This window comes from Nicotiana attenuata, chromosome 1 (genome assembly GCF_001879085.1).
Source record: "Nicotiana attenuata strain UT chromosome 1, NIATTr2, whole genome shotgun sequence".
NCBI lineage: Eukaryota > Viridiplantae > Streptophyta > Magnoliopsida > Solanales > Solanaceae > Nicotiana > Nicotiana attenuata.
In genome coordinates, this window is record NC_031989.1 from 6,923,509 (window position 1) to 6,995,597 (window position 72,089).

The 72,089-nt window shown below is 38.0% G+C and overlaps 2 protein-coding genes and 1 non-coding gene across 9 annotated transcripts in view; 1 reads left to right on the plus strand and 2 right to left on the minus strand.

Moving 5' to 3' along the window:
• On the plus strand, nt 4,742-29,005 carry LOC109231379 (serine/threonine-protein kinase SMG1-like). 7 transcript variants are annotated; one of them, XM_019397159.1, is made up of 19 exons: nt 4,742-5,130; nt 5,469-10,428; nt 10,501-10,689; nt 11,446-11,560; nt 12,062-13,115; nt 13,382-13,829; nt 16,575-16,628; nt 16,716-19,560; nt 19,672-19,785; nt 20,970-21,100; nt 21,863-21,955; nt 22,512-22,781; nt 22,854-23,243; nt 23,317-23,440; nt 27,150-27,225; nt 27,306-27,576; nt 27,679-27,732; nt 27,857-28,072; nt 28,214-29,005. In XM_019397159.1, exons 1-16 carry the CDS (start codon nt 4,889-4,891, stop codon nt 27,403-27,405), a joined length of 11,205 nt encoding a protein of 3,734 aa, XP_019252704.1. In that variant the 5' UTR covers nt 4,742-4,888; the 3' UTR covers nt 27,406-27,576; nt 27,679-27,732; nt 27,857-28,072; nt 28,214-29,005. The 7 variants fall into 7 exon arrangements, with proteins under 7 accessions (XP_019252704.1, XP_019252611.1, XP_019252661.1 ...); XM_019397066.1 differs by having other exon boundaries at nt 27,877-28,072; XM_019397116.1 differs by having other exon boundaries at nt 27,882-28,072.
• On the minus strand, nt 33,667-33,739 carry TRNAA-CGC. The gene has a single exon. It is a non-coding gene; the product is annotated as a tRNA-Ala (tRNA).
• Nucleotides 68,273-72,089, minus strand: part of LOC109231722 (extra-large guanine nucleotide-binding protein 1-like) — a 5,439-nt gene continuing 1,622 nt past the window's right edge. The window contains exons 1-8 of the mRNA XM_019397383.1: nt 71,850-72,089; nt 71,613-71,750; nt 71,421-71,525; nt 71,144-71,329; nt 70,570-70,744; nt 69,782-70,023; nt 69,504-69,667; nt 68,273-69,107 (exon numbers count right to left, since the gene is read on the minus strand). The exon at nt 71,850-72,089 is cut by the window's right edge and continues 1,622 nt beyond it. Coding sequence (XP_019252928.1) covers nt 68,513-69,107; nt 69,504-69,667; nt 69,782-70,023; nt 70,570-70,744; nt 71,144-71,329; nt 71,421-71,525; nt 71,613-71,750; nt 71,850-72,089 — 1,845 coding nt within the window. The 3' untranslated portion in view covers nt 68,273-68,512. The remainder of the gene's footprint in view (nt 69,108-69,503; nt 69,668-69,781; nt 70,024-70,569; nt 70,745-71,143; nt 71,330-71,420; nt 71,526-71,612; nt 71,751-71,849) is intronic.

The following is a 72,089-nucleotide window of genomic DNA, read 5'->3' on the forward strand; positions in this document are numbered from 1 at the left end:
CTTACATGGAAAAGAAAATACACGTGTTAATATATTATTCGTTCATTTGCCATGTAAGTGGCGTTTGGACCTTACGCACAAAGTCTAACATACATAGGTGTTTAAAAATTACATTTTGGACGAGTTTAAGTGTCTATCTGGTCATCCCATAAGTTTTTATGTTTATTTTACAAAAGGTGCCAAGTTTAAGGGGCTATCTAAGATTTTGGCCTTTAAAATAGTTAAGTGATCATTTGAGTAATATACTCCTACAACGAAGGAACGCGAGATAAGGATGCATAAATATGGTAGGAAAGAACTTACCCACACCCGGTGTATACACCAAATTCAGTTAATTTAACCATAGAAAATAAACTACAATATCTACTAGAATTTATTTTTAATACAAAATTTAAGAAAAGGTAATAAACAATCCTAATAACTGACGTTGAACTTTTTAGGGTTGCCGTACTTATTTTATTTCTCGCCTCAATTTCTTGCATCTTGCGAGTTTTCTGTTCTTTTATTTCTAACATGGTTGCTAAATATTATGAGTTTCAGCATGTGCCAAACCACAAGTATGATCTAGCTTCCAAGAAGCAGTTATGCTTTTGGGTAAAACACCAGTCTAATCGAGCTAAATGCTGCAGAAGCACTGTACTCCAACCTGGTTGTGATCAACATGGTACTCTAGGAGGTATTATGTGATGAAACCTTTCTTCTTAGTTGTAACACACTTATATAAGACTTTGCATTACTCTAAACTGGAGAAATTGGCGTGGCGAGATCAGAAGCAGTGAAAGAAAGTACCCCGGTGCTTGTAGAAAAATGCAACAAATTATTTAATATACTTCTTTATAGTTATTGAGTATTTCCTCAAATCCAGCGGGCAACTTAAGATGAACATTTTTTCTGTTCTTTCTTTGAACACTAGGGTTCTTAGTGATCTTAACACCCCGTGTTCCACCACCCTTTCCGTTGGAAGTTCTTCCTCTTCTTCCTTATCTTCCCTCTGCGCTTGGACTGGGTTTGGCTGTTGTATGGGAGGAGGAGATACTGCTGGGGTATTGTTTTGGTGATTCTGGATGCCTGGGTTGGGTATCATCACTGGTGCTTGATTCATCAGCATGCCTTGCATATTCTGAAAAGTAGGAGCGGGGTTTGGGGGTTGTTGGACGTTTGGAAATAGAGGCGAGCTCGAGTTGAGGAGGTTGTAAGGGTGAGAAGGTACCCATGGTTGCTGGCTCTGCCATGCATGGTGGCTCCATGGTGATGGTACCCCCTGGTATAGGGTTGTGGCATGAGCTATCCATAGGTTGTTCACTATATTTTCCATGGCTATTCTCAAACCTTCCGCAACTATTTGAGCTAGGTATCATAGGTCCTCGATTTGGATGATTATGTCCTCCCCGTTGATTTGTAGACTCAAACTCAGGCTGTGACCCATTAGACCCTGCTCTAGCCAGCTTTGAGGAACATGATTTGGGGGTAGTGGTAGGGTTGTGAACAATGTTGGTGCTTGGAGGGTGTGTGGTGTTGTTTGGGGTTGATTGGTCGTGTGGTTGCTCCTTGGGTGTTGATCCTTACCCATATATTCCTCATTGTCCTTACATTCCTTCTTTGGTAATTGTTTGGGAGTCTCATCATCTTTGGTGTAGTTGCTGATAGTTTCAGTAGGTTTTTTTGAGTTTTCTGTAAGGGGTAAGTGGGGTGTGGGAGTGGAATATAAGAGATTGTTTTGTTTTGGGGTAGTAACCACTAGAGAGTTTAATGAGCCTTGCTTATTGATGTTCCCAGGCATGTTCATGTCCATTTTATTAATGAGGCTATTATCTAGGGACATGGGGGAGATGGTTTGATATGAGGTTAAGAGGGTTGCTATGGAGGTAAAAGGGTTACCTAGGGCTATACTGCCCACTTTTTGGATAGAACTAAGGTTCTTAGTTGCTAGGTTTTGACTTCTAATAGGTAGGTCTAAGGACAAGACTTCATAGTCCATTGATATTGGGTAATGGGAAAGAACATGTTGAGGGTTTCCGGTGTTAGCCTCTCTAAGTTCGTTAGGTTGACTATTTATGTTGCTAGTTTGTTTGACATGAGTTGATTGAGAGGATTTTGTAGGGTTTTGTCTATTGTCCAGGGGGTTTTCAACGTTTTGGACTAGGGTATTATGGTGCCTTACTTCTGATGCTTTTGTCATAGGGGTAGGTTTATACTGGTTTGGGGCCCTGCAAGAGTATGCTCTTTATCCTTTGTGTGTTGGATTTTTTGTAGTAGGGGACTCCTTTTGTCCAGTGATTTTTTTGTTTGGAATTGCCCCTGCGCTAGTCCTGCTATTGGTTTCAATCAGGCCTGTTTGTTGGTGGTTCTCATTAACGAGATATTAGAGGTTACTGGGTTTCATGGTACTAGTTCTCTCCAGCTCTTGCTTCGTTTTTCTTCTTTGATGAGAGACGATTGCCCAATTTTCAACTTTTGTGGTGATGGAGTCCATTGGGTAGGTCTTTTGTTAAGACTGTTAGGGTAGTTTTCTCCTAAAGTATCCGTTTTTTTGTTTGGGCACGCTGGTAAGTTGTGACCTAGACGTCCACAATTGGTGCATTGGATGTTAAAACCTTCATAGGCAATCCTTTGGTAGTGTTTTCCTAGAAGAATGTGTGTCTTGAGAAATTTCTCAATTGGTACTAGGATACAAAGCCTAGCATATTTCCCCCTAAGGGCTGAGGAGGTACAAGCGTCAATACGAATGAGCTCTCCTATTTTGTTCCCTATTTTTTGAAGTATGTCGTAGTCATAAAACTCAGTAGGAAGCTTAGGCAATCTAGCCCATATGGCCGAGTAGGTTAGGGAAGCTTCCGATGCCACGAACCTAGGTTCTCATTTCCTAACGGTGAGGAATTGGTTTCCTATGAACCAAGGTCCCTCATGGAGAGCTTTGTTGTAGTTTTTTTGTTTATTGAATTTTATGAGGTAGTAATCACATCCTAGGTCAATAAGGGAAATAGTCTCACTAGGTTTCCATATTGCTTGTAACTTTCTTTGGAGGAATTGATATCCAACCCTTTTCCCAAAGACCTTGACGATAAGGGCAGTTTCCCTATTTTTATATAAGCGTTCTTTGTCCTCGGAGGTGATAGGGATGAATACATCGGATTCTTCTTCAAAAAAGGATTTTCAGTTTCATCTGAAATTGTTTGGTTATCATTTATGTCATTTTGGACACAAATGTTATTTGAGTAGCTAGTATTTTGAAGGTTGTTATTTAGGATATTAAGGAATGTTGGTTTGTCTATGTGGGGATACCTAGGTTCTAAGGGTTGGGTATCGTCCAATTTTGGCGAGATGGTAACACAATTGCTTGATGCTGCAATTGAGATCTCCATATGGTTGGAGTTGTTCATGGTAGGGATGATTTCATGATTTTGGGGATTGAAAGTGGTACTGTGTATCACGGGGGTCTTAGGATTTGGCGGAGAAGAAGGGTAATAGATGGGATCCTTTTAGAGAGAAGGCAGAGGTTTTTTTCCTCACTCTAACCCATTGCTCCCGTTTGCAAAAAACGTTTGAATTTGAACAAAGACGAAAACAACAAGTAGCTTACGATGTAACATATAATTTCATCTCTAAGGCACGCAAGGTTGAAAACCACTAGCTAATGATATTTAATTTGTAGATCTTTTGATTATTGTCTTGTTCTATATCATTTTCACAACCGATTTTGAAAATATTAAAAATTTCTAACTACGTGGAAAATGTTTGACATTTCAAAATAGAAAAAGTTATTTATTTAAAATTCATTATTGCCTGTAAAATAAAGATGTATAAGATTAGGAATGATGATATTCGGGAGAAGGTGCGCGTGGCTCCCATTGATGACAAGATGCGGGAAGCGATGCTCAGATGGTTCGGGTATGTACAGAGGAGAAGCCAGATGCTCCGGTAAGGAGGTGTGAGTGGCTGGTTGTAGAGGGAACGAGAAAAGGTAGAGGGCGACCTAAGAAGTATTAGGGAGAGGTGACCTCATGGCGAGGCTTCAGATTTCCTAAGACATGACACTTGATAGGAAGATGTGGAGGTCGAGTATTAGGGTTGTAGGTTAGGAGGTAATTGAGTCTTGCCTTACTTCGTACAGTTGTTAGACTAGTCTGGTAGGGTTTTTGTCTAAAATAGCTAGTGGCAATGTCGTGTCTTACTATTTTGCTTTTCAGTACCGGACCTATTTACTAACTATTGTTTTTTTGCTTTGCATCTTTCTTCTGGATTTCATCCTATGATTCCTGTGGTGATACTGATATTGTCTCCTTTTGTCTTTTTGTCCTCTTGAGCCGAGGGTCTTTCGGAAACAGCCTCTCTACCCCGAAAGGGTAGGGGCAAGGTCAGCGTACACACTATCCTCCCCAGACTCTACTAGTGAGATTTCACTGGGTCGTTGTTGTTGTATTGCCCGTAAAATAAAAAGAGAAACTCGTATTTAGGATAAAAATAAGTTATTTCTTCTTTCAACATATATGGAAATTGCTATTGTTCTTATTTCATTTCCTTTTTGCTTTTATTTTTTCTTTTTCCTTCACATGCAAAGCATATGGAATCTTATTTTTGTCGTCTTTGAAATAGAAATGTAATACGTAAAAAGAATAAACTTTAAAATGATGGAAAGATAAATTTATTTCACCCGGGTATTTATTAGAACTGATTTAATTTAAAGGGAAAGTTGTGGGACGGAAAATGAAAAACAAAAACTTTTAGGGGTGGGAGTGAATTTATAAATTAATAACGACGTTCTTGAAGTTGTACAAGTTCAGTCGCCGGTGAACGGAGAAACGAAACAACAAATACAACAAGTGCTCTCTTACTTGTAACGTCAGAAGACCAAAGTAAAATGGAGAATTCATTAGTAAAATAAGGAATTATGCAAGGACTTCATCACCAGCAGCAGCAATTAGCGGCGCTTCTCACCGTCGCTTTACCCAAAGAAGATCCTTCGAAATCGACTTCCACTTCAACAACTTCAGCTGCTGAAGATGACGAGTCTTCTCGTGTAGCCGCTATAACTTCTCTCCAACGCGCCATTCTTTACCCTCCAAACTCTCTCCTCATCACTCACTCTGCTTCTTTCCTTGCCCAAGGCTTCTCTCAGCTCCTCTCCGATAAGTATGCCTTTATCTCTCTCTCTTTTTCTGTGTTTTATTTACTCGTTCTTTTATATGCATGCCATGTGTTCGATGAATTTCCAATAAGAAACTTAATTTACTCTTTGCCATCTCTCTTAGCGCTATTTGAACAATACTGCCATTTGCTTATGAGGAATCATATTACACAATCATTTTTGACACAAGCTATCATATAGGTATTTTGATCACACACCATTAAATTGGCAGCCTACTTAACTTAATGTGATACGACATCAATTCTCTTAATAATTGCTACTATGAATTATGAAATCAGACTGTCTGATGAAGATTTTGCTTGGCATAAAAATTGCTGGTCAGGTCATATTCAGTGCGTCAGGCGGCAGCTACTGCTTATGGCGCTTTGTGTTCTGTACTGTGTTTAATCTCGATAGCTCCAAATGGAAGGCAGAGCCATGTCATTCTTGGCAGTTTAGTTGATCGGTTCATTGGTTGGGCATTGCCATTGCTCAGCACTATAGTAGATGGGACAACAGATCTTGCATTGGAGGGCTTGCGTGAATTTCTTAATGTTGGGGATGTTGCTGCAGTTGAGAGGTTTGCGTTGCCAATTCTCAAGGCTTGCCAAGAGCTTCTTGAGGACGAGAGAACCTCCTTGAGCTTACTGCGCAGGCTTCTCGCTGTTTTAACACTAATCTCCTTGAAGTTCTTTAGATGCTTTCAGCCCCATTTTGTTGATGTTGTTGATCTCCTTCTTGGGTGGGCGATGGTACCGGACCTTGCAGAATCTGATAGGCGCGTTATTGTGGATAGTTTCCTGCAGTTTCAGAAATATTGGGTGACTAATATGCAGTTCCCATTGGGATTGCTCTCGAAGTTTCTAGGTGATATGGACGTGCTGCTTCAGGATGGAAGTCCTGGTAGCTCCCAGCAATTCCAAAGATTACTTGCATTATTGTCTTGTTTTTCTACAGTGTTACAGTCCACAGCATCGGGTTTGCTGGAGATGAATATGCTTGAGCAGATAAGTGAACCTCTTTGTAAAATGGTTCCTATTCTATTAGAATGCATGTCTATGATGGGAAAAAAGTTTGGCTGGTCAAAATGGATTGAGGATTCGTGGAGATGCTTGACTTTGCTTGCTGAAATTTTGAGTGAACGGTTTGCAACATTTTACCCCATTGCCGTTGATATCTTGTTTCAGAGCTTGGAGATGGTAAGTAAAGACCAGTCTACGGGGATGAAGAAGCTTGATTCCTTTCAGGTTCATGGGGTTCTTAAAACCAATTTACAGTTGCTGTCCCTGCAAAAGCTTGGTCTTTCTCAATCATCTGTTCACAAGATATTACAATTCGGTGCGCCTATATCTCAGCTGCGTTTGCATCCCAACCACTTAGTGCCAGGAAGTTCGGCAGCTACTTATATTTTTTTGCTTCAACATGGAAACTTTGAGGTTGTTGAAAAATCAGTGATTGTGCTGCTTGACGAGCTGGATTTGTTAAGGTGCATGCTCAGACAAAAATCAGACCTGCAGAATCCGGCATATGATGTCACGGTTCCTAAATCTTACTCGAAATCCGAGCTATTTGCATTGATTAAGTTTGATTTGAGGGTCTTACTTAGTTGTGTTTCTTTAGGCACTGGAGCTAGCACGATTGGCCAAATGGAAATCGACACTCTGTATGTTAATAGGTCAGGAAAGTTAATATCGAGCATTATTGGCAATCTTAACCCTTTTGAGTCACCTGTCCGACGGCATGTAGAATTGCAAGTCACAATTCTTAAGACGTTAGAAAGACTAGCGACAATTGAATTTTTAAGCAAGTGTTCTCTAAGGAAACAAGCTACAGCCACAGTTTCACAGGAAATAACACCTGAGAAACTCAAAAAGGCTGAGAATGAGAGGAATGAACTTCCTGGGCTAGTCCTACAGTATCTGGAAATGTATGGTATCCTTCTTACAAGAGCTCTTCATGTCACTTCTCCTCTAGCAGTTAAAATAGAAGCACTGCAGTGGATACATGAATTCTGTGGAAAAGTTGTTGGCATATATGAGAATGAGAAGGTACTATATTTTCCATATGAAGTATTTGGATATGTGGATGTCGTCCAAGATTTGCTGTTCTCGGTTCTGGATGCGGCGTCAGATAGAGAACCGAAATTGAGATCTCTTGTTGCATTAGTCCTTCAGATGCTTCTACAAGCAAAGCTTATTCATCCTACACACTTTATAATTACTACTCAGGCGGTTCTTGAAAAACTTGGTGATCCAGATGAAGATATAAGAAGTGCATTTGTCAGGTTGCTTTCAAATGTGCTACCTATTACAGTGTATGCATGCGGTCTCCGTGATAATGGAGCGGCTACTACATGCTGGCCAGGTGTTCTTAGATTTAACAGTAGGTCGAACCTGCACTGGAAGCAACTTTTTGCACTTAAGCAACTGCCTCAGCAACTTCATTCACAGCAACTTGTTACCATACTTAGTTACATTGCACAGAGATGGAAAGTGCCTCTTTCTTCTTGGATCCAGAGGCTCATTTGTAGCTGCGGGCGCCCCAAAAATGTTGCCTTGATTCAGCCTGAGGAAACAGCTAATTGCAGCTCGAATGGGCTGTTGTGGGATACCAAAGTTGACGAAGATATTCTTGAGAGAATTTGCTCTGTTAACACCCTTGCTGGTGCATGGTGGGCAATACATGAAGCTACTAGATATTGTATTACCACTCGCCTTAGGACGAACCTAGGTGGTCCAACTCAAACGTTTGCAGCATTGGAGCGCATGCTTCTTGATGTCGCTCATGTCCTGCAGCTTGATGCTGATCAAAGTGATGGAAACTTAAATATTATTGGTTCTTCTTATGCTCACTTGTTACCTATGAGATTGTTGCTTGATTTTGTTGAGGCTCTTAAGAAAAATGTGTACAATGCATATGAAGGATCAACTGTTTTACCCAGTGCTTCTCGGCAAAGTTCCTTGTTCTTTCGGGCAAATAAGAAGGTTTGTGAGGAGTGGTTTTCTCGGATAAGTGAGCCTATGTTGAATGCAGGATTAGCCCTCCAGTGTCATGATGCTACGATTTATTATTGCGCATTGCGCTTGCAGGAGCTGAGGAGCCTAGTGACTTCAGCTATAAAAGACAAGTCTAGAGTGGAAGTGACTGAAAATATCCACAGTGTCAGAGCCAGATATGCTGCAGATATCTTGAGGGTTTTACGGCACATATGTTTGGCTTTCTGTAGAACTCATGAGCCAGAGGCATTAATTGGTATCCAGAATTGGGCTACAGTAGTTTTCTCTCCCTTGTTTACTGATGAAAACCAGAGTTTAGATGATAGTGGAATAATTGGACATTTTTCATGGATTACTGGTCTTGTATATCAAGCTGAAGGTCAGCATGAAAAAGCTGCGGCTCACTTTATTCATTTGTTACAGACTGAAAACTCACTCACTTCTATGTGTTCTGATGGTGTACAGTTTACCATTGCACGTATTATTGAGAGTTACTCGGCAGTTTCTGATTGGAAGGCCCTGGAATCCTGGCTATTGGAGTTGCAAATGCTTCGTGCTAAGCATGCTGGAAAAAGTTATTCTGGTGCTCTAACAACTGCTGGCAATGAAGTAAATTCCATTCAAGCCTTGGCACACTTTGATGAGGGTGAATTTCAGGCAGCATGGGCTTGTCTTGATTTGACCCCTAAAAGTAGCAGCGAACTCACTCTGGATCCCAAGTTGGCCTTGCAAAGGAGTGAACAAATGCTGTTGCAAGCTATGCTTCATCAAGTTGAGGGAAGAATGGAGAAGGTATCAGAGGAATTGCAGAAGGCCAAGGGGATGCTGATGGAACCATTGTCTGTCTTGCCTTTGGATGGACTTGTAGAGGCAGCATCACATGTCAATCAGTTATACTGCATCTCTGCATTTGAAGAATGTTACAAGCTCAATATAAGCCAAGACAAACATTTTCCATCGCTATTAAGCTCTCATATGCAAGCGATGAAGTCTCCGATTATCAAAGTTCGCCAAGATTGCAGTATATGGTTGAAGGTCCTACGAATATGTCAAACGGCTTACCCCACATCACCTATGACTCTCAAACTTTGCAGGAATTTGATGAGCTTAGCTCGTAAGCAAAAAAACTTCCGTTTGGCAAATCGTCTTGACAATTATCTCAAAGAACATCTTTCTAGTTGCCGTGATGGAAGTACCCGTGACAATATAATTCTTAGCTTGGAGTATGAGAGAGTACTGTTGATGCATGCTGAAGACAAATTTGAAGATGCTTTAACCAGTCTTTGGTCATATGTCCGTTCTTCCATGATTTCATCTTCATTTGCAGCGTCTGACGCCATTGATAGAGTTCTGAAGGCAAAGGCATGCCTGAAACTATCGAATTGGTTGCAAGAAGATTATTCATATTCAGGGATGAAAGACATAGTCCTCAAAATAAGATGTGATTTCAGCACCTTACCCGGCAGAGAGGAATCTAGCTTCATTCTTGATAATCTGGCTTCTAAGGAGAATGTGAACGCTACTATTGAGGAACTGGTGGGCACTACAACAAAGTTGTCGTCCCAACTCTGTCCCACTTTAGGGAAATCTTGGATTTCATATGCTTCTTGGTGTTATAATCAAGCTAGATCATCATTGCGTGCCCCTTGTGAAGCTACCCTTTTTTCTTGCTCCTTTTCTGCTGTTCTTGATTCTGAAATCCAACCAACAAGATTTAAGCTAACTGAGGAAGAAGTTCTGAAAGTGAAAGACATTATCTCAAAGCTTCTCCAGAGCAAATATTGTGGCAAAGTATTGCATGAAGATGGAGATTCTGATGTTTGCTGCTCTGAATCTTCTGAAAGCATGCAAAGTGATGGCACTGCTAGCTCTCTGTTGCAGGAGGTAGTAGATACTATCGAAGCTGAAGCTGGAGCCCCTGGAGTAGAAGATTATAATGGCGAATTCTTTCCCAATACATTGACATCTAAGTTGCAGCGATGTTTATTAAAAGCAAATGTTGTTCTAGAAGAAGCTAATGTCATATCCTTAGTTGGTGATTTGGTTAATATCTGGTGGTCTTTGCGGCGTAGAAGGGTCTCTCTCTTTGGCCATGCTGCTCAAGCTTTTGTGAATTTTCTTTCATATGCATCTTCCAGGTCTTTAGATAGGCAATTAACCGGCTGTAGTGAGGAGTCAAAATATAAGTCTGTGAACTATACACTTAGATCCACACTTTATGTGTTGCATATTCTTCTCAATTATGGGGTTGAGCTGAAAGACACACTTGAACCTGCACTTTCAGCAGTTCCTTTGCTACCATGGCAGGTATGTTCGATTTCTGCATAAGGTTCGGTTTTGATTGCTTTGTCATATTTTAATTATCTCTTCTTTTTGTAGGAGATAACACCTCAGCTGTTTGCTCGTCTAAGTTCCCACCCTGAACAAGTGGTTAGAAAACAATTGGAGACCTTACTAGTAAAGCTGGCTAAGCTATCTCCTAGGTCTATTGTTTATCCAACGCTAGTTGATGCAAACTCTTATGAAAGTGAACCTTCTGAGGAGCTTCAGCAAATACTAGCTTGTTTGGTAAATTCTTTCTTTACCATTATATCTGATTATTTGTCTTTATGATATAGAGAGAATTTCTCATGCAGTTATGTTTTTCAATTCAAGTATGGTCAAATAGCATGTGGTTAATTGTGGTTCTGTATTTGGGATTTCAGTCTGCTTTCTTATAGTAAGACTTCTGTAGCTTAAAGGAAAATGTTCAAAGGGCTTTTCCCAGCACTACGTCAGTCTTTGTTGTCATTTGGATACCAAATGGTAGAATTTGAACTCATTTTACCTTTTGGTCTTCCTGACAGTCTGTTACTTCTTCTGATAGATAATCTTTTAACCTGTTTAAGTGTCTCATTGGACCATGATATCTTTCTGTAATTCTTCTTTCCAACTTTCAAAAAGAATTTTCTTGGTAGGTTATGGTAGGAAGTCCTTCTATTTGTTAACTATTAGGATAAATCAATGCGTGTTTGAGTCCCCTTATAGTCGGTTTATTATGTCTTATTGCTCATATGTAGATCAGTTTTATACCTGAAATAAAAGCTAGGTGACCTATAACTTTCTGCAAAATGGCATCCTCCCCATAAATAAATACGGTGCTAGCTGCAGAGTGCTATTTTTTTGCCCCTTCTGTTTTTCTGTTGGTCTCCTACTTTAATCTCCATTTTGTTAAATTTCCCAAGTTTGTTAGGTTTATGCAGATACAATCATTCCAGATTTGGTTGTATTGACTCAATCTGTTTTGAGAACCAAAAAATAGTTAAATCTTTCTATGAATTGCAGAATGAGCTGTATCCTAAATTAGTTCAGGATGTCCAGTTGATGATAAAAGAACTTGAAAATGTAACAGTCCTCTGGGAGGAATTATGGCTCAGCACACTTCAAGATCTTCATGCAGGTAGCAGTTGCTCTTTCATTTAGTCATGAGCTGTTTTTGGTTCTGTTTTTACCTTTTTCTGAATATCAAAATTAAAGGGCTGGGTGCTCATATTTTTCTCGTCCTAAAGGTAAAAGAGAAGTCAAAGCTCACCTCATATGAAAAGCATCAGAAAACTGTGAGCATGAACACATGTTTTGACAATATTAAGAAGTTACTAGAATTATCTAAGAGAAAGAGAGTGATAATTCAAAAAGCATACTTTAAGTTACTTATACAGTGTACAGGTTGAAAAACTTGTGATGTTTAACTTCCTCAATGGACCTTTTCTTTTAGTTTATGATAAATCCAAAAATTAGCATTGTCCGCATTTCTTCATTATGAAATTAACAAACACTCGGTACTTAAATGTACCGCAGTACATGTTCCAAGTCAATAAGCATTCAATTGGGAAGGGAAGCAGTAAATTTAGTGCAAATTTCTTACCTCTTCTTGTTTGTTTGTTGATATATATTTTACCAGATGTAATGAGGCGCATAAATTTGCTCAAAGAGGAGGCTGCACGAATTGTAGAAAACCCGACTCTTAGCCATGGAGAGAAGAACAAGATAAATGCTGCAAAGTACTCAGCCATGATGGCTCCTATTGTTGTTGTCCTAGAGCGTCGTTTTGCTTCTACTTCTCGTAAACCTGAAACCCCTCATGAAATGTGGTTCCATGAGGTGTACAAGGAACAAATAAAATCTGCTATCGGAACTTTCAAAACCCCCCCTGCATCTGCTGCAGCTCTTGGGGATGTTTGGCGACCATTTGATAACATCGCTGCATCCTTGGCATCTTATCAAAGGAAATCCTCAGTATCACTAGGAGAAGTCGCACCACAACTGGCTCTTCTGTCATCATCTGATGCTCCAATGCCTGGTCTTGAGAAGCAGATTACAGTTTCTGAATCAGAAGGGGGACTTAATACTTCTTCCAGTGGAATTGTCACAATTGCTTCGTTCTGTGAACAGGTGGCTATTTTATCTACCAAGACAAAACCTAAAAAGATCGTTATAGTAGGCTCTGATGGGGAGAAGTACACATATCTGTTGAAAGGGCGTGAAGATCTGCGGCTTGATGCCAGAATAATGCAGCTGCTACAAGCAGTTAACAGTTCTCTGCAATTATCATCTGCAGTACAGAGTCGGTCTGTCTGTGTTCGCTTCTACTCTGTCACACCTATTAGTGGTCGAGCTGGTCTCATCCAGTGGGTGGATAATGTAGTAAGTATTTATAGTGTCTTTAAGGCATGGCAGAGTCGGGTCCAGCTGGCAGAACTTTCTGCGCTAGGTGCTAATGCAAAACAGACAGTTCCTCCACCTGTTCCTCGGCCAATGGACATGTTTTATGGTAAGATCATACCTGCACTTAAGGAGAAAGGCATAAGAAGAGTAATATCAAGAAGAGATTGGCCTCTTGAAGTTAAACGTAAGGTACTTTTGGATCTGATGAAGGAAGCCCCTAAGCAACTTCTATTCCAGGAACTTTGGTGCGCGAGTGAGGGATTCAAAGCATTCAGCTCGATATTAAAGAGGTAATGTTTTTTTTGCTATCTACCTGCAATAGTCCGCTGTAAATGCAATGCATCTGATAATGGATTTGACAGTTTTCTGTTGAAGATTTTCTGCAAAGGGAAGTGGTCTATGGTTGTCCTTGTGTTCAACTCAAGAAAGGGGTGTAGAATAATCTTGTTGTTCTTGTGAGAGTAATGTTTCATGACTATGCAATTTCCATGTGAGGCTGTCAATGGATCTTGGATCGGTGGCTTATCTATAATGATTGAAAATTATTTGCTTGCAGATATTCAGGTAGTGTAGCAGCCATGAGCATCGTTGGCCACATTCTAGGCCTTGGGGATCGTCATTTGGATAATATTCTTATGGATTTTTGCTCTGGGGATATCGTGCATATCGATTACAATGTCTGCTTTGATAAAGGGCAAAGATTAAAGATCCCAGAAATAGTGCCTTTCCGCCTGACCCAGACAATTGAAGCAGCTCTAGGGTTAACTGGCATAGAGGGTACATTCAGAGCTAATTGTGAAGCTGTTCTTGGTGTTCTAAAGAAGAACAAGGACATAATCTTGATGTTACTTGAGGTCTTTGTGTGGGATCCCCTAGTGGAATGGACACGTGGAGACTTCCATGATGATGCAGCAATTTTGGGGGAGGAAAGGAAGGGGATGGATCTTGCTGTCAGCTTGAGTCTATTTGCCTCCCGCATGCAAGAAATTCGTATTCCCCTGCAGGTACTATCAGCAATAACTGCATTTCTTATTGTTGCTGTAATCTTCTAACCAATGTTGAAAGAGATCCGTGGTGAATCCTTTGGGTCCTGGTGCTTCATCTTAGGCACAGCTCTGGACCGCTTCCCATAGTTCCTTTTCCACTATCTCCCTCTACTATTGCCCTTGTAACCTCTTCCTCCCAGTATACTGATTCCCCAATTCTGTTATCTCTACAAAGTTTCTCCTCCTATTTGTTGCCGCTAGTCGATGAAAAGCTTTCTGTTCACAGCCCCTTCTTTTAGCCCTTGCACTCTACGTTCTGTTCAACTAGTTTCTTGAGCCGTTGCCCTTTAATCTCTCCCTCCCTTGTTTTTTCTCCCTCCCTGAATTCCCTCTCCCCTTCCCATCTAATTCCACCAGCGCGTTCATCAGTTCCCTCATGATCCGTACCCTCCTTCAAAACTTCCTTGTTCGCGCCGTCAACTTCTTTGCTAGTTGAGATGATGGGTGGCATTGCGCTTGATAACTTGTCTTTTTTTTTTTTTTGGGGAGAGCCTAACTGTGTCTCCAACATTTGCGGCTCAACCACATATCCCGGAGTTAAGCGGTGTTGGAATACTCCTCATCCTGCTACAGTCCAACAAAATGGGCAAGTGATCCGAATTAGGCTTTGCAGGAGAATCTAGACCATGTGAACTTTGCACCTGTCATAAGGAAGATAAATGAGCAAGTTATCATTAATGAGGCCCGAGAACTCCTCAATTGCTCCGTGAAAGTTGTACTATCTTCCAGAAATCTTGTTGTGTCGATGTCTCTTCCTACCACCCAAGGAAAATACCACCTTACCATGAATATAGAGATTTCCTCCCCCTCTTAGGAGTTAGGACTCATCCCCCCCCCCCCTCCCCCAACACCCCACCCCATAGGCCAATGCACTCTCCCAAGCCCCCGATCCACATTACTCCGTTAGCTTCTAAACCAAGATGCTAATGTTAATACAACAACAACAAAACAACAACAAACCCAGTGGTTTTCCACAAGTGGGGTCTGGGGAGGGTAAGATGTAAGCAGCCCTTACCCCTAGCCCTGGAAGGGCAGAGAGGCTGTTTTGCTAATGTTAATACAAACTTCTAAATTTTGCTCCAAACAATTTTTTTTTGTAACTTTTTTTCCAAGTTAGCTCATTCTCAAAAAGATAAAAATCCCAAGTTAGCTGTGTTATTTCAAAGGAAGTGAGTATTTCATGTTACATGTTTTCTTTTTGCAATACATATTACAAATACACAAAGCTACGAAAAGAACTTTGAGATTTTCAATGAACTTTCATTAATTTGTGCATTCTATTGTTAGATTATTTAGCCAAAATATTGGTAAAAGACAAAAATAATAGTATTAAGGAAACCTCTTTAGGCAGTCAAAAGTTAAGGTTTGGTTGTGCTCATTTTTTATTCTTTTTTAGCCATATTCATTTTTTGTGCTTTAATTTAACCTAATGACAACATGTTTCCCCAATGTTGTCTTATTTTGAATCCAGGACTTGTAGCTACTTTCTTTTGCCGGTGTTAGAGTTGAATGGAAAGATTTAGTTCTCATCCAGGCAACTACCTATTTATGTCAATAACTAAGGTGCTGCATAGATAATTAATAGATAAAATATTCAAAGTTGAAAAATAAAAAGAGAGAAAATCAGATGATGAATGTTCTTCTGTTTGTTTTTCTCTCTTTTGAGGAATGGTAAGATTTTGTATTCGATGTAGCACTAAGAGATTACAGAAAATTCTGTACAATGTGATAGAGGCCATTTGTCTGTTTCTTTTTAATGGATGAGTAATGTCAAGAATCCAGATTTGAGAGAGCAATAATATTCCAGATAGAGAACCACTAGGAGAAATTAAAGAGTAAATATTTAATGAGGTAAAAATTTGTCAAAAGGAAAAAAGAAAACTTGAAGTTTTTATTTTCTTGCGAAACAGGTCATCAATGTTTTGGCGGAGGTCAGATAAGAAAAATGGAAACTGATTACATAAGAGTTTCATATTTTACATTTTTTAATCAAGAAACTGCCGGTATTTTAATTTGAGTGTTGCAGTTAGATTAAATGATTTAGTTTCTCTTCCATACAATAATCTATATTTCTTCTAAATTCGTGTTTTATGAAATAAGTAAACGAAAAATGATCAATTAACGAAGTATAAATTTAAGTGATGTGTGTTTTCTTTTTTTTTTTTTTAAATGGATAGGTAATGAAAATAATCAATATTTTTTTTTTGGTTGTAAAAATAATCAATATTGGAAAGACAGCAATACATATTCCAGGTAAAGAGATCAAAAGCAATAAAAGATTAATACAATGAATACTCGATGAGCTAAACATATTATCAAAGGAAAAGAAAAAGCTTCACCTTTTTGTACTCTTTTTCTTGCTATAGAGATTTTGGATGATTTTTGTGAATCTGTTAAATTATTCAATTTGTTAGATCGGAATTTTGGAATTTAATCACATAAGAATTCCATGTGTTACCCTGTATCTTGGATATTTTATTTTTAAAATACGTCAATGTTTATGTCTTAATATTATGCAGAACGCCCAAAATGTAGAACAATTTTGATATACATAATGTAGATTTAACTGCAGTATCATTTTTTGCCTTCTCATTATAACAGTAATAGTAAGGCAAATTGTAAATAGATGCAAGATCTTGCATTCAGAGTGTTACTTGAACTGTTCGTTAAATGAATGATTTTTCTTCTGTTTTCTTTATCTAGGAGCATCATGATCTTCTACTGTCTACCTTACCAGCTGTTGAATCTGGTCTTGAGGTATGCAGTCAGCTTCCCTCGGCAGGTGATGACATTTAGTTCCTAGTTAAAATGAACTCAGTTTAATGATTTTATACTGATGTGCAGAGATTTATAAACATCATGAATCAGTACGAAGTTATCGCTGCTCTTTACCGTCATGCTGACCAAGAGAGATCTAACCTTGTTCAAAATGAGACATCTGCGAAGTCACTTGTTGCTGAAGCTACTTCTGCTTCAGAGAACATCCGGGCTTCTCTTGAAAGGCAGGCTCGAGAATTGGCACAAGCTCAAGCTGTGGTAATGGAGAAAGCTCAAGAAGCAACAACTTGGATTGAACAGCATGGGAGGACCCTTGATGCTCTAAGAAGCAGTTCCATCCCAGATATCAGCGCATGCATAAAGCTGACTGGTAAAGAAGAATCTCTATCTCTTGTATCTGCTGTTCTAGTGGCCAGGGTTCCTTTGACCGTTGTGCCTGAACCAACTCAAGCTCAGTGCAATGATATAGATAGAGAAGTTTCTCACTTAGTAGCTGAGCTGGATCATGGACTTTCTTCAGCAATATCAACTATCCAATCGTATTCTTTGGCTTTGCAACGGATCTTGCCAATCAACTACCACACCTCTAGTCCGATCCATGGTTGGGCTCAAGTTCTTCAGCTTGCTATGAATACGCTGTCTTCTGACATTCTATCGCTCAGCCGAAGACAGGCTGCGGAACTTATTGGAAAGGCACATGCTGATGGTATGGATTCTTTTAAGAATAGATATGATGATCTTTGCCTGAAAGTGGGTCAGTACGCAGCAGAAATAGAGAGAATGGAAGAGGAGTGTGCAGAGCTCGTTCACTCAATTGGGCCTGAGAGTGAATTAAGAGCTAAAAATAGTCTGCTATCTGCTTTCATGAACTACATGGAGTCTGCTGGTCTTGAGAGGAAGGAGGATGCTGGTCAGTCAGGATCTTCAGTTCCCGGAGGCTCACAGGATAGTGGTTGGCACGGAAACTTTCAAGAGACCAAGGAAAAAGTTCTATCAGTTTTAAAAGCAGCTTCTAGTTCTCTATATGATGATGTTAAGCACAAAATACTCGAAAAGTTGAGTCATTTCACTAGGAGAAGACACACAGACATAATGTTGTGCTCTGATCTTGGAACCTTTTTCTCTGAGTTTGAGGAGCAAGTGGAAAAATGCATGCTTGTAGCAAAGTTTCTGAATGAACTTATGCAGCATGTCAACATGGATTATAGGAGTATTGACACTTCTGAATCTTTATCTGATAGTAATTGGACTTCAAATTTCAAAGCCAGTCTGTTTTCTTGTAAAAACTTGGTGGGCCAAATGGTTGAAGTTGTCCTTCCAGAGGTCATCAGATCAGTAATTTTGTTCAATACAGAAGTAATGGATGTGTTTGCATCACTCTCGCAAATCAGGAGATCTATAGATACAGCATTAGAGCAGCTTATTGAGGTGGAAATGGAGAGAGCTTCTTTGGCTGAGCTTGAACAGAATTACTTTGTTAAAGTTGGTCTCATCACTGAGCAGCAGTTGGCTCTTGAAGAAGCTGCTGTTAAGGGTAGAGACCACTTATCTTGGGAAGAGGCCGAGGAATTAGCCTCTCAAGAAGAAGCATGTAGAGCACAACTTGACAAGCTCCACCAAAGTTGGAACCAGAAGGACGTGCGAACTTCATCTCTTATACAGAAAGAAGCGACCATTAGAAGTTCTCTGGTTTCTTTAGAACAGAATCTGCAATCTATGATCACTCATGAACATGATAAGGAACTACATCTTTTCAGAAGCAGAGCTCTTCTGGCTGCACTAATGCAACCCTTCTCTGAGTTGGAGGCAGTTGATCGAGAATTGTCATTGCTTGGGGCACCTGTTGAATATGGTTCAACTGGGATTTCTCACCTAAAGAATTTATTTAATTCAGGATGCCCGCTATCTGAATATATTTGGAAATTTCCTGCCATATGGAGCAATCATGCATTTTTTGTGTGGAAGGTTTATATAGTGGACTCTTTTCTTGATTCCTGCACACAAAATATAGCTTCACAAGCTGATCAAAGTTTGGGATTTGATCAGCTTGTAAATATAGTGAAGAAAAAACTTGAAGTCCAGCTTCAAGAAAACGTTGAGCAGTACTTGAAAGAGAAAGTTGCACCTGTTTTAATAACAAGTTTAGAGAAAGAAAGTGAATTTTTGAAGCAAGAGACAGAGTCAAAAGAAGATCTTACTTGTGATCAAGGGAATAGTAACTTTGCAGCTGTAAGAGATGTGCGAGTCATGCTTGAGGAGTACTGCAATGCGCATGAAACTGTCAGAGCAGCAAAATCAGCTGCTTCCCTCATGAAGAGGCAGGTGAGTGAGTTGAAGGAGGCTTTTCTTAAGACCAGCCTCGAAATTGTTCAGATTGAATGGATGCATGATAGAAATGCTAGTCTGTTGCAAAGAAGAAGGCTGATATCTCATAAGTATCTTTCAAGTGATGCCAGATTTCTTCCAGTTCTTCTAAACATCAGCAGACCTCAATTGCTTGAGAATTTTCAATCTTCCATTGCAAAAATAGCTAGATCGCTGGAAGGCCTGCAAGCCTGCGAGAGAACTTCTGTCACAGCAGAAGGGCAACTTGAGAGAGCTATGAGCTGGGCTTGTGGAGGTGCAAGTTCAACTTCTGCTGGAAGTACTGTGGCAAGGAATCCAGGAATACCTCAGGAATTCCATGATCATCTAATGGGGCGCCAACAGTTATTATGTGAAGCTCGAGAAAAGGCATCAGATGTGATGAAACTTTGCATCTCAGTATTGGAGTTTGAATTATCGAGAGATGGCTTTTTCCAGACTTCAGAAGAATTTTATCCATCGAGGAGCATTGCAGATGGCAGGACCTGGCAGCAAGCTTACGTAAATGCTCTGACAAACTTGGACGTTACTTTTCATTCCTTTACTCGTAAGTCTCAAATCTATATGTTTTCTGTTCTAAAAATGAAAAAGGTGCATTGCTAGTGGTATTGCATGCTTCTCATTGGCAAATATCATCTTTTTGTATTTTATGCATCAGGTACTGAACAAGAATGGAAACTTGCACAGAGCAACATGGAGGCTGCTTCAAGTGGTTTATTCTCTGCAACTAACGAACTCTGTGTTGCGTCTGTTAAAGCTAAGTCAGCATCAGGTAACATGATTTTATGATACTGATTTTGAGTGCTATCTAAAATATTAAGCTGTCAAAATGGGGATAGATCTAGCTCTTTTACTTGATTGTCTACTTTTTACCTTATGTGCTGCTGGGGTTCTTTCATTAGTTGGACCAAGCATGTGGAACTATAGTGACAATTGGTCAATGTGAAATTGAAACTTTTCTCTGTTCTAAACAAGAGAGGTGGAGTTTCGGTCTACCATAAGATGAACTAGTCGTTGCGTGATTTTATATACTAAATTCCACTATATATATATATATATATACATATATATATATATGTTCAACTAAACCACTCGATCTCTTCATGTTTTTAAAAATAAAAAAATATAAGTAGCTTGTTAAAAAGGAGAAATTGCCTAGCACCAAGCTGGTGCTAAATCTCACAAGTGTCAGGAGACCTTCCAAACAAAACAAAAAGAAAGGAGTTCTGCATTGTCAAACCTATGCTTGCAGGGAATCAATAAAATCTGACATACAGTCTTCGTTCCTTACATCGTGAAGATTACACCAAAAAGCAAAAAGACCTAAACAATTGGATTTAAGCTGCTGTACACTAAATGACTTTCCTTCAAAACATTTCCCATTTCTTTCTTTCCATATACTCCCGCATATGCAAGCAGGGATGGTGCCCAAATCTTCTTAAGTTGTTTGCTGATGCCTCTGGAGTTCCAACAAAACAATAGTTCTTTGATAGTAAGTGGCATCACATTGGTAATCTTGAAAAGATCAAAAAAGAGAGATCACAACAAAACAATAGTTCTTTGCATTGCCCAATTTCATCATCTTTTAACCTATAACATGGAAGGCAAGCATTACTAGTCTGTAGTCATGTGATTTTCAGTTATCAGCCAATAACTAGATATAAATACCATCCTTCTTGTTGCCGCATGGTTTAGGATTCTATTGGATTTTACCTTTAGCAAGTATGGAATGTGTGAGTTAGTCCATGTTGAAGATGGACTCTAGGAAAAATTGACTTATAGTGCTGAATGTAGAAAATGTGGAAGCACATGGTTCTCTTTTATGACTTGGTTAACTAGTGTGATGATGCATAGGTTCTTTAGTATTTTATTTTTTAATGAATAACTGGAGCAAGGATGTTTTTAAATTTGTCTTTCCCCTATTTTCTCAATGTTGTTGACTTTTCTCTTCCCAAGGTGATCTGCAAAGCACTCTGCTTGCGATGAGGGATTGTTCCTATGAATTAAGTGTGGCACTATCTGCATTTGGGGCCATTACAAGGGGGCGTACTGCTTTGACATCTGAGTGTGGTTCGATGCTCGAAGAGGTAGGATGCTCACAGCTAATTAACGTTCTTATGTAGATTCATGTATGTCAGTGCTTTTAATCAAGTTGTTCCCGAATTGGCTTGGTTCAGCTACATGAATATTTGATTCCATCTGCTAAGCCTATTCTCCTAAGCTACATGCATCCTTAATTCCATCTGTGTAGCTTATTCTCATAATTCAGCAGCAAGAGGTAGATTTGAATCCACCAAGAAAATGAATAGGTAGAAATACCATAGACCAAGGGCTGGATCTCTATGGGAAGTTTCAGTAAGTAATTCTAGAAATATGAAGATTAAAATCTGTAAAAGCACAGAATAATTTCAGATAAGTTTAAACTAAGCTAGGTGTCTCACCTTTTACAACATTGAACATGGCTTTTGCAGAATTTCTCCTTCAAAATGTATTTCTGGTCAAGTAATAAGATTCCTAGATTCCTTTACCTTGCCATAATGTTGTTATTTTGTTATAGAGTCCTAGATGTCACTCTTGATGTGAATCATGGTCAAGCTTTCTCTAGGTTGACCTTTGACCTTGACTCTCATTGATTTCTTGAAGTGTTATTGAGCACATTTATAAATTATATATCTTGGGCAAGTGTGTATAAAGGAGGCATTTTATATTAGAAGTTTCACCTTAAGTGTTGTACTCATTATTCATCAACAAAGGTTTAACGAGTTTTTGTGACTGCAATATCCAGATAAAAACACATAACGAAAATGAGTTATTTTTTTTACTTGTTGATATTTTTTCCTTTTCCAAAGGTTCTGGCGGTAACAGAAGGTGTGCATGATGTTCACAGTATAGCAAAAGAGGCAACTGCTTTGCACTCGTCTCTCATGGAAGATCTATCGAAGGTTTCATTTTTCTTATTTTCCTATACTCTCATTTTTCGCTTCCTGTCTTTTATCTTAATTGGGTGAGGTGGAGAGGTGGGAGCAGGAGGCAGTTGTAGCAGCAGAGGCAGATTGTAGTTACACTGTTTTGTTTTATAATTTGTCCTTATTCCGAGCAAGCACATTCTGATACTGCATCTTCTAACTGTGTTAGATGTCATTTATACTTTGTGGTCTGTCACATAGAAAAAAGTGAGGCAAAATAAAATTGTAAAGCGACAGAGCAATAGAAATGGATGATGTTTCCTTTATCTGTTCCTTTCCCTATTCATATTATTTTTTCCTTCTTAATTTACTCGTCTTTTCCTACAGTTTCAGTCCATAACTCTATATAATGGGGAAGTGGCAATGTAATCTAACACTCATTACCATAAAAAAGATTATTTTCTTATTGGGGCAGTGGTGAGTCTAAGCAGGTGGTGATACTATAGAGATGATTTCAGGGTCTCATTCGAGTGGCAAATTTTTCCAAGCTTCCTTCTCATTATACCACTTATTTTATTTTCTTGATGGACAGGCAAATGGCATCCTACTTCCACTTGAATCTTTATTATGCAAGGATGTTGCTACCATGACTGAAGCTATGACAAAGGAAAGAGAGGCAACTAAGGAAATATCTCCTGTTCATGGACAAGCTATATTCCAGTCTTATCATGTTAAAGTTGAAAAAACTTATGAAGTTTTTAAGCCCTTGGTTCAATCTCTCACAATCTCTGTCGAGGGACTTTATTCGATGTTGACCAGGCTAGCCCAATCCGCAAGTCTGCATGCAGGAAATCTTCATAAGGTTGTAAAGAGAATAAACACGCATTTCGCAGATGCTCTTTCTAAGATTCTAATAAGTTGTTATTTGATTTAGGCACTTGAGGGGTTAGGAGAAAGCCAGGAAGCAAGGTCAGAGGATTTCAATTCCTATAGGCCAGATGTTGCTGAACAATATGATGGCAAGAATGAAATCTTCTCCCAATCAGACAGAAAAAGCAGCGCGGATTTTCTTGATGTTAGTGGACTGTCTTTGCAAGATAAGGGATGGATATCTCCCCCTGATAGTATGACCAGTGGCAGCTCAGAGTCTGCAGCTACATCATCTCAAGTTAGTCTTGCCAATAGTTCCAATGGCCCAGACTTGACCGATCCAATTACTCCACATTGTTTTGATGATACAGAAAGAAGAGAATACTCGCATAATTTTTCCTCAGTTGGAAGTGCACTTCCAGGATTGCCACAGCCGGAATCTGAAAAGACACAGGTTTGTGTCTTTAGTTGCACGATGCAACAGTCTGAATTCTACCAATTATTGACACACTAATTGTTTGGATCAGGAGACATTTGAGATGAAACTTTTGCTTGGAAATGAAGAACCTCTGTCAAGCAAAGACAAGGTTGAGGAGGCTGCTCATGAAACTTCACTTATCAATATAGAGGCTGCAAGCAGAACAACCAGAGGTGAGTATTTATCAACAGTTTCTGTCCAATTCTTACTGAATGTTCATAATGTCTAAACTTGACCTTTTAGGTTCATGTGGTTAAATTTCCTGACAGTTAAAAACTCAAGACTTCTGTGGCATAGTCAAACAACACCATTGTCCTGTCATGATGAAATAGGTTTACAACATTTTGTCTAGTTCCAACAGCTGATTGCAATTTCTTGATTATCCATTTACCTCTTTTAGAGGGCTCTACATGTTAGTTCAAGGTTTTCACCTTTGGACTAGTAGTAGCAAGAACTTAAGAAGACTGGAAGTTCCTCTTTTCCTTTTAAGCTGGCGAATTATTCGCTTCCCAGACATGCCTTTCCATTAATTCTCTCTATTTGGGTCTTAAAAGTTGTAGCTGCCTGAGTTGAAATTCTGGGGCATGATTTTCCTGTGGGAGGTGGTTATAAGTTGAGGAATAACTTTTGAATTGGTGAGTAGGTCTGAGGAAAATGAATTTTTTTCAACAGATTCTGTTATAAAGCATTTTGCTGTAGGAAGTGATTGTGGAAAATTTCTTACAATGGAATTTCTAAAAGATTTTAGCACAGCCTACCAAAGCTATCCCTTACACCTTTGTCTTTTGGGAGGTTAAAATTATATCAGTGATACCCTTTTTCCTTGTTTTTGTATCACTGGGGGCCTTAGTAGCAGTGACTTCCTGTTCTTACAGGGTTCTAGTATGAAACTTTCTACTGATTCTAATTTTGTGGTTTTGCACTGTTCACACTTAAAGAATGCTGGCCAGGCTGTGTGCAACGGTGCTTCCTCAGTAAGGAGGAGGAGTATTGGGGGTTAATATGGGTATTCTTTGTTTTGTGTTATGGCAATTGAGAGAATTTATTGATCGTTGAGAGAGGGGCTTGAGTTACACTTGTTCACTTTTTTCTTCCAATAATTGCTGTTAAGCCTGCCTCAAACAGATTATTTTAGGTCTTGCTTGCATGTAATTGTGGCAAAATGGTTAAAAGAAAACAATTATCCACCCATATTATCCATTAAAAAATAGGTTAGAAACTGAACTTTTTAAAAACGGGTCAAATGAAAATAAGAACTATATTATCCACTTAGAAAATGGATAAACAATGGATAATGAATGGATAACTAATGGGTTTAACTTTTACATTTGTAAAGCCTCAAACTGAGGGTTCCTCAAGTTTGGGAGACTAGGAATTCTCCCAAAAGTGATCATATTCAAGGAGTCATGGATAATATGGATATCCATATTATCCGCCGGTTAACCTGTTTTATATCCGTATTAAATATGGGTCGGATAATTTATCCGTTTTTGCATTACCAGTTTTTGACCCGCCCATATCTGACCCAACAGTTTGCCACCCCTACTTGCATGTTCCAAAATTTTCCTTAAGTGAATGGATGAGGTTGGGATAGACCCTTCGTTGCATTAACTTTTGAGCTGGTCAAAAGGGGCAAAGTGATAAAAAACTAAATAACTTGTCCATCAAGATGGCCCAGATATTAGAATTTTCTTATAGACCTTCAAAGAGAAACTAATACGGAAGTATGTGAAGTTACCTTCTATTGGTCTTTTCTGACGGCAGAGTTCTAAATGTAGAATGTTCAAGCATATTTCCGTTCAAATTTTTGTATTGCTTCTTGGTTGATCCATGCTTTCCTGTACGCCTTGATTTGGAAAGCCAAATACCTAAGCGAATTAAGGCTTCATTTGTTTGCACTTAATGGAGGTCTGAATCTTAATAATTCAGATCTCAGACATTAAGTGCGTTTGTTGTTAAAGTCTGAATCTTAATTATTCAGATCTTAATCATTAAGTATGTGTGTTTTTTTTTTACTTCAATACCACTTAATGGGTCTGAATAGGTCTGTATGATTAAGATCTATAACAGAGACTTAATTTCATTAAGATGCTATCGCATATTCATTATTAATTCCCGCCACCGCCTACCATTATCAACTACCACCATGCCACCACCACCACCATACTCAACCACCACCTCCACCACCACCACGCCACCATCATCCTCAATCACAACCTCCATTATCGACCATCACCACCTACTATCCCTACCACTCCGACCACCATCATTCTCACCCACAATCAACACTCATCCGCCTCAACTACCACAACCGAATACCTCATCACCATCAACTACCACAGCCGGCACTGGCCATCATTATAACCTACCACCACCCACCCACCACCTTCCTCAATCACAACTACTACCACCCTCCGACATTATTAACTATCACCACCCACCACCACCATCCTCAATCATAATCGCCACCACTACCAATCACTACTAGCTACTAGCATGAACCACCATCATCAATCAAAACTACCACCAACCACCGCCTCTAGTCGGCATTCACCCGTTAGCCATCACCATCAACAACTATCATATTTTAAAAAACTATATTTTATTGATAGAATATTAGATTAGTTAGTATTTCATTTGAATTTTATGTTTATTAATTTTCAAATAAAGATAAATTTTATACATTCAGATGTTAAAAATCAAACAGTCTTAATTATTTCTATTCAGATCTTAATACACATCTGGGAAACACCCCCAAAGCTTCGCGTTCGCATAGAAGGAGATTTCCTTCAGCTTGACCAAACCCTTCGCGTTCGCGAGAGTCCTTCCGCGAACGCGAAGAAGAAAATATCAGAACACCAGAAACTGAAAAACCTGCAACTTTTATGAGTTCAAAAACCTTCCGAAACACATCCGAAACTCACCCGAGCCCTCGGGGCTCCAAACCAAACATACGTACTAACTCAAAAACATCATAGGAACTTATCCGTGCGATCAAATCGCCAAAATAACCTCTTAAACAACGAATTTAGCATAGAAATCTAAGAAAAATCTCAAAACTTTCAAAGTAGGAATTTTTACAACTACGGGTCCGAATCACCTCAAACGACTTTCGTTTCTTACCAAATTTCACAGATTCATCTTATTTCACATATATGACCTGTACCGGGCTCCGGAACCAGAATACGGGCCCGATACCATCAAATTCTAAATGCATTTCATTTCCAAAACTCATAGAAATTTCCAGAAAATAATTTTCTTTAAAAATTCATTTCTCGGGCTTGGAACCTCAGAATTCGATTCCGGGCATACGCCCAAGTCCCATATTTTTCCACGGACCCTCCGGGACCGTCAAATCACGGGTCCGGATTTATTCAGATGTGTATGCAGATTCAGATGTGTATTCAGATTCAAACGTCTTAATCTTAAAAAAAAAAAACAAATGAGGCCTAACTCTCCTCCTACATAGGGATTGCGGAGCTCATCTTGCTGAATTCTACTTAAATATTTAATAGAGGACAGCTAACCCAGAGGACTTCTGGAAATTAATAAAATTGTTTTTGTCATCTTGAACAACAAAAGGAAGTGTCAGAAAACTTCTGTTGTTAGGTACTTAATGGTAAGGTTCGTCGCCGCCTTAACCGTATCAAAATACCGAAGGGCTGTCCAACTGGGTGCTAAATCAGTCTTAGTAATTGGGGTGCGGCCCTTCCCCGGACCTTGCGTGAATGGGGGATGCCTTGTGCACCGGGCTGCCTTTTTAAGTTGCTTGTATTCTCTGGCTCTTTGGTTTTCAATGTGCTTTTGACTATTCAATAGCATTTCATGAATGGTTACACTGCTTATAAATTTTACATATATATATTGTTTTTGTTCTCCTAGGTAAAAATGCATATGCATTGTCAATTTTAAGGAGAGTGGAGATGAAGTTAGATGGTCGAGATGTAGCTGATAACAGGTATATCCTTCCCATGAAAATTTTAGATAAGTATCTTGTATTAAATGTGAATGATCATGTGTGCTTTTATTTCTACTCAGGGAAATCAGCGTTGCAGAACAAGTGGATTATCTGCTCAAACAAGCAACAAGTGTAGATAATCTTTGCAACATGTATGAGGGTTGGACACCTTGGATTTGAGCTGTTGAACACTATTCCTTTTCCTACGCCTGAACTCCTTTCATGATATTCTGTGATAACATTGAAGAAGCTCTGAGGTAAACTGGAGCTTAGTCTCCTTAGCCACAAGAGCCATGTTGGAACTTTGGCTTCCTCATTTCAAGAGACGTGGCAATTGACAAGCAATTATAGGTGAGAAATATTCTAGAAATCTTCTCTAATGCTCTTTCTAGGCATAACTAGATAATCTTGTTTATACATCCTGGATCTCCTTGTAACTGGGAGGATTGGTAGTTTTCTGATGCAGTCTATGCAAGCGAATTTGAGGATCCAACTTGAAGGCTGTAGGTAGGATACTCTCATCTGCAACTGCTACCTGTTCTTCCTTTATGAGCCTTTTGAGAAACTGCTGCATGTTCCTTACTTGAATCTGCATATGCAAATACTGGAACTTCAGATCTAACTTTTACAGCACTTTGTTCATGGTTCAAGCACAGCTGAAAGACAATTTAATGTGCTCCAAAGGGTAGCAGTCTCCCTCCATGTCCACTACCTGGCAATAACAACTTCCAATAATCATTTGGTACGATGAAAATCTGGAAGTCAAGCTGTGGATGCTCTGAAGGATTCCTTGGCATACAGCAATGATTACAGTCGAACTGTGTGGAATGACCTTTCAGCATTTTAGGTATTGGCTTCATTTCAGATGTAGTTATGCATTAATACGTATGCCACACTCTTCAAATTTATTTTATTAGATTTTACTATTTTCCAATTGTTTGTGTCAAGTTTTTGTGCTAAGCCTGCCTCTTTTGTATTTGTTTGGTAGGTCTCAGTCTATTGGTTGCTTCATATTTGATGCTGACGAAGCAATGCGCACTTCCAACAGCTGCTTATAGACTTGATGAAGGTTGGCTAATGTCATTTATATGTCATCCAAAACATGACTTTTGCCTCAGGCAGTGAGGAACGCAAAGTGGGTACCTTATTAGCTCCTGGTATTGCTCAAGTTGGGGTCTGGTCTTACCACGGAGCACTTGTATCCTGTAAATGTCTGTAATGACTGCAAATGTCTCATAAGTAAAAGGGATGTTCCTACACTGGAGCAAGTGGCTGGAGCAGACCTGATCTTTGCCTGCCACCACCGTCCACTCTCACAACCATACTGTCATCGGTTACTGGATGCTCACAGGGACAATAGAAAAGGAAAAGATTTTTTAGCTTAAGGTAGGAGAGGAACGAATGCCCTTTTTCAAGTCTCTCGGACTCGTGTCTAGTGGATACAGTTGCTTTTGGGCAAGGCATACTGGCAATCCAGAGGAATAGAATGAAGGCAGCAGCTTGGAAGTTGATTGGTATAAACCATGTTCATTGTCATCAGCTTCTCCTAGCTTGTCGAAGTGTATGCCATTGTTTATCAATAAAGTGAGTGAAATGCCAATTGGCCCATTCAACTATTGTAAAATGAAAATATGTCAATAGATTACGTCAAAGGTTGAAATATAAGATCTTGTGTTTGACTGACAAATTAGAGTTTAGTGATATGGAATCTACCTCAAACGTTGAAATATAAGATCCTGTGGTAAATAGGCTTATTATTATGGCATAAATTTGTTTAATACGCCTTAATCCTAAGTACATTGGTGTCATCTACATGAATTTTCACTGTCTTTCCAATTAAGTTCATCTCAAGCTGATATTATATTAAACATAAAAAAGTAAGTTGTAGAATTCTTTTTTATATTTTTCACCATTCTCCTATTTTGATATTTAAATGAAATTGCATTGAACCAAGACATCCAATTCGAAATGCAAGAAAAATAATACTATGACTAGTGTATGGACTAAAAGGATAAAAAGGAGCACATGGTTTTGAACAGGAGAAGCAAATCCCCACACTACCAGATTATCACTTGGGAATAGCTCGGGTTTTGGACCGACCCCGGAATATCTAAAAAAGAGGCACACACAGATATTTGTGAATCCGTAGAACAACAAACTGAATGTATCTAGAATGTTATAAAACAATAAATGAAGAACAAGAGTATTGCATAGAAAAGTAGAGAGAGAATTCTTATTAATATGGGATGAATTACAATAGAATAGAACCCTCTATTTATAGGGAGATGGTGACTTAGCCACCAAGCAATGAACCCTAGAATCTCTCTAAATATAGACACTTACCGTAAATATAATTCTATTTATAACACTTCCCCTTGAATGTCTATTCAACAGATAATTTGCCTCGTTAAAACCTTAATTAAAATAAAACCAAGTGGGAAAAAAATTCTAGAGAAGGAAAAAGAGTACACATATCTAACAATACGCCTTTTGGTTGCCTCGTTAAAAACATTGCAAGGAAAACCCAGTGGGACAAAGCCTTGTAAGGGAAAAAGAGTACAATGCGTATTAACTCAGCATCAATTCACTTCATTAAGCATTTGCATTCCAATCTTGTGCACCATCTTCAAAAGATCTTTGGTAGAGATTTGATGAACAAATCAGCCATATTAACTTGAAATCATCATTCTTGATAGAGATGAATTGTCTTCATATGATCTTGTTGGAATTGTCAGTTCAATATCTTCACATAGAGGTGAAAACTCTTGCTATCATATTATCATGCATATAGTTATAGCAAGATACATGTGCACAAATTGCACTGAGGATGTAGTACTTCATGACCATGAATTTTATATGCTTTAAGCAATTTAAATCCTTCAGGGATTGTTAAGTCATATAATAGACTTTAGATGCATATCAAGTTTTCATGTCATGCTAGACATATCAGATATCGAAAACTGATTGCACATACCATTGACTTTATACTTTCAAGTGTTTGAACTACATGTTCAAAACTACGTGTCTTTCATATGAAACCAATTCTATTTGAATTGTGTCTCTTCTATTTGGCCAATATTTTTGTGTATGTATTCGACAGACTTAAAATTCTCATCTATACTTAGCGCTTTCATAGATGTCATCGACGAATATTTTATATTGGTTCTAACCACCTTTTTTTCCATAAAAACATAACATAGAGATCTCTTCATTTATATTTTCAGGTACCTGAATCTCTCCTGAGATTTTATGAAGTGTTATATCATGTGATCTTCTAGATCACTTGCCTCCTTTGTTATGATCATTTAGATCATTTGCTCATCTTCTTTATCAAGAAGTTTATTTGAAACCGATTTGTCTATACGCTTTAAGCGTACCATAGACTTTGTCCTTCTAGGACTTAATAGGAGCATTTGCAATGAGAATATAGTTACTTTCTTTGGGCCAGCAAATGCGTCTGACATGCTTTGCAATATATTGCAAATGAATTATCCTTTTATGAACTTCAAGTTCATATTATCTTATTCGAGGATCTAGATGTACAAATGATAATTCATTCTACGTAACTTTTTCTCAACTATTTATCATGTCTCCCCCTTATGTTAGAAAAACTAACTTGTTACCTCAACTTTGAGAATCCACCTTTGTGCGTTATGGTGTTAATCAAAATATACACCGCACATCAATAATAATAAGATAGAATTATTTGGTTCCTGACCCTGAACCACTTGTGAAGGGAGAAAATAATATACTTTGGTATATAACGTATATCAAACTGATATAGATAACTTTGTTCTCATAAGCAATTATTTAGCTATTAAGTAGAGGCACTTAATAAATTATTTTGCTAAACCAACTATGATGTAAACCAACTTATCAAGATGAACTTTTTGAATAGAAAATCTGGAAATTATGCTCGAAATTAAATTATTGAGCAAGTTACCTCGCAAAATACCATGTTGCGGGTTATTAATAATCGCACATGTAACCATCTCATAGATGCATCTTATGTGGTATATATGGTAGGTGAATGGGCCCATATTCACCTTTAATATTTCCAGCATTCATGGGATTCAATCCCAAATTTAGTTGGTATATTAATTAAAGAGAACAGGCAACATAAGAGAATTCGTAAAAAACTTTCTAGTTCTTTAATATTTACCCATGTGAATTCTCTTTTATTTTTGCACATCATACTTAAATTGATATGGGTAAACCAATTATGCCGACTGAATAAATTATCAATATTGATAAACTTCAGATTTACACCATGACGTGTGCAATTATCAATAAACTCCAAGTTTATTATGATATGGGTTTTTATATCAATAAACTTCTCTTTATTGTGGCATTCTTTTGTTTGTGTAGTACAAACTGAAGAATAAAGCGGGTAGCTTTCACATACATATTACCCCGCTACAAGTTGTAGTAATAAAAGATATTAAATCTTTCCTTTATTTATAGTCTCAATATAACCAACCGCTTTTGCGAATACTTTAGAAACTCAATAAGTTTCTTTGATACTTACTACAACACAATAAATTGATATGATAATCAATTGTATTCCTCCAAAACGGTAATAATTGGCTCTTCTAGAGCTCTCAATTAATTTTGTACTACCACATATTCATCAACATCCATATGGTGAATATCTCTTTTAAAGAGAAAGTTATACCATTATGGTTATGGTCAAATTATATGCAAGATATGTTTCTTGCATTAATGTTATTCTTTAATAATCACATTACCAAAATATTTTAGCGTGCAATAGGTACGTGACCAATGACCATTCATGCCATAATAATGACATTATTTTCTTATATCATCTCAAACCTCCTTCTAGAGGTGAGTGCGTGGTATATTCACTACCACTAGCACGTTCATATTCTTTCAAGAATGAATATGTATTCATAAATCAGATGTTGTCACATTCACATCATGAATGGACCATAATCATCTATATGCGCTTTATAAAATCTCATGTCGAATCGATGACAAATATTACTTTCACAGAGTGAAGGATTATTTTGAGAATCCTTATTATTCTCATTATCACAATGATGACGATTATAATTTCGTCTAATACCACGTCCACATCCACTGATACCTTCACGGTAATAATTTTATCTTCTTTCAGACTTATCACATACTGCTATCACATTCTCTTAAGGGAATGAGAATGAAGCAAATTCAATGGGACGGGTATGCACTTCTTGTGACCATAATCATACATAAATTTGATCATGGCAAGACATAGGAATTTTACCACTTTGGGTGGTTATAATTTCTTTCAAACTCCATTAGAGTTAAAATCAAGATTTATTGTCTTTGCTTGTATTTAAAATCAAATTATAGAATGTCAAGAATCTAAAAGAGAAAAATAAAGTAAGATACTTACCTTAAATCCAGAATTTAATCATAAAGAAAATTCGTGGAACAATTGACAATCATTATGCTCAATCCCAAAGCTTCTACTTAATTGGTTAGAGTAAATGAAGAACAATAAATGAAGAACAAGAGTATTGCAGAGAAAAGTAGAGAGAGAGAATTTTTATTAATATGGGATGAATTACAATAAAATAGAACCCCCTATTTATAGGGAGATGGTGACTTAGCTACCAAGCAATGAACCCTAGAATCTCTCTATAAATATAGGTATTCACAATGAACCCTAGAATCTCTCTAAATATAGATATTCACCATAAATAAAATTCTATTTATAACAGAATTGGAAATATGTGCGGCATCTTTGAAATTCTAAAAACACAAAAAAGAAAAAGAAACCCCTTTTCAGTCTTTGTCTTTCCATCACAGACAACCATATATATATATATATATATGTATGAACAGTGACTTGTGATACCATAGAGATTCGAATACAAGAAACAAAATATCTATAGAATCTAGTGAATAAAATTTCTCTTTTCATGTGGTGTGAGGTTGAAAATTTTGTCTGAGAAAGAGAGAGAGAGTTGGAAGGAAAATAAAGACAAGAATATATATACGTCGAGGCTCGTAGATATTTACGAGTTTGCTTAAGTTGAGGAACAAGACGGGTCAGGTTCAAGCTGTAACTGCTGAACCTATTTCATCTTTGATTAGTTTTACTAACTTAATTATATGTTCTAATGATTCAGTGTCTATGATTCTGGATTGAGTTAGTCCTTAAAGAAACAAAAATGGTGAGTACTTGAGGAAAATGCACTGCCAAGTATCTCCTCACCTTGGTGTTAGGAACGTGTACGTCTTATTTTGGTTGCTTGAATAACATTATTATAGATATATTTTTAGTGTTAGGTGACACCTATAAACAGAAATGAGAAAGAGTAACATACAACAAACTGAACATTTTGAATCTTTCGATCGTTTGTCAAAATGGACTAGGAAGTACATCTGTTAAGTGAACAGCCAATAGATTTTCTGTCGTAAAACGTAAAAAAGTGGAGGTGCGGGGAATCGAACCCCGTGCCTCTCGCATGCGAAGCGAGCGCTCTACCATATGAGCTACACCCCCGTTATGTTTCTTAGGAGGTAAGAACACTAATATATCAGTATTAGAAGATTGTAAAGTTTGCGTTTCTGCCGTATTTCTAATTAACAAATACTCCTATAGGATCTTTTTCCTTTAACTCCGCTAAAATATTCTTCTTGTGAAGAAATTTGTCCTTCCAACAATTTAAAGTATTAGTATGAACTATTGAATAGATATTTACCCTATATTGTGTTTTAAACAAACCAATACTTTTATAGTTTTCACATTTTGAATATGCTATATTCAGTACTTTTCATCTAAATAAATATAGCAATCTATTTAAATATTTTTCTCGTAATAATGGTACAGTTCAAATGTGAGTTATTTTATTACTTCAAAATAATGAAAGTTTCTTCTTATCATCACAACTTGGTTCATCGTTATCTTCAAAGTAGTTAAATGTTTGGCAAATAGATAATGGAGAAAGGTCATAGCAATCTAAGTCTATTAAGTACAAAGTCAGCTCAATAGTCTAGAAGCCTAGTTATATATGACTTGGAATGGAGAAGTTTTATTGTGTGTCTCACACAACTTAAATTAGTTGTATAAGGCTTATTTTTGTCTCACAAATTTGTGGACCCCAATCTTATACTTCTGAGTCCACAAAAATCTGGATCCACAAAACTGTGAGACAAAAAAATACCTCATACAACTAGTGTAAGTTGTATGAAACACAAAATGAAATTTTCCCTTGGAATGCAATAATTTCATTTACATTATTGGAATGAGCAATTTGGATAAGATCTTAGTACAATTATTTAGATGAAAAGTACTGAATATAGCATATTCAGTACTTACGTAAATAAGTGTAAAAAAAAAGTTACCAAAATATATATAACGCCAGAAAACCTGGCGCTATACATTAACGGTAACTGCACCGTTAATGTATAGCGCCAGATTTTCTGGCGTTATATAAAAAAAAAACCTGACACACTGATATAGCGCCATAAAAAGTGGCGCTATACCCTTTAAGGAGTGAAACAATTGCTTCCATCTAATTGCTAGTTTGGCAAACAAGATCCAGATTATGTGCTCACCGGATGAGATCAAGATCCATAACGAAATAGTTGAACATTATATGTTTTTTTTTCTTTTTAATGTATATTATGGAAGAATATAATCTAAGTTAATAATGTAAGAATTTTATATTTTTTTGTAAAAGGTTATGTGTTATCTTCTTTTTTGAAGTTATAACCATGCTTATATAGATGACTGTGTATAGTTGAATTATCTAAAAAATTATGCCAAAGGTTTTTAGAATCTGTGTATAAACATTGCAGGCTAATGAAAAGTATAACATTAGTATATGCTAACATTGCATGTTTATGAAAATGAATGAGTTGGTGCAACACTATTCATCACTCTATATTAGGTTTATTAATATTTTATTCAATCTTTTTATTTGTGTAATTTTAATTTATCATATATTGGGTATATAATTAATTTTTATATTAAGATCTTTATAATTTTAATTTTATATCCTATTTTTTGATATATTAATTTTTGTATATATTATATTTATATAAACCTCGGAACTCATAACTTTGAAACTTGTAAAATTTTGAACCTTTAAACCAATAAATAAAAAAACTAAAACTGAAAAATATATTTAAGGAATATTTTTTCGCGCGGGGTGGGGGGCAGAAAAACGAAAAAAAATAGAAATTTGAAAGTACAAAAAAAAAGAAATTGTGCGAGGGGGGGGGGGGGGCAGCAGTTGAGGGGGTGGGCGGTGGGGGTGCAGAAAAACCCAAAAAACCAGAAATGTGAAATTGCAAAAAAAAAAACTATAAGGTAAAAAAATATTTTTTTTGCGGGAGGGGGGTGGGTGGGTGGGGAGGTGACGGGGTTGGAGTGGGTGGTAACGAAAAAACTGAAATTTGTAAAAAAAAAAAAACTAAACCTTTTTTGGAGAGGGGGGTGGGGTGGGTTTGTGATGGTGAGGAAGGTTGAGAAGGAGTTTTGGAAAATATTTTCCCTTCTCTTTATTAAGAAAATAATTTCCTCAATTGGAGGAAAATGAGTTCATAAGGAAAATATTTTTCAAAACATTTAAGCCAACCAAACATGTGAAAATTGGAAAATATTTTGTTCGACCAAAAAGTGTTAAGCTTTTTGTTAAACTAATTAATGAGGAAATAGGAGGTGAATCCTAGTTAAACATAATAAATTCTAGATCTGCGATTGTGGGATATCCGTAGGATGAGATCGTGTTCAAGAATATTAAATATCAAATATGACCAATGATTGTCAATGAATGTAATGATAGAAACATGCAATAGTAGATAATGGCAATAAACGTAATAAGAATGAATTTATCACCCAAATGTTAGGTGACTTGAATGATTTCCCTCCCCGACAACAACGTGGGGTAATAAGCAATGAAGATGTACAAGGAATCCTTGGATCTTGTAAATGAATAACGTAAAACGAGCAATGAAATCAATGAATAAGCTTTTGTATATTCTCCTCAGTCAGCCCTTTACAATGTGTTCTCATCAAAAAGTGAAGATCCCTTTTTTATTCTTTATCTCTTTCAATTTATAGGGGATATTCTTAAAAACCCTAAAAAAGTACAACTTGAGGAGTATTCAGTGGAATATTCCTTCTTTCTAATTTAACTTATCCTACCGTTATTCTTGCACCCTCTGCTTGACCTCGGCCCTAATCTTTCTTAAGACGGCTCCTCGCCCTCACGCTGTGGCAAACTTATTCTTCGATCACGTCCATTTGCAGCTAATAAATCTAAGCCAAATTTTAACCAATACAAATTTTTCGAAAAGTGTTTTCCTTCATACCAAACACACCCGTTATATCATCTAATGTAACCTAATACGCGTAGCAGTGGCCAATTGGTTGGAAAATTCCCAGTACCATCACAGATTCTATTCGTTTTCAAATTATATTTCAGAATTCAAAAATTAGAACAAATTAGAAAAAATGAATAAAAACAAAATTAAAAGCCCACCAATCACGTGGTTGAAGGCATTACAAGTAGCACCGTCTGTAGAAATGGAACATTGTTTTGTCAATCATTTAGAAATTTCTACGCAATAGAAAGTGGAAACAAAAACTTTTGCATTCATTTGTGGTCCTAATCTAAGAAACTAACAAAATAGTCAGCTTCTTTATAATTTCTTCCATGTTTATCATTTCACTTCTTTGCAATTCTATTCCCTTCTCCTTTTGCTTTTATGATAATATAATAATATTACTCAAATACCCTTAAGATAAGAAAGTGTAATTTCTAATAAGTTTCCTCAGTTAACTAGTAATTTTCAATATTCATATACTCTCAAAATAAGGTATATATTTTATAAGTTCAAAAAATTATTCATATACCTAGGGGAATATCCTACTAAAATAAACTAAGTCCGTGTATTTGGGGGCATCTGCCTATAGATCTTTTTAAAAACCAATCAATTCCTCAAGGACCACTCCACCCCCCACCCTGGATTTTCTACCCCACCAATGCTTCTGATTTCATATTATATAAATAGACCCTTTACACTTTTCAACTTCATATTTGAGTTTTATACATTTTCAAGATTACTACATAAGCAAAGAAAAAAAGAAAAAGAGAGAAACTTTGCCCAAAAAAAGAGAATGGCAACAGTAGTTGATGCTTGTGTGTGTGAGATTACAAAGCTAAGTGAAAAAGTTAGAACCAGAAGCCTTTTCTTGTTGAAATCCCAGAAGAAGAAAAACTCAGGGGACAAAATGGAAGAAAGCCAGAATTCTTATTCTTCTTCTTCTTCAATTGCAGAGAACAAGAATGAAAACACAATGTGTGAATCAACTGTGCTCTTGCTCATGGACCGTTTTGCTCCTTGTTGAAACCATGATTCTGGATGTATTAATTAATAGTACCTAATTATAGTATATATATAATCTCTTAGATTTATTTTTATACTAATACTAGTATGTATTAATGTTCTTGTATATGTATCTGATAGATGTAAGAAGGTTTTATCATTTAGCCTGTGTTTTATTCATCATCCCAACTTCAGTTTGTGTCCATTTCTGGTTATGTTTAATTTCTTGAAAAACATTAGCAAATCAATGCTATATATTCCACCGAAAAATCAATACATAAATACTATGCGGCCATATAATATACTCTGTCCAAGTTTCTTTTGCTAGGCTCATAACTACAGTGCTCACTTCTTTACACTCCAGAAGTTCATTTGCATATGAAATTGAAATGTAAATCCCACTTTTCTTACTACCCAAAGGTTTAGATACATTTGTAACTAAGAAATCTCTACTGATGTGGATGCTTTTCAAGATCAATTACCCCATCTAAAGTTACAAATTATTATAGAGAATTCACTGATAGAATGAAAAAAAAAAAATGAGAGAAGTGAATCGACAAATGTATGCGAGGGAGGTAATTAGGAGATGTAGTTCATTACTTCATTCAAACACGGGACCTTTACACAAATAGTCGGTTGTATTTATTGTTTACTTTTTCTAGTCATATATATAGATTATACATTCATTACACATAATTATATATATATAATACATAATTATGCATATATTATACCTCCACCAGTTATTTTTAGTTTAAGCGATTGGGTGAGCGACTATTTGGTTAATTCATCTATAACCATGAACATTTCTGGTAAATATAAATGTATCTCGTTAAATGACAAATTCACTTTTACAAGATTTTATCTGCAAATTGCACGAGAAAAATTTACATTTTTATTAACTACATATGAGAAAAGTGAATTCCTTCCTAAAACTATTTGCAGTGCCAAAAAACCACAATGGGGAAAGGTCATGGCAATCAAGTCTACAAAGTCAGCTCAATATTAATCTAGAAGCCTTTGTTATTGTCACGATCCAAAATTCCTTCCAAGGAGTCGTGATGACACCTAATCTCTAAGACTTGGTAAGCCTAATTTTAACAGGAATAACAACAATATTTACTAACTTTGAACAACTCCGAGATACAAATCCCTAAACAATTTATAATCCCAAAACAGGTAATACAAGTCATAAGCCTTTCTTGGAATAGTTGTACAAAATGAATACATCAGTGTTCCAGAACAAAAGGAAACAGTGAAAATAAGTACAATAGAGGGTGACTCCGAGAACTGCGAACGCAGCAGCAGGTTTTCCATGAGTCTCCAAAGCAACGATCCGCACAGCTACTAACGATCAAATTTCTGGATCTGTACAAAAATGTATAGAAGTGTAGTATGAGCACACCACAGCGGTGCCCAATAAGTATCAAGACTAACCTCGGTGGAGTAGTGACGAGGAACAGTCAAGACACCTACTGGTCTAATAAGCTAAACAGGATATGATAATAAACTAACAAGATAAAGATAACAAAGCAACGCTAATAGCAGGAAGAAATAAAATTACAAACAGTAGAGGCGATAAGGGGGAAAACACGGATGGTACCGAAAAGTAACCAAGTAACTTAACACCAACATAGTTGGGATACCGACAAGTAAAAATGTGCTCAAATAAGGAAAACAACGTTAACTCAACCAATCGCATCATTCCTAATACACATTTTCGTCCATCCCAATCCTCGAAATCTCATATCACAATCACAACTTCCAAACCTTTAACGCACATGGCACCTTGTGCCCACATATTTCCCTTTCACTTTGCACGTCAAAAATCCACGTGCTACTCAGTACATAATAACCGTGACAAACACTAATTAAGATGTTCAAGAAGTTCCATTTATATATCATAAAGTAAATTTACAGTTTCTAGACCCAATAGGAAAACCGGCGAGAAAAGATGAAGTTATTTTTTTTTTTGAAATCATTTGAGTGAAGAAAATAATATTTTTCAATTAGAAATCCAACATCGGATAAGCTATTGCCTTTAATATAGGGCTCATTATATTAAAACTTAACATAAATTCCTTTTTAGAAAATATAACCTCAGACAGGTTAAGGAGATTTAGCCGAGAAACCAGTTGAAATAAAAATATAACAATTATTAGAAATAGTAGATACAAAAATATACAGCGAGTTCTAACTTAAAGGCACACAAGGAATTATGATTTTAATACCTTCATTTTAAATCACGATATTACGAACGACTCAGGAGGGCAGAGGGAAATGACTCAACGTAGTAAAATTTACTTTGAAAATTAATTCACCAGAATAGTAGTACTAGGAAAAGAACTCAGGAAATGACGGCAAGTCAATAAGTCAATGACAATAACTCGATCCTCAAAACTCTGTGAAAACTTGAAATTTAAATTATCAAAGTCTTGCACGAAGGAACTAAAGTCAACACAGTAAAACATGGGAACCAAAACACAAGATATGTTGCGGCGCGCAACCCGATCCCACCAAATAATATCAATTCACCCTTGTTCCTCCTCAATATATCACCCGTATTCCTCTTGTTGCGACGTGCAACCCAATCCCACCGTACAATATCAATATCATAATAATAAACATAATATGTTGCGCGCGCAACCCGATCCCACCATATAATATCAATTCACCCTTATTCCTCCTGTTGCGGCGTGCAACCCAATCCCATCGTACATAATTTAAATCAACAACAACAAATCAATTACAATAATTTCTACCACCAAGAGTATGAGTACATAGAAACAAGAGAATCACAAAAAAATAAAAGGAATACAACAACCTTTACAAAAACAACAAGACATGTAAGGCACGTGATAACTACACAGGCAACCACAACAATTTGGACATGTAGCATATATACACAAAGTCATAGAGGAACTTACAATTAAGGAGTAACCAAAAAAACAATAAGGAAGACAATCACTTCAATTAAGGCAAATAAGAGCCAAACAACAAGTAAGAGGTAAAGAAGTGATAATAACATCGTATAGAGCATGTAGAGGTGAAACTAGCAAATAGAAAACTCAACCATATCAGAACAACTTCCTACTTAGTGAATTCAAGGACCTAAGAACCCTAAAAGGCAAATTTTCCGCAAATAAGTCCGAGCACGCACTCGTCACCTCGCGTACGCGGACTACAATTAGCATAGAAGACTCAAATCCTAAGGGAAAATCCCACACACAAGGTTAGGCAAGATACTTACCTCAAAGAAGAGAAACCGGTACTCTAAAATGAACTTCTCGGGTGAAAAGACCCCCGGACAGCTCAAATCTAACCAAAGTAACTTCAAAGCACAAATAAAACTCATAAGAAACTATTCCGGATCATAAAGTTTCAATCTTTTCCAAATTCTAAAAATCGGTCCAAAAGTCGACCCCCGAGCCCGCACCTCGAAACCCGATAAATTTTATAAAAACCGAATACCCATTCCAATATGAGTTCAACCATACAAAATTCATCAAATTCCGATACAATTTGGTCCCTCAAATCATGATTTTTCATTTTGAAAGTTTTCTTAAAGATCCCCATTTTTCCTCAACCTAAAACACTAATTAAATGATAAAAGTAAAGACAATCATAGAATATAATAAATTATAGGTGAAGAACACTTATCCCATCGTTTTCTTAAAAAAACCATAAGGAATCGCCCAAAACCAAGCTCTAGAACTCCAAAAATGGTGAAAATGGCAAACCCTCGGAATAAAGTACTATTTATTCTGCCCAGATGCTAAAGCATCGCGAACGCGGAAGGATACTCGCGTTCGCGAAGAAGGAAAGATGAAGGCTAACCAGATGTGCTTTGTGAACGCGAAAACACGTTCGCGAACGCGAAGAAGAAGAGTCTGATGGCCCAACGACTGCTCTTCGTGAACGCGAACGTGAATGGAATGGCATAGCTACGCGAACACGTGAGAGGAACGCGAACGCGATGAGGGAAAAGACAGACCTTCGCGAACGCGAGATATTGAACGCGAATGCGAAGAAGGATTTCGAGGTGGTCAGCAGAAACACTTCGCGAACGGGAGGGACTCTTCGCGATCGCGAAGAAGGATACCAGAAGACAGCAACAGTAGTTCAAAAATAAGGGAAAATGACCCGTAGCCCACCCGGAACACACCCGAGGTCCCCGGGACCCCGTCTAAACACCCAAACAAGTCCTATAACCTAACACGGACTCGCTCGAGGTCTCAAATCACATCAAACAATGCCGAAACGACGAATCACACCATGAATCGAACTTATGAACTTTCCAATCTTCCAACTTCCAAAAGCTCGTGCCGAAACCTATCAAACCAATCCGAAATGACGCCAAATTTGCAGACAAGTCCCAAATGACATAACCGAGCTGTCCTAACTCTCGGAATCGCAATTCTATCCCGGTATCACAAAAGACAACTATGGGTGAAACTTCTCCATTTTCCAAAACTTCAACTTTTCAATTTTCGCCAAAATGCTTCAAATTACCCTACGGACCTCCAAATCCAAATTCGGACGTACGCCTTAGGACAAATTCACCACCCGAGCCTATCTGAACCATCGTAACTCCAATCCGAGGTCAAATACTCAAAAGTCAAATCTTGGTCAATTCTTTCAACTTCAAGCTTCTCAAATGAAAGTTACTTCTAAAAATTCTTCCCGAACTTCCCAAAAACCCGAACCGCTGATGCACGCAAGTCATAATACACTGTGTGAAGCTACTCGTGACCTCAAACTGCCGAACCGGACGCAATTGCTCAAAACGACCAGTCGGGCCAATACATCTTCCCCCACTTAAACATACGTTCGTCCTTGAACGTGCTCGGAGTCGTTCCAAGGCCATCAAACAACTGCATGAGCTCACCATACATACACCCGGGGGTGATTCCCCATCACCCAAACCTATGTAGGACTGACAATGCAATTTAACTGAAGATCTCACTTCACTCTTAATCCATAACCTTAGGACAGAACCTAAATCTCAACATCTGAATTTGTCATAGGACCCGAATCTCGCATCATCTCACTATATAACCTTGAAAAAGCCAAATCGAACCATAATTCCAATCCAGGGTACAATCACACGATGTTCCATACGACTCAAATGCCTGAAGTAATAACTTCTGACCACCATAGCTGCCCAAATAACATTCTGGACGTCAGCAATACACTTCACATTGAATAGAACCTTGTCCCGAACCTCCACAACGCTGCCCATGATATAGAAACATGTAGGAACTCATAACCGCCTATGAAGTCAACAAGTCAAGAAACTCTCTCGTCCGTCAGGGGTCATTGCCCAAATCTTAGCAGAAACGGCCTCATACTTCCAAACACTCCTCACCTCCGATTTGATAGTGCGAATCTCAGGTCTAAGAACCTTATCTCAGCTAATACAAGCAACCCAACTAACAACTCATCTCGGAACCACATGGATTCTCACACCACACAGCTCGTACACCAACCCAACAATAACTCAATTATGCAGTACAAATAGAAGGAAAGCAAGGTATAAGGATTATCTAACAAGTACAACATGTGTGACAACAAAAAGTACAGTTTCATTAAATCATCCCACAGAGGGAAAACAAAATACCAAATAAACACAAGGAAAGGGTATCCCACATAACATCCACTACGGCGTGCAACCCGCTCTGAAATACTCATCAAGCCAAAGTGCTCGGGTTCACTGATCACATGAATACTGATATCAAGCACAACAGAGTGCACAAGAATAACTGTGGGAAAATGAATAAAAATAATAAAACACGGAAGAAAGCAAGCACACTAAGGTGAAATGAGCAAATCAACATCACGAAGGCTATCTCGCCCCCATCGCCATCAGGCCTAAACGAAATTACAATATGTGTGGAGAATAATCATACAACCTCACAACCCATCACCGCAAAGAGAGCAGCACATAATATAGACCAGGGGCACAAATAACATTCATTCTGCCCGGTAACATAACCGTGATAAAAATCTCACCAAAGCACCCAAACTTGACCTGATATAAAATACTTATTCTCGTTGAGCTTTCAAATAGCCCCCAACCAAATATTGATCCTTCCCAATTAGGTAAATATCATTCCAAAATTTTGTAGCAACCTATCGATAATGCATGCTATTAGTTATCCCATCCTCAACATTTTTTCACAATCCGCAAGCAAGAAATAGTCCGCATATGAGAACATCCAACCCCAAAAATCTCATGAATACTGAAATTTCCATACTCAAACTCAACTACGCTACTCGAATGGCTGATATATCATTCACACCCCAACATCTTACTGAAGCACCCATATAGATTCTCCGGCCGCGTATCAAAACCTGAACCTCAAAAGCCCCAAGACCCAGTAATCACCATGCCATTAGCCACACATCTACAACCCAAAACTCAAGGTCCTTTCCAAAATGCACGCTCTTCACATATGCTATCCAATAATGCCAACATTCTATTAAATTCTGATATCCATCCAGGAGAAAACCATAATGTACAACAGTTTTCCTTGTACCCATAGCAGACAACCGACTCGAGCCGTGGCCAACACCATCGAGAACTCTCCGAGATCCGCCCGCACGCAACTAAGCCATTAGGACTGCACCTCCCAATTCAACTGAGTCACACAAACCGTCCAATCCAAGAGTACTGCCACAAATGGTGGTAGAGAATTCCCATTCAAAAGGACCAATTACCTCCATTTCTATGCTGACCCAAAACCACAAAGCTGACCCATTTCTCCGGATACACCTTCTCTTTCCCTTGGGGTAACACTTCTTCTTGTCGATACACAACGATCCCAACCAAATCCCAAATGAAGATAATCTTAGCATGAACCACGTAGCCTAGAAGCTTATAAACCACTGCAATCCCTCTAAAGCACCCCATAATGCCGCAACCAAGATGCCCATGCTGAATAGACCTTTTGTGAATCTGAAGTTGTTCCTCTAACCCCCTTTGATACTGAAATGTAGATTCATTAATGACGTAGAAACACAGTAAGCCCCAATATCATCCCATGCAAGATCTCAAACCTTAGTTACGTACAAATTTCAAAAACCTTCCAATAACACGTATATACATACCTCAGGACAAAACTGATATAAATTTGACTCTACAATTTGAATGCCGCTATTGGACTCCCCCACGTGGCGCGAAGCCATAGAAAACAACATCTGGTGATCCGCAAAACTAACCTTCACAGCTCGTACAACACCAATCATAAGGTACTCCAAGTCATCCACTGAGCGCACGTTCATTCTCATGTCAATCAAACTCGCTTCCTTCAATGCCTTGAATGATAACATGTACCTTTCACTGAGTAGAAATCCCATACAAACCACATAGTCTCCAATACCATCAACTATCCTCAATCAACATCCACCTCTTGACCCCACCACAATTTCGACGACTAGTCAACCAGTTAAACCTTCCCAAGCTCGTACTCATCCACCAGATGCCGAAACTCGCCACACCTCCATGTGAACAACTGAATAGTCTTTCAATACCTCTGTATCTTCAGTCTGGTCGACACGTTGAGACAATGTTTGAGCATCCCTGGCTCCCTCGTAGCCCATCTGTAGCATCATAAACCATTGGCGCATAGCGGACATTGAGAGCGCAATATCATACTTAGAGGATGTAAAGGAACATAATATATATGTTTTGAGCTGAATCAATATCGCACGACAAGGAATGGAAGAGGTGGAATTTCCTAATAGTTTCCGTAGCCTCTCGAAGATAAGTTCAGACGTCTCGTACCGATCCGCAAGACTCTACTAAACTTGCTTATGACTCGTAGCACCTATGAACCTAGAGCTCTGATACCAACTTATCACGACCAAAAATCCCTCCGAATGAGTCATGATGGCACCTAGTCTCTAAGACTAGGTAAGCCTAACATTAACAGGAATAACGCCACCATTTACTAACTTTGAACAACTCCGAAATAGAAATACCTAAATTCTTTATAATCCGAAAATCGGTAGTACAAGTCACAAGCCTTTCTAGGAATAGTTATACAAAATGAATACATCACTGTTCCAGAACAAAAGGAAACAATGGAAATATGTACAATAGAGGGTGACTCCGTGACCTGTGAACGCAGCAGTAGGTTTACCATGAGTCTCCACAACAACGATCCGCACAGTTACTAACGATCAAATACCTGAATCTGTACAAAATTGTACAGAAGTGTAGTATGAGCACACCACAGTAGTGCCCAGTAAGTATCAAGACTAACCTCGGTGGAGTAGTGACGAGGAACAGTCAAGACACCTACTGGTCTAATAAGCTAAACAGGATATGATAGTAAACTAACAAGATAAAGATAAAAAAGCAACGCCAATAGCAGGAGGAAATCAAATTACAAACAATAGCAGGAAGAAATCAAATTACAAACAGTAGAGACGTTAAGGGGGGAAACATGGATGGTACCGAAAAGTAACCAAGTAACTTAACACCAACATAGTTGGGATACCGACAAGTAAAAATGTGCTCAAATAAGGAAAACAATGTTAACTCAACCAATCGCATCATTCTTAATACACATTTCCGGTCATCCTAATCCTCGAAATCTCATATCACAATCACAACTTCCAAACCTTTAACACACATGGGACCTTGTGCCCACATATTTCCCTTTCACTTTGCACGTCAAATATCCATGTGCTACTCAGTACATAATATCCGTGACAAACGCTAATTAAGATGTTCAAGAAGTTCCATTTATATATCAATATCATAATAAAAAACATAATATGTTGCGGCCTACAACCCTATCCCATCATATAATATCAATTCACCCCTATTCCTCCTCAATATATCACCCTTATTCCTCCTGTTGCGGCGTGCAACCCGATCCCACCATATAATATTAATTCACCCTTGTTCCTCCTCAATATATCACCCTTATTTCTCCTATTGCAGCGTGCAACCCGATCCCGCCGTACATAATTTAAATCAACAAAAACAAATCAACAATTCAATTACAAGAATTTCTACCATCAAGAGTATGAGTACACGGCAACAAGAGAATCACGTAAAAATCAAAGGAATACAACAACCTTTACAAAAACAACAAGACATGTAAGGCACGTGATAACTACACAAGCAACCATAACAATTTGGACATGTAGCATATATGCACAAAGTCATAGAGGAACTTACAATTAAGGAGTAAAAAAAAAAGGAAAGCAATTACTTCAATTAAGGCAAACAAGGGCCAAATAACAAGTTGTGAGCATGTGATTTTTGCCTCGCTTAAATTACTCCTATAGAATTCATTAAAATTAGGATTTTTCTGTTATTATTTGAATTTTAGGGAATTAATTGCATGATTTTGTGATTATGTGCATTTTTGTGCATTTTTAATTGATATAATTCATGAAAAATACAAAAATAGCATACTTGCATTTAGAACCTCATTTTAACATTTTTCATTACTTAATTAACATTACAAAAATAAGAGAAAATAACAAAATAGCCCTTTTGCATTGTTTTACTTTTAGTTTTTGATTTTTCCTTAAGTTTTCTTTTTATACTAGAATTTGTTTAATTTTTGAGAATTAATTAGTTTAATTTTGGAGTTACATCAGGTCTTGTCTATTTTTAATTTTGTACTTAATAAAATCTAAAATTAAATAAAGAAAGAAAGAAAAGAAAAGAAAACCAACAAAAGAAAAATGAAATGAAGGAAAAGAAGAAGCAGGCCAGTCTTTTGGGCCATCTGGCTAGCCCAATTGACACAATGTGCCCAACCCACGCCCGTCTAGCCCAAACCACACCTGATCCAGACCTCGTATTAATAAAACGACGTCGTTTTGAGTCAATAAAGGGCGAATTAATCTAAGCCTTCCATCCTTCCTAATCCAACGGCCATTAATTAACCTTGGCTTCTAAATATAAATGTCCAAATTTGTCAAAAATCCTAAAGACAAACCTCATCTTCCTCGTACCCCCGTCACCTCTCCGTCTCCCACCGCCGCCCACCACCAGACCACCGTGTCTCCGCCAACCTCCGCCGTAGGCCGCCGGCCAAAAATCGCCTCCGCCGGCGGCGAACCTCCAAACTCGCCCAAATTTGCACCACTACCCCATCTCAACCTCCTCGGTCCAAATCCACGATCCATTTCCCTCAAAACACACCCAAGACCTTCGAATCTCGAATCAAAGTTCCGGCCCAAAACCCTAACTCCTCCAAAATTCCCAAAAATCACACCCTACACTCTCCTAACCCTCCTCTACCTAAACCCCAAACTATTTTCCCCCAAATCCAACCGCAACTTTTAAAATTTTAGATCTAGGGTTTTATAAAAACTGGTTGAATCCTTCAAGGACTACCAAGTGTCGATTTGGTTTCCTAAATAAATTATATGTTTGTTCTTACCAAGAACAAACATATAATATTATTTGGGGACTCAATTCGAATTCAATCAATTAGTAGACCTAAATCAGTGAGTTCTTATTTCCTCATTTGATTTTGTTTGATGATTCTATTTTCTTTGCATTATTTTTGATTTTTAGCTTAGCTTTGTTTCGATTGATTCTGTTAGAATTTTCTGATTAGTTAATCCAGTGTTCATTTCCTGTTATTTGATTGTTCACTTTTACTGTTTAGTTTAGTTCAACATCGATTTAGTTTGATTTTGATTATTAATTTTGTTTAACGGATAGTTTGACAGTAGTATGAATTAGGGTTAATTTTCAGTCTTGTTTAGTATTAATTGGATTCAATAATTCAATTTTTGAGTTTTTGAAATTATTTTGGTTATAGCTGAATAGTCTAGACCTTTATTTGGTTAACCAAGGTTAGTAAAAGGGGTTGGGGTCAACTAGTATAGGATTGGTAATTTCAGAATCAAATCAAGGGTAGTTGGGGTAATTCAAAATAGGGAATCTTGCAAATAACTGATTTGGAAACCCCTAGAACATTCTAGATGGGGTTCCAATTAGAATTTCAGAAATTAAAATGCAGTAACTTGAGAAACAAGTCAGAAAATGAAGGTCTAATTAGCTAAAACTAAAAAGAAAAGAGGGACTAAAGGTATGAACAAAAATCTGGGAGGATCCCTCAATTTTGCCTATAAAAGGCAGTCCCTACTGCCTTGTTTCACAAGTTTTTGGGCATCTGAAAATTTCCCCCCAAAGTTGCTACAAGTTTTAGAAATCTAAAAATTTGAATTTCCAAATTCAAAAACCAAATCTGAAATCTTAGAGTTAGAAAGTTCATTTTAGATCTTAAATCTTCCAAAAAACCCAAAAACAACACAAAAACTCAAAAAAAAAATGCTATTCTATTGAAGCCTCTTAGATCAGTTTCGAGTTCCAGCTTTGCATTCGAGTTTCTAGCCTAGATAAATATGAAAATGACTTGAGAATTCCTTGTGTCTGGTTGCTGAAACTTCAGAAGTTTTCCTGGGTCAATTTCGAGTGGGTTTGGGTTCAATCAAGCTTATTTTGGTCATCTGTTGGTGCTATACCTCTGTAATTCATTCCTAGGCTGCTGTGATACTATTTTGGTTTTAATATTAATCCTATTGCTGCTATTGGTACCTGACCATTTAGCTGCACTTTCCTCCCATTTTCAGGTACATGTTCCGGATCTTCTCTGATGTAGCTCAAAACTGGAAATGAAAATAAAGCCAAGCATGTTTCTCATGATTGATCTATGTTCATTTAGACCATTGTGGCTTGATTTAGTTTCATTATTTAGCTGAGTCTTCTCTGTAATTGATCTGGACTGTTGAACTATGCTTCATTTGTTCATAACTCCAGTAGTATAAATTTGTTTACAAGCTATGTTAGTTTTAAGTGTCGAAATATGTTGAAATTTATCAGACTTCACTACTCATCCATTGTGTATGAGTCTGCAAGTCCTTCAAAGGACTACCACCATGTTTCAAAATGTAGTTTGAGTTTTAAAGCTTAAAGTAGTTGTAAAATTGTTGTGTTGCTTGTATTTCCATAGCTTAATTCTGAGGGCATTTGATTGGAGTCATATAGGTCTGCAAAACATAAAAATACCCAGTTGTTCATGTTTTAGCCTTAGACCTGTTAATTAATAGAGTTCATCCGTCTATTTGCCATTAAAAGTAAAGCAAAAGAGTAGGCTCGTAAGTTGAATCACCATTAATTGATGTCAAGGTTTTAAAATTAGGTAATCAAGTCTTGAATTTCACATTTATGTGTTAATACTGAATTCATCTCTGTTATTGTTCATATTATTGGATTATGAAAAAATGGGTGTGATGCCGGGCCCAGTTGTTTAACGAGAAGCCCAAATATGACCAGCTCATTTGAATTGGTCCATTTATCAAATTATAGATTGGTCAGGGGTTTGACTTTGAGTCCCTATTTTCTAGCTTGCCTCCGAATTGGGCCTGTGTTGAAGCCCAATATCAGGTAGTTTCTCATAAAGCTGGATGATATATCTTTCTTCTTGGGCTGATTTTGAAGCCCAAGATGCTAGGGGCCTGAATTCCCACTTGAAATCATTAGTTTAATTTTGCAATATAATTTTGGGCCTTCCAAGATAAGTAGCAAATTTAAATTAAGGTGTTTCCCTCTTGTTTAAGTTTGGACTTGATCTTGAGGTCCGAATTCCTTGAATACTTTTAATAGTAATAAACAATGCGAATTAACTAGGTCTTTAGAGACAATCTTTAATAGAGAATAATAGTCCCTTTTTAGGATGGACCTTAAAATAAAATAAGGTGCGCCGCGCCAAATAAAATCACAAATTGCGTGGCCCTTTTTAATTACTTCATTAAAAAATACTTAGAAATCGGGACGTGCCATTTAGCGAATTTTCATGGCCTCCCGCAAAGTTAATAACGCGTTAGTCATTTTAGGCGCGTTCTTTAATAAATCCATCTTCTTAAACTCGGGTGTGCATTTCATGAAACCCAAATCCAAATCCCAAAACGTTGAATAAAATGTGTCGCGGATCCGGGTGCATTTCATGTGACGNACGAATTAACTAGGTCTTTAGAGACAATCTTTAATAGAGAATATTAGCCCTTTTAGGATGGCCCTTAAAATAAATAAGGTGCGCCGCGCCAAATAAAATCACAAATTGCGTGGCCCTCTCTAAATACTCATATTAAAATATTTAGAATTCGGGACGTGCCATTTAACGAATTTTCATGGCCTCCCGCAAAGCTAATAACACGTTAGTCACTTTAGGCGCGTTCTTTAATAATTTTACTTTCCTAAATTCGGGTGTGCATTTCATGTGACCCAAATCCAAATCCCAAAACGTTGAATAAAATGTGTCAAGGGCCCGGGTGCATTTCATGTGATGTGATCCGAAAATATATTTTAAACGACGTTCAATTTTCCTAAAATTAATGAAAAACGGTAAAGAATTTTAAAATTCCACTATAGGATGACATGTATTGAAATCAGATTTTTAGCCAATTATAACAGTTTAAGCGACTGTGCTAGAACCACGGGATCTGGGGGTGCCTAAAACCTTCCCTCGGGCCAACAGAATTCCTTACTTAGAATTTCTAGTTCGCAGACTCCACTCGGGAAGTCGAAATTTCCTCGATTTGGGATTCAAGATAAACCGGTGACTTGGGACACCAAAAGCCAAACCTATCCCAAGTGGCGACTCTGCAATGAATAAATAATCCCATTTCAAATAATGTCACTTAAAATGGAAAAACTCCCTTATACATTATCCTTCGGGGTAGGTGTGTAAAAAAGGAGGTGTGACAGCTCTGGCGACTCTGCTGGGGATACGAACCCAGAATTTCGGTTCAGGGTTCAAGAATTCGAGCTTAGAATAACTGTTATATTTGGCTTATCTGATTTTCCTACATGTTCCATGCTATATGTGCTAAATGTTTTACCGCTTTGATATTTGTTGAATTGTATATATAAACTGTTACGAGTCCCTTCCTCTTTCTGAGTCATCTACATCATGGAGAAGGGTGCACTTCGTGTATCTTCTCTTCTGTTTAGAGTCTTTCCCCATTTAGAACGAGGTTTGGATAAGTTGCTAAGCCGGCGGAGCTTCTGTATCCCCGGTACGCTGCCTACCCCTCGGCTCGAGTTGTCCGCTCGGGTAAGCCAGGTCTAGACCAATAAACCTAGGGTTTAAACCTAGAAGAACAAAACCTCATGCCGGATCCCTAGTAGGAACGTTTGTTTGCATCATGTGCATTTGCCTTAGGGGAGTCAACAGAGGGGTTGGGTCCGTCTAGGACAGGTGACCTAAAATGAAAAGACCATCCTGATGCATCTTACGTGCTACTTTGTGCATTTATTTGCTCGGCTTTGCATGTTGACCGGCTTGTATATAATGAGAGGAAATTGAGAAAAATAGCAGTGTTAGGACTAAGTGAGGGTAACCGCCTGTTTTGAAAAACCAATGCCCAAATAGTACCGAAATGCTGCCGGATTTTTGAAAAAAAAAAAGAAAAAGAAAGAAAATAGAAAAAAAGATGTTGTAACAAAACGTTTTGACCGAACTACGCTGGTTTGATTCTCACCGGATGTGAGATACGTAGGCAACTCTCATCGGGTCCAACCACCCTTTTGCAAAAATAGCCGAAAATACCAAAATTTTAATTTTTGTCACAAAATAAGTCGGGTGATGCCGTTCTTGCTTTAAAATAAGCCGAATGTCCCCAAAAGGGCGCCGGAAGGCTGTTTTTGCAAGAACAGCCACCTTGGATCATTTTCAAGGGTTAGCGGGCACAACCTTAAAATCTTTTTTCCAGAAGTGCTGAAAGGCCGTATCCGCAAAGCCGGAGTTTTGTTTTTAAAATAAAATTAATGAAAGATCAAAAATCCAAACAAAATATTTTTCTTCTTTCAAAATTAAACAAAAAAAAAATCAAAAATCCAAAAATATTTTCATTCTTCTTTCATTAAAAAGAAATTTTAAGAATCAAAATATTTTCTTTTTCTTTAGAAATAGTTCTTTCATAAATTGAAAATAAAATCAAATTTCTTTTTTTTTTTAAAAAAAATAAACAAATCGAAATCTGAAAAAAAAAATTCTTTCTTTCTTTATAAGTCTTTCTGTCGAAAATTAAAAAGAAAAAAAAAATTTAATCAAATCAAAATCAAAATCAAAAAGAGTTTGTTTATTCCTGATCTGCAAGAACTACGCTTGGTCTGATTCATGCGGGGTCATGATACGTAGGCAATCTCCATAGGATTCGACTGTAACCCTACGAGAAAAGGAAAAAGGGAGGAAAGAGAATAAAGGAAAAACAAGAGTGGAAAAGAAACACAAAAAGAGAAGAATAAGAAACCATGGCAAAAAACAAAGGCAAGAATGAAAAAAAATAACAGAGGGAAAGGGAAAATGAGAGAAAACCAGAAAGAGAAAGAAAAAGCAGGAAAAACAGAGTGTGGGAGTTAAAAGACAAGGAAGAAAAGCCGGGATGACGCATGCAACCGTTGCAAACATGTAGACACTCATTTAACTGTATAGGTGCATCACACCCCAATGTGCGGTTACCTATCTGTTACTTGTCTCAAACTAACCGTGGTTGCTGTCAAATTTTCAGCTTAGGTTTTTTTAGAAACGGTGGTTGGTTTTTGGTAAACTGGCATCGCATCGATATTTTACCAGATCAAAAGGAAGTACAGAAATGTCGTCTGAAATGACCTTGCCGGCAATTCCCATCCCAGAAGATAGCCCAATCTCGGGCATCCCGGCCTCAGAGTCTGCAGCGGCTGAAGAGAACAAGATCTTACGTCTTAGGGTCATGGAGATGTGGGATGCGTGGACTAATGGAAGGGAGCCTCCAAGTGCCATCCCCGGATTCCCCGAGTTGTTTCCTAGAACAGGGGGTACCTCTAACATCCCCATCAGTCATCCAAATACTCCATTGAGACAACCTACCATATCCGCTCACTTTGTAGGAACACCTTCTGAGGTCCGCCCCCAGGTGTTCACATCAGGAGTAGCTCCCAATATCTTTACTGCTCCACCATGCTCTGCCACAACACAACCTTCACTTCCAAGGCCTGCTATTGATCCCTCGGCCTTCACTTTCCAAAATCCCATCTTTCAAGCAGATCCTCCTCAAAATCCCACATACACTTACTCCCAACCACCCCCATTTGAGCTTACACCTGGACCAGACAAAACTCCTAAAGCGCCTGAGCAAGATGAGATGGCAAAGAGGATGAGGAGTTTAGAGCAGAGTATGAAAAATATGCAAGGTTTAAGCGGGCAAAAAAATGTTGCTTATACCGATCTGTGCATGTTCCCTCACGTGCACCTGCCCATGGGATTTAAAACGCCAAAGTTCGAAAAGTATGATGGGAATGGCGATCCCATTGCTCACTTGAAAAAGTATTGTAATCAGTTGCGCGGGGCTGGCGGAAAAGAAGAGTTGTTAATGGCATACTTCGGAGAAAGCTTAGTAGGCATTGCCTCAGAGTGGTATATGGACCAAGACGTCTCACGATGGCACATTTGGGACGATCTTGCCAGATATTTTGTAAGGCAGTTTCAATACAACATCGACATCGCGCCAGACAGGAATTCATTGGCAAATCTAAAAATGAAGTCCTCGGAGAGCTTTCGGGAATATGCAATCAAATGGCGTGAACAGGCATTAAGGGTAAAACCTCCGATGGACGAGGATGAAATGGTCACGGTGTTCCTTCAAGCTCAGGAAGCTGATTATTTCCAAAATATGATGTCAGCTATGGGTAAACCATTCGCAGAAGCTATTAAAATTGGTGAAATGGTAGAGAACGGTTTGAAAACGGGCAGGATTTTGAGCCAGTCCGCTATTAGAGCAACCTCCCAAGCCATTCAAGGCGGGTCTAGAGGAATGGCCAAGAAGAAAGAAGAAACATCCATGGCGGTATCGGGTGCAAGAAGACACCGTGCTCCTAGACCCATGTTCCCGGAAAGAACCCCTCAACATTACTACCCTCACCATGACATGGCTTATGCTCCTCAACCGTATGCGGTCATGAATGCTCAACCTTTTGCTCGGCCGTAGCTACATGCCAATAGAAACCAAGCTCCATTTCAAAGAAACCAGCCTCCTCACCAAAACCACTATAACCCCCGTCCTCCACAAAATAACTTCCGTCCTCGGGAACCACCCAGGAGACCAAATTTTACACCAATCGGTGAACCCTACTCCAGTCTGTTCCCGAAGCTTGTTCAAATTAATTTGCTGCAGCCCATACCCCCAAACAGGCAAAACCCATAATCGCCTTCCTATCAGCGGGGTGTCTGATACGCTTATCACTCAGGAGCTGAGGGGCATGATACAGAAAACTGGTGGGCTTTGAAAAAGCTGTGGAAGACTTGATAGAGCAAGGAAAGATAGTGCTAAGGGACGAGGAGGTCCCAAATATGACCAACAATCCTTTGCCAGCCCACAATAATAGGCCTGTGATTGGGATGATCTGTGAGGATAAAGAGTTCGATCCGGCATTAAAGGCTATCATTGCTATTGCTGACGCAGAAAGAAAACCAAAGGTTGCTTCAAAGAAAGATAAAGGGGATAAGAAAAACAAAGTCACCAAGGTGGAGCCAGAAAAGAAAGCTGAAGCCAGAACAGAAGCGATACCTCCCAGGGATGGAATTCTCTATGTCCCACGGGGCCGCCAAGAAAAGCAATTAGTTGTGAGCACTCCAAAGAAATTTGAATTGAAAAGAGGAACACAAGTGTACGTACCCAAGCAAGCCTATGTGGTGCGGGGGATAATCAAACCACCTCGGCTGAGTGAGCCAGTGGTTATTGGACGCGTACTACAGAAGCCTATGACGAACCCTGCTGCCGTACCATGGAATTATCATCAGACGGTGGTTACGTACAAGGGTAAAGAGATTTTGGGAGAGCTGCTAGAAAACCCCCCTATTGAGAAATATTCAAATGTAGAGGAGGTAAACAATGCCACCAGAAGGCGTTTCCCGCCTAAGAAGCCTGTGAGTGCTGAGGAAGCAGAAGTGTTATTTCAAAAAATGAAAATGGCCGATTATGAGGTGGTACATTTGTATGAAACTTTTGTCAAGCCTAAGTACAGTAAAGAGGAAGATGATGAGGTTTTCACGGCTGAAGAAAGTGTGTAAATACGTGGGGCAATGAGGAAAATGCTCTACGAAACCCACATGGTCCAGCCGGGAGAGGGCACTAGCACCGCTGAGGTGCTATACATGGGACCAAGCGCCAAGCTTCAAAACTGGAAGGCTACGCCATTCTCGATCAGGCGGGAGTCCCGGTAGACCCGTCCTGCTACTTTTTCTGCATCCCGAGTTATTCCAGGGTGTAACTCGGATGTTTCTTTTAGTTTCTTGTCTTTAAGTTCCCGAATGTGAACCCTGTTATCTTCAAAATTCCAAGAAATGAAATCAATATTTCATCGTTCATTTTTCTTTATCCTTTCTGATTTTGCTATTTTTCTCCTTCATTTCTTCTCTTTAGCTCTAATAATGTAGCTTTAAATAGCATGACATGCTTGCGGACTTCATGCCTAGATCCCAAAACGCTGTCAGATTTCGAAATAATGAATCAAGATTCGAAATGCAAAGAAGGTAACCTTGAGGAAATAAAACAAAGAATTGGAACAATTGAAGGAAAATTGGTTCGCGGGTTGAAAAGGTCCATACATTACAACAAAAGAGTGTGTTGTACTCAGGGCACATCCGGGCAGTTGTACCAACAAAGAATGGCCCGTGCTTATAACAAGAAAGTACGACCCAGGATTTTTGAAGTGGGACAACTCGTGTTAAGACGCATTCTCCCTCATCACCAGGAAGCCAAAGGAAAATTTGCTCCTAATTGGAAGGGTCCATACATCATCCGAAAGATATTGCCGAGAGGAGCATTGTATCTTGGAGACATCGAAGGCAATGATCCCGAAGCAGCTGTGAATGCGGATGCAGTAAAAAGGTACTATGTCTAGATTCTTTACGGTGACGACTTTGTTCAATTAAGATGACGAAGGCTTTCAATCCCGCTATCCAAACACTATCAATCTTTCGCAAACCCTTTGAGCCAGTTACCCTTCCTTGGTTACCCTCTTTGGAACCTGAAAGTATTATTGAAAAAAAAAAGAGAAAAAGACAAATAAAAAAAAAGGAAAAAAAAGGAAAAAGAAAAGAAAAGAAATATGAAAAAAAAAGAAAATATGATGAAAAGAAAAAGAAAAAGAAAACAAAAACAAAAACAACAAAACCAAATATTTTTCCTGAACTACGTTTGACTTGATTACGAAAGGATACGTAGGCAGCCTCTCACCGGGGTTCAGTCACACCAAAACAAAAATCCCAAATTCCCCCAAAAGTTGAAACTGGGGCAGATGATATATTGGTTCGGCTATGAGTCCACCAAAATGGTTCCAAAGTTGTACTTCCGTCCAAAAGTCTTTTTACCCAAAACCTTGTCCAAGTCCTTCTGATCAATTGGCAAAGGCGTGGGAATCGAAAAACAACATTGTTGGGATCTAATAAAGTCCAAATTGAGAGAAATAAAATGAGAGAGACTTATCGGTGAAAACCCTCGGGCACCATAAGGCGACGGTGAGTAGAGAATTTGAAAATGAGAGAGTCCGTTTGGTGAAAACTCGTAAAGAGCACTATCGGGCGACGGTGAGAAGAGAAATGAGAGAGGTCGATTAGCGAAAAACCCGCAAAGGGCGCTATCGGCCGAAAAGAAGACATCTCATCACTAAAAGAGTCCTGGCAAGGTTCCCTGATTTTGAAATACGGATCAATGGGTTCATGAGAAACTGGAAAGTTTGTGTGGGTCGGGCATCCAGTCCAAGAAGCATGTCATGTCCATTTGAAGCCAGCAGGCACCCCCAGATAAGTCCTTCTTTTCCCCCGGAAGGGACGCTTCTCTTTAAAACTCATATGCTGTCTTTTGCATACTTCTTCTTTGAATCCCTTTCGGTTTAACTCTGATTTCGGGACTATTACAAAGGAAAGGTGGCAGGACTGGTTTTATAGGGCCTCGCCTGGCAAAATCCAAAGAAAATACCCAGCCTCAGCGGGTGCGTCAGGCCAATCCCGACTGGCCATGGTGGTTGATGCTTTCAAAGCAAAGACATTGGAAAGGAAAGAAAGTCAAAGACAAAGGTCCTAAGAGCAGAATAAAGTGAAAAGGCCAGAGCCCACACGGGGTGAGTCATCATGAAATCCTAAAAGTTGAGTCCTGTCGGTTTGAAAAGAGATCCACCCTCAAAGCCAGCAAGCAGCAAAATTCTCAACGGAAATTGGGTCGGGATCAAGCAATTGAGATGATCAAGGCCACAAAACCAACCACCGTTTCAAACTAACAAATTGTTCTTTGTTGAAAGTTAAAACAGGTGTAATTCAAAGCAACCATGCAAGAAGCAGGTGCAACCCAAAAGAGAAAAGAAATGCGCAAGCGCTGAAACAGCTTTGCAACAGGGAATCGACCGAAAAGGAAGTTTCTCCCCAATTTCTTTCATGCGTTTTACTAAATAAAAAGAGAAAAACAAAAAGAAGAAAATAAAAAGAAGAAGAAAGAAAGAAGAAAAAGAAGTGAAAATGAAAATCCCAAAAGAAAAAAAATCATGTTAGCATAGGGCCCCATTCCCTAGATATCCCGGCATAACCCGTGCATCTCCCTGGCATAACCCAAGGAGCTTTTTTCTTTCCATCCCGGCATAACCCGTGGACCTCCCTGGCATAACCCAAGGAGATTTTTTCTTTCCATCCCGGCATAACCCGTGGATCTCCCTGGCATAACCCAAGGAGCCTTTTTTTCTTTCAATCCCGGCATAACTCGTGGACCTCCCTGGCATAACCCAAAGAGCCTTTTTTCTTTCAATCCCGGCATAACCCGTGGACCACCCTGGCATAACCCAAGGAGTATTTTTCTTTCAATCCCGGCATAACCCGTGGACCTCCCTGGCATAACCCAATGAGCCTTTTTCTTTCAATCCCGGCATAACCCGTGGACCTCCCTGGCATAACCCAAGGAGCCTTTCTCTTTCAATCCCGGCATAACCCGTGGACCTCCCTGGCATAACCCAAGAAGCCTTTCTCCTTTATCCTGGCATAAACCGAGGATCTTTTTTCCTTTTTATTCCGGCATAACCCGCGGACCTCCCCGGCATAACCCGAGGACCTTTTTCTTTGCCGGCATAACCCAGCCATTTCCCAGCATAACCTGGCTTCATTCCCAAGGATACACAATCCTGATTTTATCGCTTAGATATGTGTCACAACTAACTCACGAAATTTTTCTAGTGAAAATGAGGCAGAAAAATTTCGTTCGTTTGTTTGTTTTGGTGTCTTAAGCAGGTCTGACCTCGAGGCACATGGTTCGAGACGACAAAAAGAATGAGTCACAATCCGGAATAAAGAAAAGAAGAAAAGAACAAAAAGAAATAAACTCAAATGTTGAAGCGAACAAAGGTGCGGATTGCTCAAAATTTGATTGAAGGCATAAGCCCCGCCGATCCCGCTTTGATCCAATGCTGCGAAAAGAAACAATACCTACAACTTGCGAGCATCAAGATTCAGATCGGAGTCCACAGCAGAATCAGCTAAGACTCAAGATCAAGCTTCAAGAGATTTATAGATAGGAATCTTGTAAATCATAGTTGATAGGCATAGCTAGCTTAGCTTTGATTTTCCTTTTGGTGTAATAAGGAGGTCAGCAAGCAGTAGCAGCAGCAACGGCAGTGAAATCATAGCTCCTGGTAGTCCCAGCTACCAAACCTTCCAGAACTACACTGACCTGATTCCTTTACAGCCAAGGATATATAGGCAACCTTTGAAGCAGGGTTCGGTCAGACGGTTTTCAAAAATGTTTCTCATGGAATACCAAGCAGGCAAAAATCTCTCATAAATGCTCATTTATCTTTGCCCGAAAACCCTTCGTGTCTCCGAGCAAAGAGGGGCAGCTGTGAGCATGTGATTTTTGCCTCGCTTAAATTACTCCTATAGAATTCATTAAAATTAGGATTTTTCTGTTATTATTTGAATTTTAGGGAATTAATTGCATGATTTTGTGATTATGTGCAATTTTGTGCATTTTTAATTGATATAATTCATGAAAAATACAAAAATAGCATACTTGCATTTAGAAACTCATTTTAACATTTTTCATTACTTAATTAACATTACAAAAATAAGAAAAAATAACAAAATAGCCCTTTTGCATTGTTTTGCTTTTAGTTTTTAATTTTTCCTTAAGTTTTCTTTTTAAACTAGGATTTGTTTAATTTTTGATAATTAATTAGTTTAATTTTGGAGTTACATCAGGTCTTGTCTATTTTTAATTTTGTACTTAATAAAATCTAAAATTAAATAAATAAAGAAAGAAAAGAAAAGAAAACCAACAAAAGAAAAATGAAATGAAGGAAAAGAAAAAGCGGGCCAGTCTTTTGGGCCATCTGGCTAGCTCAATTGACACAATGTGCCCAACCCACGCCCGTCTAGCCCAAACCACACCCGGTCCAGACCCCGTATTAATAAAACGACGTCATTTTGAGTCAATAAAGGGCGAATTAATCTAAGCCTTCCATCCTTCCTAATCCAACGGCCATTAATTAACCTTGGCTTCTAAATATAAATGTCCAAATTTGTCAAAAACCCTAAAGACAAACCTCCTCTTCCTCGTACCCCCGTCACCTCTCCGTCTCCCACCGCCGCCCACCATCAGACCACCGTGTCTCCGCCACCCTCCGCCGTAGGCCGCCGGCCGGAAATCGCCTCCGCCGGCGGCGAACCTCCAAACTCGCCCAAATTTACACCACTACCCCATCTCAACCTCCTTGTTCCGAATCCACGATCCATTTCCCTCAAAACACACCCAAGACCTTCGAATCTCGAATCAAAGTTCCGGCCCAAAACCCTGACTCCTCCAAAATTCCCAAAAATCACACCCTACACTCTCCTAACCCTCCTCTACCTAAACCCCGAACTATTTTCCCCCAAATCCAACCGCAACTTTTAAAATTTTAGATCTAGGGTTTTATAAAAACTGGTTGAATCCTTCAAGGACTACCAAGTGTCGATTTGGTTTCCTAAATAAATTATATGTTTGTTCTTACCAAGAACAAACATATAATAGACTCAATTCGAATTCAATCAATTAGAAGACCTAAATCAGTGAGTTCTTATTTCCTTATTTGATTTTGTTTGATGATTCTGTTTTCTTTGCATTATTTTTGATTTTTAGCTTAGCTTTGTTTCGATTGATTCTGTTAGAATTTTCTGATTAGTTAATCCAGTGTTCATTTCATGTTCTTTGATTGTTCACTTTTATTGTTTAGTTTAGTTTAGTTCAAGGTCGATTTAGTTTGATTTTGATTATTAATTTTGTTTAACGGATAGTTTGACAGTAGTATGAATTAGGGTTAATTTTCAGTCTTGTTTAGTATTAGTTGGATTCAATAATTCAATTTTAGAGTTTTTAAAATTATTTTGGTTATAGCTGAATAGTCTAGACCTTTATTTAGTTAACCATGGTTAGTAAAAGGGGATGGGGTCAACTAGTATAGGATTGGTAATTTCAGAATCAAATCAAGGGTAGTTGGGGTAATTCAAAATAGGGGATCTTGCAAATAACTGATTTGGAAACCCTTAGAACATTCTAGATGGGGTTCCAATTAGAATTTCAGGAATTAAAATGCAGTAACTTGAGAAACAAGTCAGAAAATGAAGGTCTAATTAGCTAAAACTGACAAGAAAAGAGGGACTAAAGGTGTGAACAAAAATCTGAGAGGATCCCTCAATTTTGCCAATAAAAGGCAGTCCCTACTGCCTTGTTTCACAAGTTTTTGGGCATCTGAAAATTCCCCCCCAAAGTTGCTACAAGTTTTAGAAATCTAAAAATTTGAATTTCCAAATTCAAAAACTAAATATGAAATCTTAGAGTTAGAAAGTTCATTTTAGATCTTAGTTCTTCCAAAAAAAACCAAAAACAACACAAAAACTAAAAAAAATGCTATTCTATTGAAGCCTCTTAGATCAATTTCGGGTTCCAGCTTTGCATTCGAGTTTCTAGCCTAGATAAATATGAAATTGACTTGAGAATTCCTTGTGTCTGGTTGCTGAAACTTCAGAAGTTTTTCTGGGTCAATTTCGAGCGGGTTTGGGTTCAATCAAGCTTATTTTGGTCATATGTTGGTGCTATACCTCTGTAATTCATTCCTGGGCTGCTGTGATACTATTTTGGTTTTAAAATTGATCATATTGCTGCTGTGTTGCTGTTGTTGGTACCTGACCATTTAGCTGCACTTTCCTCCCATTTTCAGGTACATGTTCCGGATCTTCTCTGATGTAGCTCAAAACTGGAAATGAAAATAAAGCCAAGCATGTTTCTCATGATTGATCTATGTTCATTTAGACCATTGTGGCTCGATTTAGTTCCATTATTTAGCTGAGTCTTCTCTGTAATTGATCTGGACTGTTGAACTATGCTTCATTTGTTCATAACTCCAGTAGTATAAATTTGGTTACAAGCTATGTTAGTTTTAAGTGTCGAAATATGTTAAAATTTATCAGACTTCACTACTCGTCCATTGTGTATGAGTCTTCAAGTCCTTCAAAGGACTACCACCGTGTTTCAAAATGTAGTTTGAGTTTTAAAGCTTAAAGTAGTTGTAAAATTGCTGTGTTGCTTGTATTTCCATAGCTTAATTCTGAGGGCATTTGATTGGAGTCATATAGGTCTGCAAAACATAAAAATACCCAGTTGTTCATGTTTTAGCCTTAGACCTGTTAATTAATAGAGTTCATCCGTCTATTTGCCATTAAAAGTAAAGCAAAAGAGTAGGCTCGTAAGTTGAATCACCATTAATTGATGTCAAGGTTTTAAAATTAGGTAATCAAGTCTTGAATTTCACATTTATGTGTTAATACTGAATTCATCTCTGTTATTGCTCATATTATTGGATTATGAAAAATTGGGTGTGATGCTGGGCCCAGTTGTCTAACGTGAAGCCCAAATATGACCAGCTCATTTGAATTGGTCCGTTTATCAAATTATAGATTGGTCAGGGGTTTGACTTTGAGTCCCTATTTTCTAGCTTGCCTCCGAATTGGGCCTGTGTTGAAGCCCAATATCAGGCAGTTTCTCATAAAGCTGGATGATATATCTTTCTTCTTGGGCTGATTTTGAAGCCCAAGATGCTAGGGGCCTGAATTCCCACTTGAAATCATTAGTTTAATTTTGCAATATAATTTTGGGCCTTCCAAGATAAGTAGCAAATTTAAATTAAGGAGTTTCCCTCTTGTTGAAGTTTGGACTTGATCTTGAGGCCCGAATTCCTTGAATACTTTTAATAGTAATAAACAATGCGAATTAACTAGGTCTTTAGAGACAATCTTTAATAGAGAATAATAGTCCCTTTTAGGATGGCCCTTAAAATAAAATAAGGTGCGCCGCGCCAAATAAAATCACAAATTGCGTAGCCCTCTTTAAATACTCATATTAAAATATTTAGAATTCGGGACGTGCCATTTAACGAATTTTCATGGCCTCCCGCAAAGCTAATAACACGTTAGTCACTTTAGGCGCGTTCTTTAATAATTTTACTTTCCTAAATTCGGGTGTGCATTTCATGTGACCCAAATCCAAATCCCAAAACGTTGAATAAAATGTGTCAAGGGTCCGGGTGCATTTCATGTGACGTGATCCGAAAACATATTTTAAACGACGTTCAATTTTCCTAAAATTAATGAAAAACGGTAAAGAATTTTAAAATTCCACTATAGGATGACATGTATTGAAATCAGATTTTTAGCCAATTATAACAGTTTAAGCGACCGTGCTAGAACCACGGGATCCGGGGGTGCCTAACACCTTCCCTCGGGTTAACAAAATTCCTTACTTAGAATTTCTGGTTCGCAGACTCCACTCGGGAAGTCGAAATTTCCTCGATTTGGGATTCAAGATAAACCGGTGACTTGGGACACCAAAAGCCAAACCTATCCCAAGTGGCGACTCTGAAATGAATAAATAATCCCATTTCGAATAATGTCACTAAAAATGGAAAAACTCCCTTATACATTATCCTTCGGGGTAGGTGTGTAAAAAAGAAGGTGTGACACAAGTAAGAGGTAAAGAAGTGCTAATAACATCGTATAGAGCATGTAGAGGTGAAACTAGCAAATAGAAAACTCAATCATATCAGAACAACTTCCTACTTAGTGAATTCAAGGACCTAAGAATCCTAAAAGGCAAATTTTCCACAAATAAGTTCGAGCACGCACTCGACACCTCGCGTACGCGGACTACAATTAGTATAGAAGACTCAAATCCTAAAGGGAACTCCCACACAAAAAGGTTAGGCAAGATACTTACCTCAAAGAAGACAAACCGGTACTCTAAAATGAACTTCTCAGGTGAAAATACCTCCGGATGGCTCAAATCTAACCAAAGTAACTTCAAAGCACAAATTAAACTCATAAGAAACTATTCCGGATTATAATGTTTCAATCTTTATCAAATTCTAAAAATCGGTCCAAAGTCGAACCCCAGGACCGCACCTCGGAACCCGACAAATTTTACAAAAACCGAATACCCATTCTGATATGAGTTCAACCATACAAAATTTATCCAATTCCGATACTATTTGGTCCCTCAAATCATGATTTTTTATTTTGAAAGTTTTCTTAAAGATCCCCATTTTTCCTCAACCTAAAACGCTAATTAAATGATAAAAATAAAGACAATCATGGAATATAATAAATTCTAGGTGAAGAACACTTACCCAATCGTTTTGCTTGAAAAATTCATAAAGAATCGCCCAAAACCAAGCTCTAAAACTCCAAAAATGGTAAAAATAGTAAACCCTCAGAATAGAGTACTATTTATTCTGCCCAGATGCTAAAGCATCGTGAACGCGGAAGGATACTCGCGTTCGCGAAGAAGGAAAGATGAAGGCTGCCCAGATGTGCTTCGCGAACGCGAAAACACATTCGCGAATGCGAAGAAGAAGAGTCTGATGCCCCAACAACTGCTCTTCGCGAACGCGTGATTAAGTACGCGAACGCGAAGAGTGGAATGGCATAGCTACGCGAACGCATGAGAGGAACGCGAACGCGATGAGGAATAAGACAGAACTTTGCGAACGCGAAGAAGGATTTCGAGGTGGTCAGCAGAAACACTTCGCGAACGCGAGGGACTCTTCGTGATCGCGAAGAAGGATACCAGAAGACAGCAAACAACAGTTCAAAAATAAGGAAAAATGACCCTTAGCCCACCCGGAACATACCCGAGGCCCCCTGTACCCTGTCTAAACACCCAAACAAGTCCTATAACCTAACACGGACTCGCTCGAGGTCTCAAATCACATCAAACAATGCCGAAACGACGAATCACACCATGAATCGAACTTATGAACTTTCCAATCTTCCAACTTCCAAAACTCGCCGAAACCTATCAAACCAATCCGGAATGACGCCAAATGTTGCAGAAAAGTCCGTCCCAAATGACATAACGGAGCTGTCCCAACTCTCGGAATCGCAATTCGACCCCGATATCACAAAAGTCAACTATGGGTCAAACTTCTCCATTTTCCAAAACTTCAACTTTCCAATTTTCGCCAAAATGCTTCAAATTACCCTACAGACCTCCAAATCCAAATTCGGACGTACGCCTAAGTCCAAGATCACCACCCGAGCTATCGGAACCATCGAAACTCCAATCCGAGGTCAAATACTCAAAAGTCAAATCTTGGTCAATTCTTTCAACTTCAAGCTTCTCAAATGAAAGTTACTTCTAAAAATCCTTCCCGAACTTCTCAAAAACCCGTGTGAGGCTACTCATGATCTCAAACTGCCGAACCGGACACAATTGCTCAAAACGACCAATCGAATCGTTACAGTTATATGATTTGCAATGCAATAATTTCAGTTAAATTATTGGAATAAGCTTCGGATAAGAACTTAGACAATTATTCTATGAGTCATGCCAGCTTGTATGTCCAATCGAGATTTGCCTTTTTCCACTTCTCTTATTTTTGTTTTGAAAAAGTCAGACAATGAAAAAGATATTTACTATTTTCAAGATCAATTATCAACTACTTTGAGAGAGAATTTGATTTTAAATATTAAGAACAATTGTGAAAGACAACTTCGATTTTCATCCATAAGTGAATGATAAGCTGCCGGCCAAAAATAAATAAAGAAATTGAAGAAATTAATTTGTTCATGAATATGGCTAGTTTTTTTGAGCCGAGAGTCTTTTAGAAACATCATTTTTACCTCTACAAACTACAAAGTAGATATTAGGTCTATGTACACATTACCTTCCTCAGATTTCGGAGCATACATTAGTCCACCGACATTAAATTAACATGCCAAACAAAGTATATAAAAATGAATTTCACCCGTTACATCATTTAATGTAACCTAATACGCGTAGCATTGGCTAATTGGGTGGGAAAAATTCCCAGAATCATTAAAGATTCTATTCGTTTTTATTTTTCAGAATTCAAAAATTAAATTCAATTAAAAATTCAAAAAGAAAAATGAGTAAAAGCAAAGTTAAAAGCCCACCAATCACGTGGTTGAAGGCAATACCAGTAGCAGCGCCTGCTGAAATGCCTTGTTTCTTTGGGCCAGAATGGAACACTGTTTTGTCAACTATTTACAACTTTCTTTCTATGATAATAATACAAAAGACTTTGAATTCATTTGTGGTCCTAAGCCAAAAAACTAACAAACTAGTCAGCTTCTTTATAATTTCTCAAATTTTTCCATGTTTATCATTTCAGATCTTTGCAATAATTATATTATTTGGCTGGACTTTTCGAAAAAAAATCAGTTAACTAGTATGTCTCAATTGTGAATTAGCGAGACTAGTGAATCTGTTTATTTTTCAATCCATAATCCATTGAAAAGCTTCATAGTTAGATTGATTTTAGGGGGAAAAAAAATCAAAATAGCCATATTTACAACTGATAATTGAAAAATAGTCACAGTTTCAAAAGTAATTGAAATTTAGCCACTTTTCATGTAAAGATAAAATCTAAACAAAAATACTCTTAAAAATCCAAAAATATTCCAGCATACTATGCTGGATTTCGAATTTTTTACATATGAGTTTCCAGCATAATATGCTGAAATTTAATAATGTGCTGGAGTCCCGTTATAATATGCTGGAAGTTTATATGTAGGAGCTCCATAATCCCGCATATTATGCTGGAACTTTCCGTGTGCTGGAGTTCCAACATAATATGTTGGAAGTTTATACGCAAGAGCTTCATAATCCAGCATATTGTGCTGGAAATTTCCGTGTTTCAGTAAAACAGTGGCTATTTTTCATTGACTCCATAAACGCTAGCTATTTTTCGATTACCATTCCGAAAACTAGCTAGCCCGCACTATTTTTACTTGATTTTTTCGCTCATTGCTAATTTACTATCCTCAATATTCGAACTTAGAACTGTCTATATTTTGTGAAACTCATATTTGCAGACTCCATTTGTGAAATTTTACTGGATTGTTGTTGACATCTGCAGAGTTAGCTGGCTTTTGAATATTCATAAAAGTATTGCATATACTCTCAAAAAAAGGTAATAAAAGTTGAGAATATTCTAATAAAATATACTAAATCCGGTATCTAGTGGCATCTGCCAATAGATTTTTTTAACACCACTAAACTCCACCAGCACAACTCCACCGCCCATCCCCCTACCCCACCAATGCTTCTGATTTCATACTATATAAGAAGACCCTTTACACTTTTCAATTTCATATTTGAGTTTTATACATTTTCAAGATTACTTACATAAGCAAAGAAAAAAAGAAAAAGAGAGAAACTTTGCCCAAAAAAAGAGAATGGCAACAGTAGTTGATGCTTGTGTGTGTGAGATTACAAAGCTAAGTGAAAAAGTTAGAACCAGAAGCCTTTTCTTGTTGAAATCCCAGAAGAAGAAAAACTCAGGGGACAAAATGGAAGAAAGCCAGAATTCTTCTTCTTCTTCTTCTTCAATTGCAGAGAACAAGAATGAAAACACAATGTGTGAATCAACTGTTTTCTTGCTCATGGACCGTTTCGCTCCTTGTTGAAACCATGATTTTGGATGTATTAATTAATACCTAATTGTAGTATATATCAAGAATAGTAGCTTATGTTATACTAGTACCAGTTATGTATAAATGTTCTTGTTATGTATATGTTGTAAGAATTCTTTTTATATCATTTAGCCTGTGTTTACTCATGATCCAAGCTTCAGCCCTTGAACAACTCTGGTTTTTGAATTTTTTTGAAAAACATTACTAGATGGATGCTATAAATTTCTCCGAAAAATCATGAAATATATTCGAAATTCTCTCAACAAATGTATATCCAAATTTAGGGAATTCATTGGGTCGTGAAGTTCAGGTCATATCGAGGGAATGAAAAGATATATTTTAGGAGATGTAGATCATCTAAATAGTGGCATACACAGAAGCAGTGTCATAATGGACAAACGAATATATCACTATAATAACAAGGGGTGTTTTTTTCTGTGTGTATCTCCAATATTTTCATTTTTATTAAGTGAAAACTTTCGACCAGTTCCGTGATACCGCATATTATAAGGTTACGCCCCTACATCTAAACATTTATCTATAACAAGAACAATCGATATAGAAGTATGTATAAATGTTCTTATAATGTATCTGAGCTAAGAAATTTTTGTCATTTAGCATGTGTTTACTCATCATCTCTCATTTCACCTTCTGTCCATCTCTAGTTTGTGAAATTATTTGAAAAAATAAGCGGATGAATTCTTTAAATTCCAGTGTACAGTGTATAGGTATCTCATATAATGAAAAATTCCCTATTACAAGATTGTATCTGCAAAATTGCAGAATGGAACCTCATCTCTACTGCACAAGAAAAATTTACATTTTTATTAGCTACATATGAGAAAAGTAAATTCCTCCTCTAAAACTATGTACAATGCCAAAAGGCAAAGTGGACTCAACAAAAGAATGATAGTAAACTATGTAGTTATGCTGGCATCAAGAGTTGTGCTAGCCTCAGCACTCTCTGTTGTCCAATCGCGCATTACTTTATGCTTTTCTTCATCCCACTTCAGAATTTCCCTACTGTATTTAAGAGCTTCATCAACACTATCAGCCTCTAAAGCAGTTAGCGATGAGACATACAACTTTCGCTCTGTTATGGAACTATATAGTCGTTTGAACTTCATGGCTATGTAATGATAAGCACGTTGAGCCAACGATGGGTTGTTGTTGCTAGTGTTGCTGTTGGGATGACGACTGATCACTGGATTGAATTCCTGAAACCACTCGCATTCAGAAAGTGGAGCCCGTTCGATGATTTCCTCTAGTATGTCAAACTTGTTTAATAGTAAGAGGCAATGTTTCCGGGCAAAAGCTGGATGACTGACGATATTTTCAAACAGCTTCTTGCTCTCCATCATCTTGTTTGTGCAAACTCCATCGTAGTCCTCCAAATACTCAGTGTACTCCGTCAAGGAAACGCAAAAGATAAGAAGGTCAACATCTTCAAACATCTCCAACCACTTGCAGTTTTTCCCAACGCAACTCGCATGCACTCTTATTAGTTGGTACCTGCATTTGCAACAAGATGAGTTGACGGAAGGCATCTCAAATCTCAAACACAATTGTAGATTTTGGGTATGAAACAAAGTAGAACTAACTTCTCAAAGCTTGATGATAAACCAAGAATCAAGAAGCTGCTCCTTGAAAGATGGAGAAGTCCTTAACCAACCTCTCAAGTATAAATGAATGTATGTTCATTACTCATCTAATACTGTTGAAAAGTTTGTATAATGAGTGTCATGTATGATACGCGTAACTACCAGATTGTTTCAAGTGATAATAAGCTGTTCCCATTAAATAGGCAGTCATGACAGATCTTTAGCGAACACCTGCCCTATTGTCCTTACGGTGTAGCTACCAATAGAAGGAAGGAATTGAAAGATGTAACTTGGAGAGAGAGATTACCTCATCGAGGAAGAATTCTGATCAACGGCCTCCATGTAGCTATGCTGAGATGGATTAGAGAAGGAAAACTCCATGCACGCGACCCCATTGGAAGAAGTAATGCCCTCAGCATATAACTTATCCATATCAGAAGGGTTGTAGTCTGCCTTTGAAATCTCAACAGCCTAGCAAGGGAGGACATTCATTTCATCAGTTGAAGGTGGCGACAGAAGAACGCAAAATCATAGTTCTATCAATCCCTAACTGAGAATGGAGAATAAGGACAAAGAGTAACCTACATGATCTAAGAAATAATTGGCAACTCTTGGAAGCGTTTCTAGCTCATTCCTCCGCTGATATGTGGCTTGAAATGCTTTATGTTTCCACAACTCCTCAACTACAGCTGCGTACTCTCGAGTGGCAGCAGGAAAAATGACCTCCAAATTTCCTAACATCATAGCTTGAAGAAGCCAATCCGAGAAGTTTTTCAGTCTGGGGCTGATGGAATAGATATTCTCTTCTTCAATCAGGTCTGGAAGCACTGTTAGCAAAGATAACACTTAGAATCCAGATTTAGAACTCAATTCTTAAGTTCAATATATAATGCTTGGTGAGATTAAACGATTTCTCAATTGGAACGATAATCTTACAGCAGGGTAATGAGAATAGTTAACTCTTTATACTCCATTTTGTGATTAAACAAAAGTAGCACTTGGTGCAATCATGTGAATGATATGTGTCTAAGAACTGAAAGAACTAAATCCAGAATAGTATATAACATAACCATAGCAGCACTAAATCAACATATCATCAGTCTTTAAATCATCGTCATCGATATTTTTAGATTTCCATATATCAGACTTTATCAATTCCTCAACAATAGTACAAAAAGCAGTGCAGGCTTAAATGGACAAAGGAAGGGTTCCGAGAAACAGGTGACAGAAGAGAGCAGCAGTTATTGTCATGGGTGTGCAAAATGATTATACTCCATTAATCACAAGGGCATTTCTTACGAATTAGAGACAAGGGTAATAAAAAGGTCAGTTCATTCGGGAAGTCAGGAACAAAACTGTATAAAATTTGATACCTGAAGGGCCAGGTTCATCAAGCTGTTTTTTCCTCATTTCAAGACGATACTCTTCTTCAAATCTTTCACGCCCTTCGAGGAGTATAGCAATATATCTGTACAAATTGCTTTGGATTGTGTATGTAATATTCTGATGCTCTTCTTCTGAGAAAGGAACGTGATATATAATTTTGGCCTGAAATAGAAACAAAGGCATGTCTCATTAACATTTTTTATCTAAATTTATTCACCTTTATATATATTAAGTGATATAAATGCATTTAATCAGAAAACATATATCTTCATTTGTAATATTACAATTAAAGATGAAACCAAATCTATTAATCCTACTTGGGTTCCCATTAGCATGAGCCAGGAGAAAACTACAAACAACCTAACAGTTACGAGCTTTGACTTCATTAGTAACCACATCATGCACTCTACTCGCCATCTAGCGTAACTCTGTAAGTAACCAGTTTATATATGCGAATTTTAATGAATATTAAGATGCCGAGAAGCTCACTGAGATGAGAATAGTGTTAGACCAGCAAAGAAACATCTTCTGTCTAAGTGACTCGTTCCATCCATACATTACCTGTTTGAACATAGTACTTGTTCCCGATTGATCACAACCAGCAAGAAGTAGTTTATACAGCTTTTTCTTATCTGCACTGCATGAGTCGCCTACATCCAATCCACTTCCAACTTCTACACCGGATGAATTCGCACACACAGGAGGAGTTGGCAATCTCAAAGCAGAACAAAACAGCTTATGTGTAGTCTGTAAAAAGATCGCGATTATCAGATAAGACGAGAAAAAAGTAGGTAAACTGGTTAAAAGAAGTGAATGGACAGATGAATAGAAAACCAACCTTTTCCCATAATTTTCCAATCACATTGTTCATACCCTCTTCTTGACAGGATCCATCAGCACTGAGCCACAAGCAAATGCTTCCTTCACAGTTAATACCTGCCATCTGAATGATTTGACAACGTGCTAAGAACTCCAACCACGAGTAGAGCATTCATAATTTCAGAAGAATGAATTAGTTTAGAAATAAAACCTTCAACATCAACAGCTCTACTTGCGTAATTTCCCGATTATTTATCACAATGTCTGTGTTTCCCTTGCTAGCATCTCTCTTAATTTGATCACCAACATTTAGTTGGGGAGAAATTATCTGCCAAGGCTTATGTCCTTCCTGTTTTATTAGTCAAAGCAAAAAAATATATTATCAGGCAAACAACATCATTAATGTTTTGATGTAAAAAAAAAAGGGAGAGTAGGATCTAACACTCACCTTTCCCCAAAATCCAGACACCTTATCATACCAGTACTTCCCCGGTTTCAACTTCTTTGGTGGATGCTCACAGCTTTGCAAGTCAACCAACTCTCTAAGGGAAAGACGTTTACCATTTACGATCACGAGATGGGGTGGAAGCTGATTAGATTGACATGACTTTTCCAATTTCACAATCTCATCCATTTGCCATTTACTTAGCAGCCTCTTAAGCATTGTTGAACACTTGCCTAATGAATC

Coding starts and splice junctions, on each gene's coding strand:
- LOC109231379 (XM_019397159.1), top strand. CDS start 4,889: ATGCAAGGACTTCATCACCAGCAGCAGCAATTAGCGGCGCTTCTCACC. Junction 10,690..11,445: donor AGCAAATACTAGCTTGTTTG/GTAAATTCTTTC, acceptor TATGAATTGCAG/AATGAGCTGTATCCTAAATT. Junction 11,561..12,061: donor ACTTCAAGATCTTCATGCAG/GTAGCAGTTGCT, acceptor ATATTTTACCAG/ATGTAATGAGGCGCATAAAT.